General features: G+C 49.8%; 2 protein-coding genes across 2 annotated transcripts in view; both read right to left on the bottom strand.

Annotated features, from left to right (window-relative positions):
• LOC144488315 (prominin-2-like) overlaps positions 1-15,628 on the bottom strand; it is a gene marked incomplete at its 3' end in the record, with an annotated part of 30,437 nt that extends 14,809 nt beyond the window's left edge. Inside the window, exons 1-5 of the mRNA XM_078206362.1 lie at positions 15,316-15,628; positions 9,165-9,211; positions 6,349-6,551; positions 2,761-2,881; positions 687-750 (exon numbers count right to left, since the gene is read on the bottom strand). Of these exons, the coding sequence (XP_078062488.1) occupies positions 687-750; positions 2,761-2,881; positions 6,349-6,551; positions 9,165-9,211; positions 15,316-15,628 (748 nt within the window). The remainder of the gene's footprint in view (positions 1-686; positions 751-2,760; positions 2,882-6,348; positions 6,552-9,164; positions 9,212-15,315) is intronic.
• A 36,424-nt stretch (positions 15,629-52,052) lies between these two features.
• LOC144488314 (LIM domain-binding protein 1-like) lies at positions 52,053-70,772 on the bottom strand (the record flags this gene model as incomplete). The annotated part of the gene is made up of 7 exons (XM_078206361.1): positions 52,053-52,861; positions 59,415-59,584; positions 60,742-60,865; positions 63,046-63,129; positions 67,172-67,294; positions 69,323-69,495; positions 70,619-70,772. Coding segments are annotated over 7 exons (1,062 nt in total), but the record flags the coding sequence as incomplete, so codon positions are not given.
• Positions 70,773-72,089: the final 1,317 nt, after the last annotated feature.

Genomic DNA, 72,089 nt, shown 5'->3' with positions numbered 1-72,089 from the left:
GGAATAGGGATGTTTTGCTGCAATTGTACAGGGTGTTGGTGAGGCCACACCTGGAGTATTCTGTGCAGTTTTGGTCTCCTTATCTGAGGAAGGATGTCCTTGCTATAGAGGGAGCACAGCAAAGGTTTACCAGGCTGATTCCTGGGATGGCAGGTCTGTCATATGAGGAGAGACTAAGTGGGTTAGGATTATATTCACTGGAGTTTAGAAGAGTGAGAGGGGATCTCATAGAAACTTATAAATTCTAACAGGGTTAGACAGGGTAGATTCAGAAAGAATGTTCCCGATGGTGGGGGGAGTCCAGAACTAGGGGTCATAGTTTGAGGATAAGGGGTAAACCTTTTAGAACTGAGGTGAGGAGAAATTTCTTCACCCAGAGGGTGGTGAATGTGTGGAATTCACTCCCACAGAAAGTAGTTGAGGCCAAAACGTTGTGTGATTTCAAGAAGAAATTAGATATCGTTCTTGGGGCGAAAGGGATCGAGGGATATGGAGGGGGAAGGGGGGGAATCAGGATATTGAATTTGATGATCAGCCATGGTCAAAATGAATGGTGGAGCAGGCTCGAAGGGCCGAATGGCCTCCTCCTGCTTCTAGTTTTCATATTTCTATGTTTCTGTGTGCATCTTATTTGATACAGTTCACCTGTCTCACATACTGAATGGTATCGGAATTATCTCACTCACGGCCAAGTTCAGTAAGCGTCTGCTCCTTTGGCACGGAAAACTGCTTGGCGATCTTGGATATGGCCTGGAGTGAAGAAAGAGTAAAGGTCAAGGAACCGTATATGGCAAGGTCAAAGTTCGTACAGAGAATTGAGTTTGTACAACGCCTATTCGGGGCACAGCTCCGATATGTGGTGCAGTTTGCGACTCTTAGCGAACCAGGTCGTGAGAAAGCGTGAGTCCACCGGCCCGAGGGAACAACAAAGAATGCTGCTGAAAGGAAGCAAGGCTTTCGAAGCTTTTCACCCCGTACTCATCAGGCCGATTCACAAGAAGGTCAAATGTGAGGCGAGCAACAATTTGTACACTTCGTGAGAAGAGAGCGCCGACTGCTTGGCAAGGTGGACTCTGATTGGTGGAGGTGTTGCCGTGGAGAATGCACAGTTGACCGATGCTTGACAGTTAACTGCCCAGCTTTGTTTAAATTCAAAGGAACATTCGACAACATTACAAAAACTGAATGGAGACTTTTAAAAACTGGGTTGATTGGCCAGAGGTGTGGAAAATGTTGAGGAAATGTGACGCAGGGATGAGGGGTTAGCAGTGGTTGTTGGATTGGTCCTTGGAATGAGAGGGTTGTCCGATGTCGAAAGGCGAAGAACATTGAGCCTCACGCTCTGGCGTTTAGAAGAAGGAGCGGTGATCCCACCGAGACATACAGGTTTCAGCAAGGGCTGGACAGGGACAGGGTCTGCTGCTCGGGGAATGTACAACATGATAGATCTTTGGTCTCTCCAGGGACTATGGGATTTGGGGATTGGTGTGGCATGCCCGCACAGCTGTATGACTGGTTGGCAAATGGTATGTTGGCCTTCATAGCGAGAGGATTTGAGTATAGGGATAGGGATGTTTTGCTACAACTGTACAGGGCATTGGTGAGGCCACACCTGGAGTACTGTGTGCAGTTTTGGTCTCCTTATCTGAGGAAGGATGTCCTTGCTATAGAGGGAGTGCAGCGAAGGTTTACCAGGCTGATTCCTGGGATGGCAGGTCTGTCATATGAGGAGAGACTAAGTCGGTTAGGATTATATTCACTGGGGTTTACAAGAGTGAGAGGGGATCTCATAGAAACTTATAAAATTCTAACAGGGTTAGACAGGGTAGATTCAGAAAGAATGTTCCCGATGGTGGGGGGAGTCCAGAACTAGGGGACATAGTTTGTTTTTTAAAGTTTATTTATTAATGTCACAAATTGGCGTACATTAACACCGCGATGAAGTAACTGTGAAAATCCCCCAGTTGCCACACTCCTGTTCGGGTTACACTGAGGGAGAATTTAGCACCTAACCAACACGTCTTTCGGACTTTGGGAGGAAACCCGGAGCACCCGGAGGAAACCCACGCAGACACGGGGAGAACGTGCAGACTCCACACAGACAGTGACCCAAGCCGGGAATTGAACCCGGGTCCCTGGAGCGGTGAGGCAGTAGTGCTAACCCACTGGATAAGGATAAGGGGTAAACCCTTTTAGGACTGAGGTGAGGAGAAATTTCTTCACCCAGAGGGTGGTGAATGTGTGGAATTCACTCCCACAGAAAGAAGTTGAGGCCAAAATCGTTGTGTGATTTCAAGAAGGAATTAGATTTCGCTCTTGGGGCTAAAGGGATCGAGGGATATGGGGGGAAGGGGGGGATCAGGATATTGAATTTGATGATCAGCCAATGATCATAATGAATGGCGGAGCAGGCTCGAAGGGCCGAATGGCCTCCTCCTGCTTCTAGTTTCTATGTTTCTGTTTCTATGAGGTTCATAGAATCATAGAATCCCTACAGTGCAGAAGGAGGCCATTCAGCCCATCAAGTCTGCACCAACCACAATCCCACCCAGGCTCTATCCCCGCAACCCCATGCATTTACCCTACTCATCTCCTGATACGAAGGGGCAATTTAGCATGGCCAATCCACCTAACCTGCACATCTTTGGATTTGAGGATGTGAATTCTTCTAACACGGAGGTTATGGACTGAGGAATGAGATCCTTTGCATTCTAAACCGGAAACTGAGGAGGTGATTTGCGAATAATCGAAGACTCTCACCTTCACAATATTGTCCACGTACGATGTTGCGTTGACAAGCGTGTCTTTAATGGCGGCCAGACTTGGCTCCATGGCATCCGTCACTTTCTGATTGGCCGTGAAGGCGCAGGCGACACCCGCCCTAGATGTCGATTGGCAGAGAGCATCGGTGAGACGGGCACAGTGTGCCACCCTCCTGCCCGCCCTCCGTCACCCGCGCGGTGCCTGCCCCTCGCCCGCGCGCCAGGCTGCCATAACTCACCGAGCCAGGCCGCACCGGCAAAGCCAGCCATGTTCCAACCCACTGGCCCACCATCTCTCCCCCCCACCTCCCACCCTCACCCACGGGTCAACATCTTATTAATGGCGTCCGACTGTGGCTAAAATGGCCGTTTACGTTTTGCGCGCTATTGCGTTGTCAGATTGGAGATTGATCCACCTTCGATATGGGGACAGGTTGGGGAGGAGGGGGGCGTTGAGGTGGGGTTGGGGGTCTGATCTAACCGTCTGCCCCACTTTTGCAGCGAATTTCGGGGCCGGAGTGGAGGGAACTTGCAGTGTCCCCCAACATGCGTGACAGCCTTCCGTGACTGATGTGATTGGGTACATTATTGATCCCTTAATTTGTCCGCAGTAAATTCCCGTTAACATAAGATATAGGAGCAGAATTAGGCCATTCGGCCCAGCAAGTCTGCTCCACCATTCGATCGCGGCTAATACGTTTCTCAAGCCCATTCTCCCGCCTTTTCCCAGTAACCTTTGACCTCCCCCCCCCCGTTACCAATCAAGAACCTATCTACCTCGGTCTTAAACACACTCAATGACCCGGCCTCCTCTGTGGCAATGAATTCCACAGATTCACCAAACCCTCTGGCTGAAGAAATTCCTCCTCATCTCGGTTCTAAAGGGTCGTCCCTTTACTCTGAGGCTGTGCCCCTCGGATCCGAGTCTCTCCGACTCATGGAAACATCTTCCCCACGTCCACTCTATCCAGGCCTCTCAGGATTCTGTCAGTTTTGCTGTTGTCCATCTTTAGTGTTCCTCTCATGAGCTTCCCCCCGTTTATTTGTGGTGTTGATTGGTTCTGCATTTTGTTCGCTTGACAGACTTAAAAAGAGAGTATGAATGGGGACGCCTGGGACACTGGGCAGAGGTGCAGGGAGGAACTGGGAGGGTCTGTGACTTCGCTTGATAGCCTCTGGAAATCAATCTGTTTTCAGTTCCAGGCTAACATCAGACTCATTCTCCTCAAGATACAATGATTGGAATTAATGCCCATATCACCATACTTGTGCCAGTTTAGCCATCAACTGGTCTAGCCTCCTGCACACCCCTTGCCCAATTCCTTACCAGCCCAAACACTGCCAATTCACCAACCCCAGCTACCTTCCAATCTCTCCACTGAGAGAGAATCCAACCATCTCCCCTGGACATTCAATGGCATTACTTTCGCTGAATCATAGAATTCCCGCAGTGCAGAAGGAGGCCACTCGGCCCATCGAGTCTCCACCGACTCTCTGACAGACATCTTACCCAGGCCCTTTCCCTCATGTATTTACCCCTAACCTAAACATCTTTGGACACTAAGGGGCAATTTAGCATGGCCAATCCGCCTAACCCGCACATCTTTATACACTAAGGGGCAATTTAGCATGGCCAATCCGCCTAACCTGCACATCTTTGGACACTAAGGGACAATTTAGCATGGCCAATCCACCTAACCCGCACATCTTTATACACTAAGGGGCAATTTAGCATGGCCAATCCACCTAACCTGCACATCTTTGGACACTAAGGGGCAATTTAGCATGGCCAATCCGCCTAACCCGCACATCTTTATACACTAAGGGGCAATTTAGCATGGCCAATCCGCCTAACCTGCACATCTTTGGACACTAAGGGACAATTTAGCATGGCCAATCCACCTAACCCGCACATCTTTGGACACTAAGGGGCAATTTAGCATGGCCAATCCACCTAACCTGCACATCTTTGGACACTAAGGGGCAATTTAGCATGGCCAATCCACCTAACCTGCACATCTTTGGACACTGAGGGACAATTTAGCATGGCTAATCCAACTAACCTGCACATCTTTGGACACTCAGAGACAATTTAGCATGGCCAATCCACCTAACCTGCACATCTTTGGACACTAAGGGACAATTTAGCATGGCCAATCCATCTAACCTGCACATCTTTGGATACTAAGGGGCAATTTAGCACGGCCAATCCACCTAACCTGCACATCTTTGGACACTAAGGGACAATTTAGCATGGCCAATCCATCGAACCCGCACATCTTTGGAGTGTGGGAGGAAACCGGAGCACCCGGAGGAAACCCACGCTGACACGGGGAAACTCCACACAGTCAGTCACCCAAGGTTGAAATCGAACCTAGGTCCCTGGCGCTGTGAGGCGGCAGTGTGAACTGTTGTGCCACTGTACCACCCACTGTCAACATCCTGGGGGTTTCCATTGACCAGAAACTGAGCTGGACCCAGCCATATAAATACTGTGACTACCAGAGCAGGTCAGAGGCTGGGAATCCTGCGGAGAGTAACTCACCTCCTGACTCCCCCAAAGCCTGTCCACCATCTACAAGGCACAAGTCAGGAGTGTGATGGAATACTCCCCACTTGCCTGGATGGGTGCGGCTCCAACAACACTCAAGAAGCTCGACATCATCCAGGACAAAGCAGCCCCGCTTGATTGGCACCCCATCCACAAACACTCACTCCCTCCACCACCGACGCTCAGTAGCAGCAGTGTGTACCATCTACAAGATGCACTGCAGCAACTCATCCTTAGACAGCACCTTCCAAACCCACAACCTCTCCCATCTAGGAGGACAAGGGCAGCAGATACATGGGGAACACCACCACCTGCAAGTTCCCCTCCGAGCCACTCACCATCCTGACTTGGAAATATATCGGCCGTTCCTTCACTGTCGCTGGGTCAAAATCCTGGAACTCCCTCCCTAACAGCACTGTGGGTGTACCTACACCTCATGGACTGCAGCGGGTTCAAGATGGTGGCTGACCCACCACCTTCTCAAGGGGCAATTAGGGATGGGCAATAAATGCTGGGCCCGGCCAGCGACACCCACATTCCAGAAAAAAACTAATGAAAAAAAAATAGTCTCTTGGCAGCATGGAATTTGAGTATTGCTGAAAAAGACACATCCAGTTGAAGCTTTCCACCCTGCACTCATCAGAGCAAATTTGCAAGAATACCAAACCTCAAAAGGAATGTATGCTGTATGATAAGGGGATGCTGATTGGTTGATTGTGACGACTAATCAGCATTCCCTCCTCATGTTTTAAAAATTGTCCCCTTTCAGATTTTGGAGAACCTGCTCTGATGAGTGGAAGGTGAAAAACGTTGACAGGACGTGACTTTTTGCAGCGGTTCTTGAGTTTTTAAGAAAATCAATGCCAGTTCACCCATGGACTTGCCGATATTCTCACCAACCGGGCAGCAACTATCGTCCAAACTGAAGCACCCTCCTCCAGGGCATTCATTAACCCTACGTCTACCAATCTGATCAGTGAATGCCGGCATATTCCCCCCCCCCCCCCTTCCCCCGCCTGGTCCGGGCACACTCACAGTATAATGATGGTCGTCATCAGCAGAAACAAGGCGAGGGTGTTCCGCCGACAGTCCGTCGAGTCTGTGCGCTCCTTCACCTGCCCCCCGCACTTGTTGCAGCACCGACAGCAGCAGAAGAAAAGCCCCACCAGGGGCATGAAGATAAAGAACAGTGCCCCAATGATGAGGGAGACGAGGTAACCCGCCTCATACTTCACCACCTGGAGCCGGGGGGGGGGGGGAGAAAGAGAGAGAGGGAGAGAGAAGAGTGAGGGTACAGAGCCAACACAATGCCAACATTGCCCGTTCTCTATCGACTGACATTTACCCCTCGCTAATTCACGAGTGGGATCTTACTGTGCGCCCATTGGCTTTGAGTCCATGCACAACAGGATGTGGACGAACCTATATCATGGGACATGGGCGTCGCTGGCTGGGCCAGCATTTATTGCCCATCCCTAGTTGCCCGAGGGCAGTTGAGAGTCAACCACATTGCTGTGGCTTTGGAGTCACATGTAGGCCAGACCGGGTAAGGACGGCAGATTTCCTTCCCTAAAGGGAACCGGATGGGTTTTTCCGACAATCGACAATGGTTTCATCCTTAGACAGCACCTTCCAAACCCACAACCTCTACCATCTAGAAGGACAAGGGCAGCAGACACATGGGCAACACCACCACCTGCAAGTTCCCCTCCGAGCCACTCACCATCCCGACTTGAAAATATATCGGCTGTTCCTTCACTGTCGCTGGGTCAAAATCCTGGAATTCCCTCCCTAACGGCATTGTGGGTCAACCCACAGCACGTGGACTGCAGCGATTCAAGATGGCGGCTCACCACCACCTTCTCAAGGGGCAACTAGGGATGGGCAATAAATGCTGGGCCCAGCCAGCGACGCCCATGTCCCACGAATGAATAAAAAAAATCTGGAGTCGCACGTAGGCCAGACCAGGGTAAGGACGGCAGATTTCCTTCCCGAAAAGACATTAGTGGCCCAGGTGGGTTTTTCCGACAATCGACATATTCTTAATTCCAAATATTTTTTATTGAATTCAAATTCCACATTGGCCGTGGCGGGATTTGAACCCGGGTCCCCAGAACATTAGCTGAGTTTCTAGATTAACAGGTCTGGGGCTAATACCACTGAGCCATCACCTCTCCCCTTCCTGCTACTGAAGTGGATCACCTCACATTTATCCACATTTTACAGCTCCTGCGCCTATTTTCCAGGTTTCTTTGTTCCTGTTCTTCCTCCATGTCTCAGAAGGAGAACGGGCCTTCCCCACGGACTCATCTTCTTACCCACAATGCACCCACAGGAAGTGGGGAGCAATGGCTGTTGTTATGTGGAAATATCTATTGGAGGAAGTCGGTAATTAAAAGATGACGTGGTTAAAGCTTTGGAAATGTTCAGCTGATTTGAGAGAGGGAGGCTGAGTCATGCCGGAGGAACCTGAGGAATGTTTTTGGGGAAGTTTCAAACTCAGTGAGGGAGGGAATGTCTGATAATGGTACTTGTATGGACTTCCAGAAGACACTTCATAAAGTGCCACACGAGAGACTTTTAACAAGGGGAGATGGTGGCGTTGTGGTATTGTCACTGGACTGGTGACACAGAGGCCCAGGTCAATGCCGCGGGGGGGGGGAGGGGGGGAGAGACACGGGTTAAAATCCCAGAGGTTCAGGTTAATGTGGGGCAGGGGGAGAGACACGGGTTCAAATCCCATCACAGCAGATGGTGGAATTTGAACTCAATTAAATTCAACTTCCTCTGTTCAAACACCTCAAAGGTACATCAGTGTCTTGGGCGGAGGCCTAAATCAGGGCTCCTAAGATGTGGCGCCCACAACTGCTACCAGTTGGGCCTAAACCAGGGCTTGAGTTGAGCCTAAACCAGGGCTTTGAGTAGCTGAAGCATACCTTCAATCAGGGGAAGCAATGGCCTGGTGGTATTATCGCCAGGCTATTAATCAGTTAATGTTCTTTGTTTGTTTGAGTTAAGAATCTATTGATGACCATGAAACCATTGTGGATTGTCGGAAATACCCAACTGGTTCATTAATGCCCTTTAGGGAAGGAAATCTGCCGTCCTTACCCGGTCTGGCCTACAGGTGACTCCAGAGCCACAGCAATGTGGTTGACTCTCAACTGCCCTCTGAACAAGGGCAAGTAGGGATGGGCAATAAATGCTGGCCCAGCCAGTGACACCCGTGTCTCACAAATGAATTAGAAAGATTAAAAAATATCTCCCCATACCCAAAAATTTAAAATCTAGATTTTAAGTTTATTTATTAGTATGACAAGTCGGCTTACATTAACACCGCAATGAAGTTACTGTGAAAATCCCCCAGTCGCCACACTCCGAGTACACTGAGGGAGAATTTAGCACCTAATCGGCACGTCTTCCGGACTTTGGGAGGAAACCGGAGCACCCGGAGGAAACCCACGCAGACACGGGGAGACAGACAGTGACCCAAGCCGGGAATCGAACCTGGGTCCCTGCCGCCATGAGGCAGCAGTGCGAAACACTTGTGCCGCCTTGCCCTCCGATTTCAATGGGAGTGCACTGAAATGGTGCCCCCACCCGCCCCCATTCTAGATTTCCCCGCACGATGTGGGAGGTTGTCGGAGTATTTGATTGTGCGCAATAAACTAACCCTTCGAGTTCACCGGGTCCGCCCAGGGGTCGTTCATAGGGAATTCGATGAGACACAAACCGAGGGGTTGGGAAATTACTGCCACTCATTAAGAAGGAAATAATCAACAATGCCATTCTGTTAATGGACAGATAGCAAGAGGGAAACGTTGTGCTGTGTGAATGGACTCGACACTGACCTTAAGTGGCTCAACCGATCGTTCCTTCAACAGTTGCTCAACAATATCTGGGAAAAAGGAATGAGAAAAGTAAAAATAATTCACTCCAACCACAGGTTGATCAACCGTAACAACAGTTAGAACATAATTTGTGTCAAAGATAAAAGATGCAGAGATTCATTCACAAGCAAAATGTAAATCCAAAGATCTCTGTCCTGGGACTGTTTGATGGGGGAACAGTGTAGAGGGAGCTTTACTCTGTATCTAACCCCGTGCTGTACCTGTCCTGGGAGTGTTTGATGGGGACAGTGTAGAGGGAGCTTTACTCTGTATCTAACACCGTGCTGTACCTGTCCTGGGAGTGTTTGATGGGGACAGTGTAGAGGGAGCTTTACTCTGTATCTAACCCCGTGCTGTACCTGTCCTGGGAGTGTTTGGGGACAGTGTAGAGAGAGCTTTACTCTATATCTATCCCTGTGCTATCCCTGACCTGGGAGTGTTTGATGGGGGACAGTGTAGAGGGAGCTTTACTCTGTATCTAACCCCGTGCTGTATCTATCCTGGGAGTGTTTGATGGGGACAGTGTAGAGGGAGCTTTACTCTGTATCTAACCCTGTGCTGTAGCTGTCCTGGGAGTGTTTGATGGGGGACAGTGTAGAGGGAGCTTTACTCTGCTTCTAACCCTGTGCTGTACCTATCCTGGGAGTGTTTGATGGGGACAGTGTAGAGGGAGCTTTACTCTGTATCTAACGCCGTGCTGTACCTGGCCTGGGAGTGTTTGATGGGGACAGTGTAGAGGGAGCTTTACTCTGTATCTAACCCCGTGCTGTACCTGTCCTGGGAGTGTTTGATGGGGGACAGTGTAGAGGGAGCTTTACTCTGTGTCGAACCCCGTGCTGTAACCGTCCTGGGAGTGTTTGATAGGGACAGTGTAGAGGGAGCTTTACTCTGTATCTAACGCCGTGCTGTACCTGTCCTGGGAGTGTTTGATGGGGGACAGTGTAGAGGGAGCTTTACTCTGTGTCGAACCCCGTGCTGTACCTGTCCTGGGAGTGTTTGATGGGGGACAGTGTAGACGGAGCTTTACTCTGTGTTGAACCCCGTGCTGTACCTGTCCTGGGTGTGTTTGATGGGGAAAGTGTAGAGGGAGCTTTACTCTGTATCTAACCCCGTGCTGTACCTGTCCTGGGAGTGTTTGATGGGGACAGTGTAGAGGGAGCTTTACTCTGTATCTAACCCCGTGCTGTACCTGTCCTGGGAGTGTTTGATGGGGGGACAGTGTAGAGGGAGCTTTACTCTGTATCTACCCCGTGCTGTACATGTCCTGGGAGTGTTTGATGGGGGACAGTGTAGAGGGAGCTTTACTCTGTATCTAACCCCGTGCTGTACCTGTCCTGGGAGTGTTTGATGGGGGACAGTGTAGAGGGAGCTTTACTCTGTATCTAACCCCGTGCTGTACCTGTCCCGGGAGTGTTTGATGGGGAACTGTGTAGAGAGAGCTTTACTCTGTATCTAACCCCGTGCTGTATCTGTCCTGGGAGTGTTTGATGGAGGACAGTGTAGAGGGAGCTTTACTCTGTATCTAACACTGTGCTGCACCTGCCCTGGGAGTGTTTGATGGGGGTCAGTCTCAAGGGAGCTTTACTCTGTATCTACCCCGTGCTGTACTTGTCCTGGGAGTGTTTGATGGGGGACAGTGTAGAGGGAGCTTTACTCTGTATCTAACCCCGTGCTGTACCTGTCCTGGGAGTGTTTGATGGGGAACAGTGTAGAGAGAGCTTTACTCTGTATCTAACCCCATGCTGTACCTGTTCTGGGAGTGTTTCACGGGGACAGTGTAGAGGGAGCTTTACTCAGTATCTAACCCCGTGCTGTACCTGTCCTGGGAGTGTTTGATGGAGGACAGTGCAGAGGGAGCTTTACTCTGTATCTAACCCTGTGCTGCACCTGTCCTGGGAGTGTTTGATGGGGGTCAGTGTCAAGGGAGATTTACTCTGTATCTAACCCTGTGCTGTACCTGTCCTGGGAGTGTTTGATGGGGACAGTGTAGAGGGAGCTTTACTCTGTATCTAACCCTGTGCTGTACCTGTCCTGGGACTGTTTGATGGGGACAGTGTAGAGGGAGCTTACTCTGTATCTAACCCTGTGCTGTACCTGTCCTGGGAGTGTTTGATGGGGACAGTGTAGAGGGAGCTTTACTCTGTATCTAACCCCGTGCTGTACCTGTCCTGGGAGTGTTTGATGGGGGACAGTGTAGAGGGAGCTTTACTCTGTGTCGAACCCCGTGCTGTAACCGTCCTGGGAGTGTTTGATAGGGACAGTGTAGAGGGAGCTTTACTCTGTATCTAACGCCGTGCTGTACCTGTCCTGGGAGTGTTTGATGGGGGACAGTGTAGAGGGAGCTTTACTCTGTGTCGAACCCCGTGCTGTACCTGTCCTGGGAGTGTTTGATGGGGGACAGTGTAGACGGAGCTTTACTCTGTGTTGAACCCCGTGCTGTACCTGTCCTGGGTGTGTTTGATGGGGAAAGTGTAGAGGGAGCTTTACTCTGTATCTAACCCCGTGCTGTACCTGTCCTGGGAGTGTTTGATGGGGACAGTGTAGAGGGAGCTTTACTCTGTATCTAACCCCGTGCTGTACCTGTCCTGGGAGTGTTTGATGGGGGGACAGTGTAGAGGGAGCTTTACTCTGTATCTACCCCGTGCTGTACATGTCCTGGGAGTGTTTGATGGGGGACAGTGTAGAGGGAGCTTTACTCTGTATCTAACCCCGTGCTGTACCTGTCCTGGGAGTGTTTGATGGGGGACAGTGTAGAGGGAGCTTTACTCTGTATCTAACCCCGTGCTGTACCTGTCCCGGGAGTGTTTGATGGGGAACTGTGTAGAGAGAGCTTTACTCTGTATCTAACCCCGTGCTGTATCTGTCCTGGGAGTGTTTGATGGAGGACAGTGTAGAGGGAGCTTTACTCTGTATCTAACACTGTGCTGCACCTGCCCTGGGAGTGTTTGATGGGGGTCAGTCTCAAGGGAGCTTTACTCTGTATCTACCCCGTGCTGTACTTGTCCTGGGAGTGTTTGATGGGGGACAGTGTAGAGGGAGCTTTACTCTGTATCTAACCCCGTGCTGTACCTGTCCTGGGAGTGTTTGATGGGGAACAGTGTAGAGAGAGCTTTACTCTGTATCTAACCCCATGCTGTACCTGTTCTGGGAGTGTTTCACGGGGACAGTGTAGAGGGAGCTTTACTCAGTATCTAACCCCGTGCTGTACCTGTCCTGGGAGTGTTTGATGGAGGACAGTGCAGAGGGAGCTTTACTCTGTATCTAACCCTGTGCTGCACCTGTCCTGGGAGTGTTTGATGGGGGTCAGTGTCAAGGGAGATTTACTCTGTATCTAACCCTGTGCTGTACCTGTCCTGGGAGTGTTTGATGGGGACAGTGTAGAGGGAGCTTTACTCTGTATCTAACCCTGTGCTGTACCTGTCCTGGGACTGTTTGATGGGGACAGTGTAGAGGGAGCTTACTCTGTATCTAACCCTGTGCTGTACCTGTCCTGGGAGTGTTTGATGGGGACAGTGTAGAGGGAGCTTTACTCTGTATCTAACCCCGTGCTGCACCTGTCCTGGGAGTGTTTGATGGGGCAGTGTAGAGGGAGATTTACTCTGTATCTAACCCCGTGCTGTACCTGTCCTGGGAGTGTTTGATGAGGGACAGTGTAGAGGGAACTTTACTCTGTATCTAACCCCGTGCTGTACCTGTCCTGGGAGTGTTTGATGGGGACAGTGTAGAGGGAGCTTTACTCTGTATCGAACCCCGTGCTGTACCTGTCCTGGGAGTGTTTGATGGGGGACAGTGTAGAGGGAGCTTTACTCTGTATCTAACCCCGTGCTGTACCTGTCCTGGGAGTGTTTGATGGGGAACTGTGTAGAGAGAGCTTTACTCTGTATCTAACCCTGTGCTGTACCTGTCCTGGGAGTGTTTGATGGAGGACAGTGTAGAGGGAGCTTTACTCTGTATCTAACCCTGTGCTGTACCTGTCCTGGGAGTGTTTGATGGGGACAGTGCAGAGGGAGCTTTACTCTGTATCTAACCCCGTGCTGCACCTGTCCTGGGAGTGTTTGATGGGGCAGTGTAGAGGGAGATTTACTCTGTATCTAACCCCGTGCTGTACCTGTCCTGGGAGTGTTTGATGAGGGACAGTGTAGAGGGAACTTTACTCTGTATCTAACCCCGTGCTGTACCTGTCCTGGGAGTGTTTGATGGGGACAGTGCAGAGGGAGCTTTACTCTGTATCTAACGCCGTGCTGTACCTGTCCTGGGACTGTTTGATGGGGGGACAGTGTAGAGGGAGTTTTACTCTGTATCTAACCCCGTGCTGTACCTGTCTTGGGAGTGTTTCACGGGGACAGTGTAGAGGGAGCTTTACTCTGTATCTGATCCCGTGCTGTACCTGTCCTGGGAGTGTTTGATGGGGGACAGTGTAGAGGAAGCTTTACTCTGTATCTAACCCCGTGCTGTACCTGTCCTGGGAGTGTTTGATACTGTTAATAAAATCCATGAAACGCCTCACTGATGCCTGAAACAATGTGCATATAATAGTAGTTATTATGAAGTGCTTCGAAAGCTCAGTCATGGCGCGAATTAATTCGCCTACCGCCGCAACAGGTCCACAGCAGACGCCATCTCCCTGGCCCTGCACTCAACCCTGGAACACCTAGATAACAAGGACACCTATGTCAGACTCCTGCTCAGCCTTCAACACCATTATCCCTCCAAAACCCATCTCCAAACTCCATGGTCCAGGGCTCGGTTCCTCCCTCTGCGACTGGATCCTGAACTTCCTAACCCATAGACCCGGCAGCAGTGGGTTAGCACTGCTGTCTCACAGCGCCAGGGACCCGGGTTCGATTCCCGCCTTGGGTCACTGTCTGTGTGGAGTCTGCGCGTTCTCACCATGTCTGTGTGGGTTTCCTCCGGGTGCTCCGGTTTCCTCCCACAGTCTGAAGATGTGCGGGTTAGATGCATTGACCGTGTTAAATTGACCCTAGTGTCAGTGGACTAGCAAGGGTAAATTCATGGGGTTACGGGTGGGATTGTGGTCAGTGTAGACTCGATGGGCCAAATGGCCTCCTTCTGCACTGTAGGATTCTATGACCGCAATCAGTAAGGATAGGTAATGACACCTCCTCCACGATCATCCTCAACACCGGTGCCCCACAAGGCTGTGTTCTCAGCCCCCTACTATACTCCTTATACACCTATGACTGTGCGGCCAAATTCCCCTCCAACTCGATTTTCAAGTTTGCTGACGACACCACCGTAGTGGGTCGGATCTCAAACAATGACGAGACAGAGTACAGGAATGAGATAGAGAATCTGGTGAACTGGTGCGGCAACAATAATCTCTCCCTCAATGTCAACAAAACAAAGGAGATAGTCATTGACTTCAGGAAGTGTCAAGGAGAACATGCCCCTGTCTACATCAATGGGGATGAAGTGGAAAGGGTCGAGAGCTTCAGGTTTTTAGGTGTCCAGATCACCAACAACCTGTCCTGGTCCCTCCCATGCCGACACTATAGTTAAGAAAGCCCTCCCTACTTTCTCAGAAGACTAAGGAATTTGGCATGTCAGCTACGACTCTCACCAACTTTTACAGATGCACCATAGAAAGCATTCTTTCTGGTTGTATCACAGCTTGGTATGGGCTCCTGCTCTGCCCAAGGCCACAAGAAACTATAAGAGGGCGTGAATGTAGCCCAGTCCATCACGCAAACCAGCCTCCCATCCACTGACTCCGTCTACACTTCCTGCTGCCTCGGGAAAAGCAGCCAGCATAATCAAGGACCCCACACACCCCGGACATTCTCTCTTCCACCTTCTTCCGTCGGGAAAAAGATATAAAAGTCTGAGGTCACGTACCGACCGACTCAAGAGCAGCTTCTTCCCTGCTGCTGTCAGACATTTGAATGGACCTACCTCGCACTAAGTTGATCTTTCTCTGCACCCTAGCTATGACTGTAACACTACATTCTGCACTCTCTCCTTTCCTTCTCTATGAATGGTATGCTTTCTCTGTATAGTGTGCAAGAAACAATAGTTTTCACTGTGTCCCAGTACATGTGACAATAATAAATCAAATCAAATGAAGACAGAGGAGTTGTGAAGATTTGAAAACCTGTTGGAAAGGGGTTGGGCTGGACGGCATCCAGGTACCGGTTCACCATATCGTACAAGGGCTCCAGCGATCCAGCATCCCCGCTCAGTTGGCTGAAGCCGCTTTCAAACACAGATTGGAATTCCAGATGATCGGCTGTACAATTCGGAGAGGCGGCGTGTCCGGGGAGGAGGGAGGTCAGGACGAGAGCGAGGCACAGAGGCAACACTTCCCGTTGCATCTTCCAGGAGTTCCGTCTCAGCTTTCCGGAGCTGCTGGATCCTGCGAACGGAACCAAATCCAAATTCATCCACCGTTTCACCCAACGACACATCCCCGCAAAAGCCAAACATCACCCCTTTTCCGAGCACGGTGGCACAGTGGGTTAGCACTGCTGCCTCACAGCGCCAGGGACCCGGGTTCGATTCCCGGCTCGGGTCACTGTCTGTGTGGAGTCTGCGCATTCTCCCCGTGTCTGCGTGGGTTTCCTCCGGGTGCCCCGGTTTCTTCCCACAGTCCAAAGATGTGTGGGTTAGGTGGATTGGCCATGCTAAATTGTCCCTTAGTGTCCAAAGATGTGCAGGTTAGGTGGATTGGCCATGCTAAATTGACCCTTAGTGTCCAAAGATGTGCGGGTTAGGTGGATTGGCCATGCTAAATTGCCCCTTAGTGTTCAAAGATGTGCAGGTTAGGTGGATTGGCCATGCTAAATTGCCTCTTAGTGTCCAAAGATGTGCGGGTTAGGTGGATTGGCCATGCTAAATTGCCCCTTAGTGTTCAAAGATGTGCAGGTTAGGTGGATTGGCCATGCTAAATTGCCTCTTAGTGTCCAAAGATGTGCGGGTTAGGTGGATTGGCCATGCTAAATTGCCCCTTAGTGTTCAAAGATGTGCGGGTTAGGTGGATTGGCCATGCTAAATTGCCCCTTAGTGTCCCAAAGATGTGCAGGTTAGGTGGATTGGCCATGCTAAATTGCCCCTTAGTGTCCAAAGATGTGTAGGTTAGGTGGATTGGCCATGCTAAATTGCCCCTTAGTGTCCAAAGATGTGCAGGTTAGGGGGATTGTCCATGCTAAATTGCTCCTTAGTGTCCAAAGATGTGCAGGTTAGGGGGATTGGCCATGCTAAATTGTCCCTTAGTGTCCAAAGATGTGTAGGTTAGGGGGATTGGCCATGCTAAATTGCCCCTTAGTGTCCAAAGATGTGCAGGTTAGGGGGATTGGCCATGCTAAATTGTCCCTTAGTGTCCAAAGATGTGCAGGTTAGGGGGATTGGCCATGCTAAATTGCCCCTTAGTGTCCAAAGATGTGCAGGTTAGGGGGATTGGCCATGCTAAATTGCCCCTTAGTGTCAGGCTGATTAGAGGCTTAAATATGAGGAGTTACGGGGATAGAGCCTGGGTGGGATTGTGGTTGGTGCAGACTTGATGGGCCGAATGGCCTCCTTCTGCACTGTCGGCTTTCTATGATTCTATGATTCATTTTTTAAATTAATTCCTGGGACACGGGCGTCGCTGGCTGGGCCAGCATTTATTGCCCATCCCTAGTTGCTCGAGGGCAGTTGAGAGTCAACCATATTGCTGTGGCTCTGGAGTCACATGTCGGCCAGACCGGGTAAGGATGGCAGATTTCCTTCCCGAAAGGGAACCAGATGGGTTTTTCCGACAATGGTTTCATGGTCATCAGTAGATTCTTAATTCCAGATATTTTTTATTGAATTCAAATTCCACCATCTGCCGTGGCGCGATTCGAACCCGGGTCCCCAGAACATTAGCTGAGTTTCTGGATTAAAAGTCGAGTGATAATACCACTCGGCCATCGCCTCCCCGCTCATTCCCCGTTTCACCCAACTCCAGGTCCCTGAGGAAGTGAACCATCTTCCCGTTGCCAAGTGCTTTGTTCGAATCATTCCCAGGACATGGGCCTCGCTGGCTGGGCCCAGCATTTATTGCCCATCTCTAATTGCCCCTTGAGAAGGTAGTGGGTGAGTTGCTATCTTGAACCCGCTGCAGTCCCTGTGGTGTAGGTACACCCACAGTGCTGTTAGGGAGGAAGTTCCAGGATTGTTATTGGACATCAGTCAGTCCGTGTGGTGTAGGTACATCCACAGTGCTGTTAGGGAGGGAGTTCCAGGATTGTTATTGGACATCAGTCAGTCCGTGTGGTGTAGGTACACCCACAGTGCTGTTAGGGAGGGAGTTCCAGGATTGTTATTGGACATCAGTCAGTCCGTGTGGTGTAGGTACACCCACAGTGCTGTTAGGGAGGGAGTTCCAGGATTGTTATTGGACATCAGTCAGTCCGTGTGGTGTAGGTACACCCACAGTGCTGTTAGGGAGGGTGTTCCAGGATTGTTATTGGACATCAGTCAGTCCGTGTGGTGTAGGTACACCCACAGTGCTGTTAGGGAGGGAGTTCCAGGATTGTTATTGGACATCAGTCAGTCCGTGTGGTGTAGGTACACCCACAGTGCTGTTCGGGAGGGAGTTCCAGGATTGTTATTGGACATCAGTCAGTCCGTGTGGTGTAGGTGCACCCACAGTGCTGTTCGGGAGGGAGTTCCAGGATTTTGACCCAGCGACACTGAAGGAACAGCCGATATATTTCCAAGTCAGGATGGTGAGTGGCTCGGAGGGGAACTTGCAGGTGGTGGTGTTCCCCATGTGTCTGCTGCCCTTGTCCTTCTAGATGGTAGAGGTCGTGGATTTGGAAGGTGCTGTCTAAGGAACCTTCTGTTTCCCCAAAGTCTGTCCACCATCTACAAGGCACAAGGCAGGAGTGTGATGGAATACTCCCCACTTGCCTGGATGGGTGCGGCTCCAACAACACTCAAGAAGCTCGACACCATCCAGGACAAAGCAGCCCCGCTTGATTGGCACCCCATCCACAAACACCCACTCCCTCCACCACCGACGCTCAGTAGCAGCAGTGTGGACCATCTACAAGATGCACTGCAGCAACTCATCCTTAGACAGCACCTTCCAAACCCCTGACCTCTACCATCTAGAAGGACAAGGGCAGCAGACACATGGGGAACATCACCACCTGCAAGTTCCCCTCCCAATCCTGACTTGTGCCTTGTAGACGGGCGGCACGGTAGCACAGTGGTTAGCACTGTTGCTTCACAGCTCCAGGGTCCCGGGTTTGATTCCCGGCTCGGGTCACTGTCTATGTGGAGTTTGCACATTCTCCTCGTGTCTGCGTGGGTTTCCTCCGGGTGCTCCGGTTTCCTCCCACAGTCCAAAGATGTGCGGGTTAGGTTGATTGGCCAGGTTAAAAATTGCCCCTTAGAGTCCTGGGATGTGTGGATTAGCGGGTAAATATGTGGGGGTAGGGCCTGCGTGGGATTGTGGTCGGTGCAGACTCGATGGGCCGAATGGCCTCCTTCTGCACTGTAGGGTTTCTATGATTTCTATGATTTCTATGACAGGCTTTGGGGGGAGTCAGGAGGTGAGTTACTCTCCGCAGGATTCCCAGCCTCTGACCTGCTCTGGTAGCCACACTATTTATACGGCTGGGTCCAGCTCAGTTTCTGGTCAATGGGAACCCCCAGGATGTTGACAGTGGGGGGGATTCAGCGATGGGAATGCCATTGAACGTCAAGGGGTGATGGTTAAGTCCCTTGTTGGAGATGGTCAGTGCCTGGCAATATATGGTGGGAATGTCCCTTCGAGTTGTAGAGTATTACAGCACAGAAAGAGGCCCTTTGGCCCATCGAGCCTGTGCTGGGCACCTATCCATTTTCCAACATTTGATCCGTAGCCTTGTACGTTTTAGTATCTCAAGTGCTCACCTAACTGCTTCCCAAATGTCAGGAGGAGGGAACCCAGGATTTGAGGCGGGAGTTCGAAGGAATGGGAATCAGTGGAAAGCAGGGGCGGAATTTTCCCACGGGAATCGTAGCGGGCAGGACACACGAAGGTCCGTTGACCTCGGACGGGATTCTCCGGTCCTGGGGAGAGCACGGTCGAAAAATCCCCCCCACCCCCCGCCCCCACCTTCCTGGGATTTCTCACCTTCACTCCGGGACATGCAAAGAGTGGCGTCGCAATCTCCTGAGCTTCCCAGTTGCGGGAATAACGTCAGCCTGGGAAGGTGTTAAATCCGGAGCGGGTTGGGGTACATGTCCTGGCCCCCCCATGCCGACACTATAGTTAAGAAAGCCCACCAATGCCTCAACTTTCTCAGGAAACTAAGGAAATTTGGCATGTCAGCTACGACTCTCACCAACTTTTACAGATGCACCACAGAGAGCATTCTTTCTGGTTGTATCACAGCTTGGTCTGGCTCCTGCTCTGCCCAAGACCGCAAGGAACTACAAAAGGTCATAAATGTAGCCCAGTCCATCACGCAAACCAGCCTCCCATCCATTGACTCTGTCTACACTTCCCGCTGCCTCGGGAAAAGCAGCCAGCATAATCAAGGACCCCACGCACCCCGGACATTCTCTTTTCCACCTTCTTCCATCGGGAAAAAAATACAAAAGTCTGAGGACACGTACCAACCGACTCAAGAACAGCTTCTTCCCTGCTGCTGTCAGACTTTTGAATGGACCTTCCTTGCATTAAGTTGATCTTTCTCTGCACCCTAGCTATGATTGTAACACTACATTCTGCACTCTCTCCTTTCCTTCTCTATGAACGGTATGCTTTGTCTGTATAGCGCGCAAGAAACAATACTTTTCACTGTATCCCAATACATGTGACAATAATAAATCAAACAATACTTTTCACTGTATCCCAGTACATGTGACAATAATAAATCAAACAATACTTTTCACTGTATCCCAATATGTGACAATAATAAATCAAATCAAATCAAATTAAAACATCAGTTATTGGCAATCAGATCTAAGCAGGAGAGTTGGAGAAATATCTACGGCCTCACAGGAACCCCCCCAGAGCTAACTTTGCAAATACTCCATCAACTGCTCAGCAGAGAACCGCAGAATTCTTGGGTTACTAGAACTGGGGACACAGCTTCGAAATAATCCCCACGTGGAGATGGGGAGGAATTTTCTTCCTTCAGACAGTGGTTAGTCTGTGGCATTCTCTCTCCCCCAGGGGTCAGTGGGGGGAGGTGAGTTGTCGGACACATCCTAGGCCGGGTTAGACAGATTCCCGATCGATGAGGGAGTGGAGGAGGGGTAACAGGAGAGCGGCGAGTCGAGGACAGGCACAGTGGCGCAGTGGTTACAGCGCCTCACAGCGCCAGGGACCCGAGTTTGATTCCCGGCTGTGTGGAGTCTGCACCTTCTCCCCGTGTCTGCGTGGGTTTCCTCTGGGTGCTCCGGTTTCCTCCCACAGTCCGAAAAATGTATTGGTTCGGTGCTAAATTCTCCCTCAGTGTAACCCAATCAAGAGTGTGACGACTAGGGGATTTTCACAATAACTTCATTGCGGCGTTAAGGTGAGCCTACTTGCAACGCTATTCAATAAACTTTTGAAATAAACCTCGAGGGTGAGGATGGTGTAAGGGGGCAGAATGGCCTCCCTAGCTCCTGGATCTCACGTTCCTCCGACAGATGGGATCATTAGGGGGCGGCACGGTAAGACAGTGGGTTAGCACTGCTGCCTCACAGCGCCAGGGACCCGGGTTCGATTCCCGGCTCGGGTCACTGTCTGTGTGGAGTTTGCACATTCTCCCCGTGTCTGCGTGGGTTTCCTCCGGGTGCTCCGATTCCCTTCCACAGCCCAAAGATGTGCGGGTTAGGCGGATTGGCCATGCTAAAATTGACCCTAGTGTCATGGGGACTAGCTAGGGTAAATGCATGGGGATAGGGCCTGGGTGGGATTGTGGTCGGTACAGACTCGATGGGCCGAATGCCCTCCTTCTGCACTGTAGGGATTCTATGATCATCCCAGCCTCAGAGGCTAACTTTTTACTTTGACAGACACACCCCCCCCCCCAAACCCTTGTTGACCTGTGGCTGCCACAGGCTAAAGGGGGAGCAAAGAGATTCTTACCTGCCGTGGGCCGTTTCAGGATTGCGCCCCGTCTGAAGTGAGAGAACTATTTCTTTTTTGCTGGAATCACAAAGAAAAAGACACCAGCTTCCTGCTGGGGACGGAGGTGGTAGAGGGAGGGGGAGATCGGAGTTTGAGACGAAACCTGTCAGACAGGTTCGAACTCAGTTTCAGGGCGGAACAGTCTCCGATGGAAAAAAAGAGACACAAAGCGAGAGAGGAAGATCCGACAATCAAACAGATCCTTAAGCATTGCTCACTCGAGGGTGTGGTGACATCTCCAGTTGGTGCAGCCTGAACTCCTTAATTACACCTTCCCTGGATGGCATTCAACCTGTACAGGCAAGAACATCGCATAACTCTCACACACACAGAGCCCCGAAATCAGTTACGTTGCATCCCAGCTGGGTTTTGACAAATCCGACCCCACTCCAAGAGGTAACCGGATTCAGCCAGCGGTTAGCACCGCCGACTCACGGCGCCAAGGACCCAGCTTTCATCCCCGGCCTAGGGTCGCTGCCTGTGTGGAGTTTGCATGTTCTCCCCCGTGTCTGCGTGGGTTTCCTCCGGGTGCTCCAGTTTTATCCCACGTTCCAAAGATGTGCAGGTTAGGTGGATTGGCCATGCTAAATTGGCCCTTAGTGTCCAAAGATGTGCAGGTTAGGTGGATTGGCCATGCTAAATTGCCCCTTAGTGTCCAAAGATGTGCACATTGGGTGGATTGGCCATGTAAATTGCCCCTTAGTGTCCAAAGATGTGTGGGTTGGGTGGATTGGCCATGCTAAATTGCCCCTCGGTGTCCAAAGATGTGCAGGTTGAGTGAATTGGCCATGCTAAATTGCCCCTTAGTGTCCAAAGATGTGCACATTGGGTGGATTGGCCATGTTAAATTGCCCCTTAGTGTCCAAAGATGTGTGGGTTGGGTGGATTGGCCATGCTAAATTGCCCCTCGGTGTCCAAAGATGTGCAGGTTAGGTGGATTGGCCATGCAAAATTGCCCCTTAGAGTCCAAAGATGTGCAGGTTGGGTGGATTGTCCATGCTAAATTGCCCCTCGGTGTCCAAAGATGTGTAGGTTAGGTGGATTGGCCATGCTAAATTGCCCCTCGGTGTCCAAAGATGTGTAGGTTAGGTGGATTGGCCATGCTAAATTGCCCCATAGTGTCCAAAGATGTGCAGGTGAGGTGGATTGGCCATGCTAAATTGCCCCTTAGTGTCCAAAGATGTGCAGGTTGGGTGGATTGGCCACGGTAAATTGCCCCTTAGTGTCCAAAGATGTGCAGGTTAGGTGGATTGGCCATGCTAAATTGCCCCTTAGTGTCCAAAGATGTGCAGGTTAGGTGGATTGGCCATGCTAAATTGCCCCTTAATGTCCAAAGATGTGCAGGTTAGGTGGATTGGCCATGCTAAATTGCCCCTTAGTGTCCAAAGATGTGCAGGTTGGGTGGATTGGCCACGCTAAATTGCCCCTTAGAGTCCAAAGATGTGCAGGTTAGGTGGATTGGCCGTGCTAAATTGCCCCTTAGAGTCCAAAGATGTGCAGGTTAGGTGGATTGGCCACGCTAAATTGCCCCTTAGTGTCCAAAGATGTGCAGGTTAGGTGGATTGGCCACGCTAAATTGCCCCTTAGTGTCCAAAAGACTTGCGGGTTAGGTGGATTAACCATGCTAAATTGCTCCTTGGTGTCAGGGGGATTGGCAGGGTAAATACATGGGGGTTACGGGGATAGGGCCTGGATGATGTTGTTGTCGGATGGGTCGAATGGCCTCCTTCTGCACTGTCGGGATTCTGTTCCTCCAATGACCCACGAGCCTGAGGAGCAGAATCGTGCCCTGAGGATGTGGGTTCAAACCCCACCACGGCAATCAGAGGAATTTAAATTGAATTAATTAATCGAGTGTGGAATTCGGAAGCTAATCTCAGATGTGGTGACCATGGCGACTATCGTTCTTTGTGCAGAAAACACATCTTATTCACAAACACAAGACTCCCCGACTGGCTCCTACAGAACCCCGGGGTTCCCTCGGATCCGTCCAGGGTTGACATGGTGGACCAGGCTGGTGTCTGGAACGTGTGACACTAATAAAAAATAAACCTTCTCCGACACATTTACAACTTTTCTTAAACAAGGAGACCAATACTAAGTTTCAAGTTTATTTATTAGTGCCACAAGTCGGCTTACATTAACACCGCAATGAAGTTAATGTGAAAATCCCCCAGTCGCCACACTCCGGCACCTGTTCGGTTTCACTGAGGGAGAATTTAGCGTCTAACCAGCACGTCTTTCGGACTGCGGGAGGAAACTGCAGCATAGAAACATAGAAGATAGGAGCAGGAGGAGGCCATTCGGCCCTTCGAGCCTGCTCCGCCATTCATCACCATCATGGCTGATCATCCAACTCAATAGCCTAATCCTGCTTTCTCCCCATAACCTTTGATCCCATTCGCCCCAAGTGCTATATCCAGCCGCCTCTTGAATACATTCAATGTTTTGGCATCAACTACTTCCTGTGGTAATGAATTCCACAGGCTCACCACTCTTTGGGTGAAGAAATGTCTCCTCATCTCCGTCCTAAATGGACACTAAGTCACAATTTACCATGGCCAATCCACCTAACCCACACATCGTGGGACACGAAGGGACAATTTAGCATGGCCAATCCTTCTAACTCACACATCTTTGGACACTAAGGGGAAATTTAGCATGGCCAATCCACCTAACCTGCACACCTTTGGACACTAAGGGACAATTTTGCATGGCCAATCCATCTAACCCGCACATCTTTGGACATTAAGGGGCAATTTAGCATGGCCAATCCACCTAACTAGCACATCTTTGGACCTTAAGTGGCAATTTACCATGGCATGGAGGAGAATGTGCAAACTCCGCACAGACCGTGACCCAAGCCGGGAATCGAACCCGCGTCCCTGGTGCTGTGAGGCAGCAGTGCTAACCGCTGTGCCACCGTGCCGCCCTTTTCACACTTTCCCACCTAGTGCTTGATTTGCCAGGACCTTGCACGCTCACGTAACCTACTCCATCTTTTAGTGGTCTCCATGATGTCCTCCTTACATCCAGATACCACACATGAAGGATGGGAAAGCTTTGGAGGGCAGGTTCATGAGGATGTTACCAGGGTTGAGGGTCTTCAGCTTTGTGGATGATTGGAGAATCTGGGACCGTTCTCCTCGGAGAAGAGGAGGTGGAGAGGAGATTCAATCAAGGTGCTCAAAATCATGAGGGATTCTGGGACAGAGTCGATAGGGAGAGACTGTTCCCATTGGTGGAAGGATCGCGAATGGAATGCGCTGCCTGAGAGTGTAGTGGAGGCAGATTCAACCGAGGCTTTCACAATGGGAATTGGAGAGTCATTTGAAGAGAAAAGAATTGTGGGGCTACGGGAGGAAAAGGTGGGGGAGCGGGACTAGCCCTTACAGAGAACTAGACAAATGGCCGCCTTCTGCGGAGTACCCAACCCATGATTCCATTCACATATGAAGCAACAACCTGTTCTGATCCCCCTCCACGCCGACACTATAGTTAAGAAAGCCCACCAATGCCTCTACTTTCTCAGGAGGCTAAGGAAATTTGCCATGTCCGCTACGACTCTCACCAACTTTTACAGATGCACCATAGAAAGCATTCTTTCTGGTTGTATCACAGTTTGGTCTGGCTCCTGTTCTGCCCAAGACCGCAAGGAACTACAAAGGGTCGTGAATGTAGCCCAGTCCATCACGCAAATCAGCCTCCCATCCATTGACTCTGTCTCCACTTCCCGCTGCCTCGGGAAAAGCAGCCAGCATAATCAAAGACCCCCACGCACCCTGAACATTCTCTCTTCCACCTTCTTCCGTCTGGAAAAAGATACAAAAGTCTGAGGTCACGTACCAACCGACCCAAGAACAGCTTCTTCCCTGCTGCTGTCAGACTTTTGAATGGACCTACCTTATATTAAGTTGATCTTTCTCTACACCCTAGCTATGACTGTAACACTACACTCTGCACCCTCTCCTTTCCTTCTCCCCTATGTATTTTGTGAATAGTATGCTTTGTCTGTATAGCGCACTAGAAACAATACTTTTCACTGTATCCCGGTACATGTGACAATAATAAATCAAACAATACTTTTCACTGTATCCCAATACATGTGACAATAATAAATCAAACAATACTTTTCACTGTATCCCAGTACATGTGACAATAATAAATCAAACAATACTTTTCACTGTATCCCAGTACATGTGACAATAATAAATCAAACAATACTTTTCACTGTATCCCAGTACATAGAAATCATAGAAACCCTAGAAATCCTACAGTGCAGAAGGAGGCCATTCGGCCCATCGAGTCTGCACCGACCACAATCCCACCCAGGCCCTACCCCACATATTTTACCTGCTAATCCCTCTAACCTACGCATTTCAGGACTGTAAGGGACAATTTTTTTTTTTAACCTGGCCAATCAACCTAACCCGCACATCTTTGGACTGTGGGAGGAAACCGGAGCACCCGGAGGAAACCCACGCAGACACGAGGAGAATGTGCAAACTCCACACAGACAGTGACCCGAGCCGGGACTCGAACCCGGAACCCTGGAGCTGTGAAGCAGCAGTGCTAACCACTGTGCTACCGTGCCGCCCCGGTGTGACAATAATAAATCAAACAATACTTTTCACTGTATCCCAGTACATGTGACAATAATAAATCAAACAATACTTTTCACTGTATCCCAGTACATGTGACAATAATAAATCAAACAATACTTTTCACTGTATCCCAGTACATGTGACAATAATAAATCAAACAATACTTTTCACTGTATCCCAGTACATGTGACAATAATAAATCAAACAATACTTTTCACTGTATCCCAATACATGTGACAATAATAAATCAAACAATACTTTTCACTGTATCCCAATACATGTGACAATAATAAATCAAACAATACTTTTCACTGTATCCCAGTACATGTGACAATAATAAATCAAACAATACTTTTCACTGTATCCCAGTACATGTGACAATAATAAATCAAACAATACTTTTCACTGTATCCCAGTACATGTGACAATAATAAATCAAACAATACTTTTCACTGTATCCCAATACATGTGACAATAATAAATCAAACAATACTTTTCACTGTGTCCCAGTACATGTGACAATAATAAATCAAACAATACTTTTCACTGTGTCCCAATACATGTGACAATAATAAATCAAACAATACTTTTCACTGTATCCCAGTACATGTGACAATAATAAATCAAACAATACTTTTCACTGTGTCCCAATACATGTGACAATAATAAATCAAACAATACTTTTCACTGTATCCCAGTACATGTGACAATAATAAATCAAACAATACTTTTCACTGTATCCCAGTACATGTGACAATAATAAATCAAACAATACTTTTCACTGTATCCCAGTACATGTGACAATAATAAATCAAACAATACTTTTCACTGTATCCCAGTACATGTGACAATAATAAATCAAACAATACTTTTCACTGTATCCCAGTACATGTGACAATAATAAATCAAACAATACTTTTCACTGTATCCCAGTACATGTGACAATAATAAATCAAACAATACTTTTCACTGTATCCCAGTACATGTGACAATAATAAATCAAACAATACTTTTCACTGTATCCCAGTACATGTGACAATAATAAATCAAACAATACTTTTCACTGTATCCCAGTACATGTGACAATAATAAATCAAACAATACTTTTCACTGTATCCCAGTACATGTGACAATAATAAATCAAACAATACTTTTCACTGTATCCCAGTACATGTGACAATAATAAATCAAACAATACTTTTCACTGTATCCCAGTACATGTGACAATAATAAATCAAACAATACTTTTCACTGTATCCCAGTACATGTGACAATAATAAATCAAACAATACTTTTCACTGTGTCCCAATACATGTGACAATAATAAATCAAACAATACTTTTCACTGTATCCCAGTACATGTGACAATAATAAATCAAACAATACTTTTCACTGTATCCCAGTACATGTGACAATAATAAATCAAACAATACTTTTCACTGTATCCCAGTACATGTGACAATAATAAATCAAACAATACTTTTCACTGTATCCCAGTACATGTGACAATAATAAATCAAACAATACTTTTCACTGTATCCCAGTACATAGACTCCTAGAATCCCTACAGTGCAGAAAGAGGCCACTTGGCCCATTGAGTCTGCACCAACAACAATCCCACCCAGGTCTTGTCCTATCCTCTTAACCCCACATATTTACCCTCATAATCCCACTGGCATTAAGGGGCAATTTATCAAGTCCAATCCACCTAACCAGCACCCCTTTCAGACTGTGGGAGGAAACCGGAGCACCCGGAGGAAACCCACGCAGACACGGGGGAGAATATGCAGACTCCACACAGACAGTGACCCGAGCCGGGAATTGAACCCGGGTCCCTGGCGCTGTGAGGCAGCAGTGCTAACCACTGTGCTGCCTCATGTGGCAACAATAAAGCAAGTCAAATCAACGCACATAATCTTTAACCACTTGACATGGTGACACAGTGAAACTCTTCCGTTTAACACATATCACCGTCGGATTTATTTCTTTGGCCTGTGCAATAAACTCCCAGATTTCCATATTGACACAGATGGATCCTGATTTGGTTAACAAATCCATCGCTGCTCGCTATTGGGCACCCATTCAATTTTGTCATCATTTGGAAGCTTTGAGTTTCTTTTAGTTGCTTTGACCCAGGTCTATGACCCAATAACTCAACGTGGGAAAAAAATGAGGTGTTCACTTTGGAAGAGAAAACGAGAAGAGTGGATTTTTATTTAAATCGGCAGCTCCAATGCACAACGCTTCATACGGTGGCACAGTGGTCAGCACTGCTGCCTCACAGCGCCAGGGACCCGGTTCGATTCCCAACTCCGGTCACTGTCTGTGTGGAGTCTGCACGTTCTCCCCGGGTTTCCTCCGAGTGCTCCAGTTTCCTCCCACACTCCAAAGATGTGCGGGTTAGGTGGATTGGCCATGCTAAATTGCCCCTTAGTGTCCAAAGATGTGCAGGTTAGGTGGATTGGCCATGCTAAATTGCCCCTTAGTGTCCAAAGATGTGCAGGTTAGGTGGATTGGGCATGCTAAATTGCCCCTTAGTGTCCAAAGATGTGCAGTTTAGGTGGATTGGCCATGCTAAATTGCCCCTTAGTGTCCAAAGATGTGCAGGTTAGGGGGATTCATAGAAATCATAGAAACCCTACAGTGCAGAAGGAGGCCATTCGGCCCATCGAGCTGCACCGACCACAATCTCACCCAGGCCCTACCCCCACATATTTACCCGCTAATCCCTCTAACCTGCGCTCTAAGGGGCAATTTTTAACCAGGCCAATCAACCTAACCCGCACATCTTTGGACTGTGGGAGGAAACCGGAGCACCCGGAGGAAACCCACGCAGACACGAGGAGAATGTGCAAACTCCACACAGACAGTGACCCGAGCCGGGAATCGAACCTGGGACCCTGGAGCTGTGAAGCAGCAGTGCTAACCACTGTGCTACCGTGCCGCCCTGCTAAATTGCCCCTTAGTCTCCAAAGATGTGCTGGTTGTGTGGATTGGCCATGCTAAATTGCCCCTCAGTGTAACCTGAACAGGTGCCGGAGTGTGGCGACTGGGGGATTTTCACAGTAACTTCATTGCAGTGTTAATGTAAGCCTACTTGTGACAAATAAATAAACTTGAACTGGAGAGAGGACACAGATAGTTGGTGTGCAAAGAGGGGGTGTCCTTGTTCATGAACTCCAGAAAGCTAGCCTACAGTTTATTAACGTTTATTTTATTTGTGTCGCTATAATTACACCTAACCAACACGTCTTTGGACTGTGGGAGCAAACCGGAGCACCCGGAGGAAACCCACGCCGACATGGGAAGAATGTGCAGACTCTGCACAGACAGTGACCCAAGCCGGGAATCGAACCCGGGTCCCTGGCGCTGTGAGGCAGCAGTGACTCCAGAGCCACAGCAATGTGGTTGACTCCAAACTGCCCTCGGGCAACTAGGGATGGGCAATAAATGCTGGCCCAGCCAGCGAAGCCCTTTTTCCACAAAGGAATAAATAAAATCCCCTTGTATCCGAATCCACTAGGTCCAAGAATTGGGATCAGCATTTAATTTCAGATTTTATGAATTAAATTTAGATTCCACCAGCTGCTGTGGTGGGATTCAAACCGGGATCCTACCCCCTGCATTGACCTGGGCCTCTGTGTCACCAGTCCAGTGACAATACCACGACGCCACCCTTGTTAAAAGTCTCTCGTGTGGCACTTTATGAAGTGTCTTCTGGAAGTCCACACAAGTACCATTATCAGACATTCCCCCCCTCACTGAGTTATTACTTCCCCAAAAAACATTCCTCAGGTTCCTCCGGCATGACTCAGCCTCCCTCTCTTAAATCAGCTGAACATTTCTCAGGCTTTAATCACTTCATCTTTTAATTACCGACTTCCTCCAGTAGATATTTCCACATAGCAACAGCCATTGCTCCCCACTTCCTGTGGGTGCATTGTGGGTAAGATGATAGGTACATTCTCCTTCTGAGACATGGAGGAAGAACAGGAACAAAGAAACATGGAAAATAGGTGCAGGAGCTGTGAAATGTGGATAAATGTGAGGCGATCCACTTTGGTAGCAGGAATAGGGAGGCAGGTTATCTGAATGGCTATAGATTGAGAGAGAGGGGAGTGTGCAGCGGGACCTGGGTGTCCTCGTACACCAGCCGCTGAAGATAAGTGTGCAGATGCAGCAGGCGGCAAATGGCATGTTTAGCAAGAGGGTCAGCACGGTGGTCAGCACTGCTGCCTCACAGTGCCAGGGACCCGAGTTCGATTCCCGGCTCGGGTCACTGTCTGTTTGGAGTTTGCACATTCTCCCTGTGTCTGCGTGGGTTTCCTCCGGGTGCTCCGGTTTCCTCCCACAGTCTAAAAGACGTGCTGGTTAGGGTGCTAAATTCTCCCTCGGTGTAACCCGAACAGGAGTGTGGCGACTGGGGGGATTTTCACAGTAACTTCATTGCAGTGTTAATGTAAGCCGACACTCATAAGATAAACTTCAAACTAAAAAAATATTTTTGCGTATAGGGATGTTTTGCTGCAATTGTTTAGGGTGTTGGTGAGGCCACACCTGGAGTATTGTGCGCAGTTTTGGTCTCCTTATCTGAGGAAGGATGTCCTTGCTTTAGAGGGAGCGCAGCGAAGGTTTACCAGGCTCATTCCAGAGATGGCAACACTGACGTGAGGAGAGATTAAATCGGTTAGGATTGTATTCCCTGGAATAGAAGAATGAGGGGGGGAATCTCATCGAAACTTATAAAATTCTATCAGCATTCGAACCCGGGTCCCCAGAATATTAGTCTCTGGATTGATAGTCGAGCGATAATTCCACAAGATCATCGCGTTGTTGGTTTTGTTTACCTTTTGGGGCTGTGAAGGGCAGGAATCCAATTGGTCTATTGAATCAACCAATCAAAAAAGAAAGAATGCAGAAATGAAAGGAAAATAGAAAGCAACCAAGAGAAACAAGCAGCGATTGTGATAAAAGAGTGTTGAAAGATGTCGAGATTGCATTGAGATTCATTGACCGGAGGCTGGCCAAGGACAGAGAGTTCAGAGTGGGAGCAGGGTGGAGAATCAAAATGGCCGCCGGGGCCACAGGGGAGGTCGCTCGCTGGAATTCGGTCGATCCACTGTAGGGCAGACCCCACTCTGAGCGGCAAATGTGCTCCGTTGAACTAAATCGTCCTTTCCCCTCAGAAACATGAGGGGGCGATTCTCCCAAAAGTGCTGAATTGGTGGGATAACTGGTATGGGTCACGAGTGTTTTCCCAGTTCAGTTCAGACCACCACCCCCCCCCCCCCCCCGCCCCCAGCCCGCCCCAATCGCTGCCCTCCCTCCATCCCAGACCAATCCCCATGCAGGGTGGCAGCGGGACCCCTCACACCCACCAACTGCCTCTAGGCCGCGCCCGCAGTAGGCCCCGCCCCCTTGGCACTGCCCGGTGCCCCGGTGACAGTGCCAAGGTGCCCCCTGGGCATGGGCATTTTGCCCCCTTGGGCAGTGCCAGGGGGCACAGGCTGGCACTGCCAGGGTGCCCATACCCCCCGGCGGCCCAACCCGCTGGGGGGCCCCGATTGCCCTTCATTCCAGCAAGGTCTCCCGCTAGTTTCCCAAATGTAGGGAGCTACTCTAAACCCCGCTGGAATGAAGTACTCCTGGCAAGGTGGGAGATGCTATCGGGTCCGGCAAGTTCCATGCTGGACCCGATAACCCTATGTAAAATAGATTTAAAATACATCAAAAACAGATGAAAATCACTTACCTCTCTTCCCGCTGGTTTCCAGCGCAGCCCCAACTGCGACTGTTCCCTGGCTCTGGGAGACGTGCATGCGTCGGAAATGCATGCGCAAAGGCCAACATACCATTTGCCTTCTTTACTGCCTGCTGTACCTGCGCGCTTACTTTCAGCGACTGATGCACGAGAACTCCAAGGTCTCGCTGAGTATCCGCCTCTCTCAATTTACACCCATTCAAATAATAATCTGTCTTCCTATTATTGCTACCAAAGTGGATAACCTCACATTTATCCACATTATACTGCATCTGCCATGCAGATACCCACACACTCAGCCTGTCCGAATCACACTGAAGCATCTCTGCATCCTCCTCACAGCTCACCCTCCCACCCAACTTTGTATCATCTGCAAATTTGGAGATAATACATTCAGTTCCCACTTTTTCTTGCGCACTATACAGACAAAGCATACCGGCTCTGGAGGAATGGAGAGGGTGCAGAATGTAGTGTTACAGTCATTTGATTTGATTTTGATTTGGGTTGATTTATTATTATCACATGTACTGGGACACAGTGAAAAGTATTGTTTGATTTATTATTGTCACATGTATTGGGATACAGTGAAAAGTATTGTTTGATTTATTATTGTCACATGTACTGGGACACAGTGAAAAGTATTGTTTGATTTATTATTGTCACATGTACTGGGATACAGTGAAAAGTATTGTTTGATTTATTATTGTCACATGTATTGGGATACAGTGAAAAGTATTGTTTCTTGCGCGCTATACAGACAATGCATTCTGTTCATAGAGAAGGAAAGGAGAGGGTGCAGAATGTAGTGTTACAGTCATAGCTAGGGTGTAGAGAAAGATCAGCTTAATATAAGTGATGCGCGATAAATCACACAGGAGGCAGGATGTACCCGGGAAATAAAGGCTTTTATTGCCAACACTAACGGAGCTACTATATACAATCCCAGACTAAGGGGTCACCAGGCAGAGCAGTGACCTTTATACCTCTCCCAGGAGGCGGAGCCAACTGGGGTGTACCATAGGACTATATTAACAGGTAGAACAGCCCAACCCTAACCCCAACAGTAACATATCTACAGACTCATAGTACTGGCCAGACCACGGCTCAGCCCTCCTGGTGGTAACCAACAATGGTTCACCACAATAAGGTAGGTCCATTCAAAAGTCTGATGGCAGCAGGGAAGAAGCTGTTCTTGAGTCGGTTGGTACGTGACCTTAGAATTTTGGACCTTTTCCTGATGGAAGAAGGTGGAAGAGAGAATGTCCGGGGTGCGTGGGGTCCTTGATTATGCTGGCTGCTTTGCCGAGGCAGCGGGAAGTGTAGACAGAGTCAATGGATGGGAGGCTGGTTTGCGTGATGGACTGGGCTACATTCACGACCTTTTGTCGTTTATTGTGGTCTTGGGCAGAGCAGGAGCCAGACCAAGCTGTGATACAACCAGAAAGAATGCTTTCTATGGTGCATCTGTAAACGTTGATGAGATTCGTAGCTGACATGCCAAATTTCCTTAGTCTTCTGAGAAAGTAGAGGCGTTGGTGGGCTTTCTTCACTATAGTGTCGGCATGGGGGGACCAGGACAGGTAGTTGGTGATCTGGACACCTAAAAACTTGAAGCTCTCGATCCTTTCTACTTTGTCCCCGTGTGGAGAAAGGTCAACTTAGTGCGAGGTCGGTCCATTCAAACGTCTGACAGCAGCAGGGAAGAAGCTGTTCTTGAGTCGGTCGGTGCGTGACCTCAGACTGTTGTATCTTTTCCTCCTCCAGTTACGGGAATGGGAGTCAGAGGATTGTGCAAGGAGGAAGAGATTGGGGAAAAATACTTTGCCCTCACTCTCAACAAGCCTCTCGAGTGTCATCACCCCTGGAGCCCCGACGATGTGTCAATTAACCTCAAATTAGACTCCTCCAAATTGAGGTTAATACTTCACCTGCCCGAGAATCCAATGCCTGCAGCTCCTTTCACGACAGCTCGGGGTGTTTACTGAGAGCATTCACTCTCCGTTTGCCAGCGTGAGACCAAGATGAGCAAAGATAAGGACATTTATTTTCCCCACCCTTCTACACCTGTCTTCAGCTCCTGTGGGAATTGGCACGTTATAGGGTTGGAACATACAGGTGTAAAGATACTGGTTTCGCACAGGGGCTAAACAGCAGATGAGAATCATAGAATCCCTACACTGTGGAAGGTGGCCATTCGGCCCATTGATTCTGCACCGACCACAATCCCACCCAGGCCCTATCCCCATTACCCCACATATTTACCCTGCTAATCCCCCTGACACTAAGGGGCAATTTAACATGGCCAATCCACCGAACCTGCACATCTTTGGACCCTAAGGGGCAATTTAGCATGGCCAATCTACCTAACCTGCACATCTTTGGACACTAAGGGGCAATTTAGCATGGCCAATCTACCTAACCTGCACATCTTTGGACACCAAAGAACAATTTAACATGGTCAATCCACTTAATCCGCACATCTTTGGACACTAAGGGGCAATTTAGCATGACCAATCCAACTAACCTACACATCTTTGGACACTAAGGGGCAATTTAACATGGTCAATCCACCTAACCCGCACATCTTTGGACACTAAGGGGCAATTTAGCATGGCCAATCGACCTATCCTACACATCTTTGGACACTAAGGGGCAATTTAGCATGGTCAATCCACCCAACCTACACATCTTTGGACATTAAGGGGCAATTTAGCATGGCCAATCCACCTAATCCGCACATCTTTGGACATTAAGGGGCAATTTAGCATGGCCAATCCCCCTAACCTGCACATCTTTGGACACTAAGGGACAATTTAGCATGGCCAATCCCCCTAACCTGCACATCTTTGGACACTAAGGGACAATTTAGCATGGCCAATCCACCTAACCTACACATCTTTGGACACTAAGGGGCAATTTAGCATGGCCAATCCCCCGAACCTGCACATCTTTGGAGTGTGGGAGGAAACCGGAGCACGCGGAGGAAACCCACGCAGACACGGGGAGAACGTGCAAACTCCAACACAGACAGCGACCCGAGGCCGGAATTGAATCCGGGTCCCTGGCGCTGTGAGGCAGCAGTGCTAACCACCTGCCCTCATGCTGAAACTTTCTCCCAATGTTTAACAGAGAGCGAAAGGGCTAAAACCTTCAAGAATTAGTTTCGCCTCGATAAAGATCCTTTATCTTTCAGTGAATTATTTGTTCTACGCACGGTGCCTGTGAGGCGTTAACTCAAAGCCACGTCATTTAGGTGGCGAATTCACCTGCTGAGCTGCACAACTGCAAGGGGGGAGATTGATTCAGGATAAACAATGAGTTCCTCATTCTCACACACACACGTACACACATTATTATACCATAACACAAGAGTGTGGGTGGAAGATTATATTGTTGTCACCACAAACATCCTGGTGTCAACTCAAAACAGCTGTCAAAGCTTCCGCGAACCCCAGGCTTCACTTCTTGTCAACACTTCCCCTCGACTCTCAAGGAGGGCAAGCGATTATTTTAGATTTATTTTTCGTTTAGACAGAATACACTGACAGAACTAACAATTGGTCGAAGAATGATGATTTGGGAGGCACCACAGTGGTTAGCACTGCCACCTCACAGTGCCAGGGACCCGGGTTCGATTCCCGGCTTGGGTCACTGTCTGTGCGGAGTCTGCACGTTCTCCCCGTGTCGGCGTGGGTTTCCTCCGGGTGCTCCCATTTGCTCCCACAGTCCGAAAGACGTGTTAGGGGGATTGGACATTGACCCTTAGTGTCAGAGGGATTAGCAGGGTAAAAGTACGGGATTATGGGAATAAGGTGGGATTGTGGTCGGGATGGACACAATGGGCCGAATGGCCTCCTTCTGTACTGTAGGGATTCTATGATTAGAGCCATAGAGGGGCGGCACGGTGGCACAGTGGTTAGCACTGCTGCTTCACAGCTCCAGGGTCCCGTGTTCGATTCCCGGCTCGGGTCACTGTCTGTGCGGAGTCTGCACATTCTCCTCGTGTCTGCGTGGGTTTCCTCCGGGTGCTCCGGTTTCCTCACACAGTCCAAAGATGTGCGGGTTAGGTTGATTGGCCAGGTTAAAAATTGCCCCTTAGAGTCCTAAGATGCACGGGTTAGAGGGATTAGTGGGTAAATATGTGGGGGTAGGGCCTGGGTGGGATTGTGGTCGGTGCAGACTCGATGGGCCGAATGGCCTCCTTCTGCACTGTAGGGTTTCTATGATTCTAGAGGTTTACAGCTTGGAAACAGGCCTTTCGACCCAGCTTGTCCATGCCGCCCAGTTTTTGCCACTAAGCTAGTCCCAATTGCCTGTGTTTGGCCCATATTCCTCGATACCCATCTTACCCATGTAACTGTCTAAACGCTTTTTAAAAGACAAAATTGTACCCGCCTCTACTACTGCCTCTGGCAGCTTGTTCCAGATACTCACCACCCTCTGTGTGAAAAAATTGCTCCTCTGGACACTTTTGTATCTCTCCCCTCTCACTTTAAACCTATGCCCTCTAGTTTTAGACTCCCCTATCTTTGGGAAAAGATGTTGACTATCTAGCTGATCTGTGCCCCTCATTATTTTATAGACCTCTATAAGATCACCCCTCAGCCTCCTACGCTCCAGAGAGAAAAGTCCCAGTCTATCCAGCCTCTCCTTATAACTCAAACCATCAACTCCCGGTAGCATCCGAGTAAATCGTTCCTGCACTCTTTCTGGTTTAATAATAACCTTTCTGTGACTTGCCCACATGTTAATACAATAAGGTAATATTGGAAGAAGTAACTACGATTTTAAGATATATAAGTTGATATTTTAAATGCATTTCAGAGTATTTTACTGTGATTAAACTTCCTGCCAGTGCAAGGTAGCAACAGGCATGAGGGGAAAGTTGAATAGTTTGAGAGCCAAAGGCCTGGGACCCTTAGCTAGTATACTTATATCTGGCAGATCATTATCATAGAATCATAGAATCCCTACAGTGCAGAAGGAGACCATTCGGCCCATCGAGTCTGCACCGACCACAATCCCACCCAGGCCCTATCCCCATAACCCAAAATATCCACTAACCACACTAATCGTTCTAGTTTAATCTCAATTAACCTAGTTTATGGGCAGCACAGTGGTTAGCGCTGCTGCCTCACAGCTCCGACCCGGGTTTGATTCTCGGCTTGGGTCACTGTCTGTGTAGAGTTTGCACATTCTCCCCGTGTCTGCGTGGGTTTCCTTTGGGTGCGCCGGTTTCCTCCCACAGTCCAAAGATGTGCAGGTTAGGTGGATTGGCCGTGCTAAATTGCCCCTTAGTGTCAGGGGGACTAACTAGGGTAAATGCATGGAGTTACGGGGATAGGGCCTTGGTGGGATTGTGGTCAGTGCAGACTTGATGGGCCAAATGGCCTCCTTTGACACAGTAAGGATTCTATGATAATCCCCCTAACCTGCACATCTTTGGACACTAAGGGGCAATTTCGCATGGCCAATCCCCCTAACCTGCACATCTTTGAACACTAAGGGACAATTTAGCATGGCCAATCCACCTAACCTGCACAACTTTGGACACGAAGGGGCAATTTAGCATGGCCAATCCCCCTAACCTGCACATCTTTGGACGCTAAGAGGAAACTGGAACACCCGGAGGAAACCCATGCAGACACGGGGAGAACGTGCAAACTCCAAACAGACAGTCACCCGAATCGGGAATCGAACCCGGGTCCCTGGAGCTGTGAGGCAGCAGTGATAACCACTGTGCCACCGTGCCGCCCCCATAAGGGTACGTATTTTGGAACTTTATGAATAGTTGGTTCACAGGCCAGACACAGATTAGGCGTAACCCTGGATGCGGGGACAGATATCTAGTCAAACTTGGCGGTGAGCCGGTGGGAACTTTCACGTTGGCCATTATAGTCATGGCTGCCGTATCCAAGCAACAGGGAAGTAGTCAGAGCCAGAGTGGGAATAACGTCCAGTTTGATTTGATTTATTATTGTCACATGTATTGGGATACAGTGTTTCTTGTGAGCTATACAGATAAAACATAGAGAAGGAAAGGAGAGAGTACAGAATGTAGTGTTACAGTCATAGCTAGGGTGTAGAGAAAGATCAACTTAATGCGAGGTAGGTCCATTCAAAAGTCTGACAGCAGCAGGGAAGAAGCTGTTCTTGAGTCGGTTGGTACGTGATTTCAGACTTTTGTATCTTTTTCCCGATGGAAGAAGGTGGAAGAGGGAATGTCCGGGGTGCGTGGGGTCCCTAATTATGCTGGCTGCTTTTCCCGAGGCAGCAGGAAGTGTAGACAGAGTCAATGGATGGGAGGCTGGTTTGCGTGATGGATTGGGCTACATTCACAACCCTTTGTAGTTTCTTGTGGTCTTGGGCAGAGCAGGAGCCACGCCAAGCTGTGATACAACCAGAAAGAATGGTGCATCTGTAAAAGTTGATAAGAGTCGCAGCGAACATGCTAAATTTCCTTAGTCTTCTGAGAAAGTAGAGGCGTTGGTGGGGCTTTTTTAACTACAGCGTTGGCATTGGGGGTTGGTAATGGGTTAGTAATGGACAAATGAGAAACCATTATGCTTGAAAGTACTAGATGGTTGGCTGAGGTATCTGGCAAAGATTTGTATTGGTGTACGGACATTAAAGGCCGAAGGGCCTGTTCTGCGCTGTAATGTTCTATGTTCTATGTTCTATGTTCTAATGTAAGGCGGAGAATTAGGTTAAGAAAATGTATAACTGTCTTGTTTTTTACTGATCACATGAGAACTTATTCAATTGGTCTGGGTATTTTGCATCAATATAATATCTCTGGTTTTTAACACAGTTTTATCTTTATATTGTGACATTGGATTCCTGAATCTAATTGACACCTCGTCGGAAAACCCCGTTAACAGGCAAACAAACATTCACTGCGGTCTAACAGGCAGGGCTTATCATGATAGGGCCAGGGTTAGTGCCAAGGCTAGAAGTACAGTTAGGGTTAGGACTCGACCATGGCAGCACAGTGGGGTAGAAGGTATTCTGATACCTAATCAAAGGAAGAGTGATCATGAGGGCTGATGACAAGTTTAGAAAAATTTAGTTAGTAAAATAAAGGCGGCTCAATGGTCAGCACTGCTGCCTCACAACACCAGGGACCCGGGTTCAATTCCGGCCTTGGGTGACTGTGTGGGGTTTGCACATTCTCCCCATGTCTGCGTGGGTTTCCTCCGAATGCTCCGGTTTCTTCCCACACTCCAAAGATGTGCAGGTGAGGTGGATTGGCCATGCTAAATTGCCCCTTAGTGTCCAAAGATGTGCAGGTTAGGGGGATTGGCCATGCTATATTGCCCCCTAGTGTTCAAAAGATGTATGGGTTCGATGGATTTCATGATGTGGAGATGCCGGCGTTGGACTGGGGTAAACACAGTAAGAAGTCTCACAACACCAGGTTAAAGTCCAACAGGTTTATTTAATCTGGTGTTGTTAGGCTTCTTACTTCGATGGATTTGCCTTGGTAAATTACCCCTTGGTGCCCAAAAAGTGTGCAGGTGGATTGGCCATGCTAAATTGCCCCTTAGTGTCCAAAGATGTGTGGGTTAGGTGGATTGGCCATGCTAAATTGCCCCTTAGTGTCCAAAGATATGCAGGTTAGGTGGATTGGCCATGCTAAATTGCCCCTTAGTGTCCAAAGATGTGCAGGTTAGGTGGATTGGCCATGCTAAATTGCCCCTTAGTGTCCAAAGATGTGCAGGTTAGGTGGATTGGCCATGTTAAATGTGTGAGGTTACAGGGATAAGCCGGCGGACAGGGCCTGTGTGGGACATTCTGTCAGAGAGTCGGTGCAGACTCGATGGGCCGAATGGCCTCCTTCTGCACCGTGGGAATTCTATGAGATGAAAAGTGGGTTCGACGGAAGACAGGAAAGAGAATCGGAGAGATGGAGCTTGCCGGGAAGGGAATTTCTCACCCTGCAACCTCCAATGGCCGGAGCTGTTTGTAGCTGCTCCCTGCAGGAGATCCGCTCTGAGGGGATGTCACCCTCGCCTGTCTCACATCCTCCTTACACATCCCGCAGCCACTCTGACACCCAACGTCCAACTGTACCAACCTCTCTTTCAGCCTCCCTCCAGTTCACCATCCGGGAAAGATCTCAGCTCCAATCAAAGGGCCTCCTTGGTTAAAAAACATTCTCCTCACAGGGATGTGCAGAGGAAGCAGTTGAGGCCAAAACATTGGCATGTTTTCAAGAAAGAGTTAGGCACAGTTCCTGGGGATCAAAGGTGGGAAGGCGGGATTAGGCCACTGAGGTTGGACGATCAGCCATGATCATAAGGAATGGCGGAGCAGACTCGATGGGCCAAATGGCCTCCTCCTGCTCCTGTTTTCTACATCGCTGGCAGGGCCAGCATTTATTACCCATCCCTAATTGCCCCTTGAGAAGGCGGTGGGTGAGCCGCCATCTTGAACCCGCTGCAGTCCCGGTGGTGTAGGTACACCCACAGTGCTGTTAGGGAGGGAGTTCCAGGATTGTTATTGGACATCAGTCAGTCCGTGTGGTGTAGGTACACCCACATTGCTGTTAGGGAGAGTGTTCCTGGATTGTTATTGGACATCAGTCAGGCCATGTGGTGTAGGTACACCCACAGTGCTGTTAGGGTGGGAGTTCCAGGATTGTTATTGGACACCAGTCAGTCCGTGTGGTGTAGGTACACCCACAGTGCTGTTAGGGTGGGAGTTCCAGGATTGTTATTGGACACCAGTCAGTCCGTGTGGTGTAGGTACACCCACATTGCTGTTAGGGAGGGAGTTCCAGGATTGTTATTGGACATCAGTCAGTCCATGTGGTGTAGGTACACCCACAGTGCTGTTAGGGAGGGAGTTCCAGGATTGTTATTGGACATCAGTCAGTCCATGTGGTGTAGGTACGCCCACAGTGCTGTTAGGGAGGGAATTCCAGGATTTTGACCCAGCGACAGCGAAGGAACGGCCGATATATTTCCAAGTCAGGATGGTGAGTGGCTCGGAGGGGAACTTGCAGGTGGTGGTGTTCCCCATGTGTCTGCTGCCCTTGTCCTTCTAGATGGTAGAGGTGGTGGGTTTGGAAGGTGCTGTCTAAGGATGAGTTGCTGCAGTGCATCTTGTAGATGGTCCACACTGCTGCTACTGAGCGTCGGTGGTGGAGGGAGTGAGTGTTTGTGGATGTTTTGATTTGATTTATTATTGTCACATGTACTGGGATACAGTGAAAAGTATTGTTTGATTTATTATTGTCACATGTATTGGGATACAGTGAAAAGTATTGTTTGATTTATTATTGTCACATGTACTGGGATACAGAGAAAAGTATTGTTTGATTTATTATTGTCACATGTATTGGGATACAATGAAAAGTATTGTTTGTTGCGTGCTATACAGACAAAGCATACAGTTCATAAAGAAGGAAAGGAGAGGGTGCAGAATGTAGTGTTACAGTCATAGCTAGGGTGTAGAGAAAGATCAACTTAATGCGAGGTAGGTCCATTCAAAAGTCTGACAGCAGCAGGGAAGAAGCTGTTCTTGTGTCGGTTGGTACGTGACCTCAGACATTTGTATCTTTTTCCCGACGGAAGAAGGTGGAAGAATGTCCGTGGTGCGTGGGGTTCTTGATTATGTTGGCTGCTTTTCCAAGACAGCGGCAAGTGTAGACAGAGTCAATGGATGGGAGACTGGTTTGCATGATGGACTGGGCTACATTCACTACCCTTCGTAGTTTCTTGAGGTCTTGGGCAGAGCAGGAGCCAGACCAAGCTGTGATACATCCAGGAAGAATGCTTTCTGTGGTGCATCTGTAAAAGTTGGTGAGAGTCATAGTGGGCATGTCGAATTTCCTTTGTCTTCTGAGAAAGAAGGTTGGTGGACTGTCTTGACTATAGCGTCGGTGTGGGGGTTAGTAATGGGTTAGTAATGGACAAATGAGAAACCATTATGCTGGAAAGTACTAGATGGTTGGCTGAAGCAGCTGGCAAAGATTTGTATTGGTGTGCGGACATTAAATGAAATTACTTTCAAATGAATGTAAGGTGGAGAATTACATTAAGAAAATGTATAACTTTCTTGCTTTTTACTGGTAACATGAGAACTTATTGGGATGGTCTGGGTATTCTGTATCTGAGACCATCGATATAATATCTCCCATTGGTCTTTTTAAAATTTAGTTAGTAGTCGCAAGTAAGGTTTACATTATCACTGCAATGAAGTTACTTTGAAAGGAGACGGTACAGAATGTATGGTTACACTTATAGCTAGGGTGGAGAGAAAGGGCAACTTAATACACGGTAGGTCCATTCAGAAGGTTGACGGCAGCAGGGGAGAAACTCTTCTTGAATCGGTTGGTACCTGACCTCAGATCTTTGTATCTTTTTCCCGACGGAAGAAGGTGGAAGAGAGAATGTCCGGGGTGTGTGGGGTCATTGATTATGCTGGCTGCTTTTCCCGAGGCAGTGGGAAGTGTAGACAGAGTCAATGGGTGAATGTTTGTGGATGGGGTGCCAATCAAGCGGGGCTGCTTTGTCCTGGATGGTGTCGAGCTTCTTGAGTGTTGTTGGAGCCGCACCCATCCAGGCAAGTGGAGAGTATTCCATCACACTCCTGACTCGTGCCTTGTGGAATTAGTTTCAGTAAAGTGGTTTGCCAGTGCTTTTGGTAGTCTGGCTCTCCAGGAGTGGCACGGTGGCACAGTGGTTAGCTGCCTCGCAGCGACAGGCAGCCAGGTTCGATTCCCAGCTCAGGTTACTGTCTGTGTGGAGTCTGCACATTCTCCCCGTGTCTGCGTGGGTTCCCTCCGGGTGCTTCCCACTGTCCGAAAGAGGTACAGGTGAAGTGCATTGGCCATGCTAAATTGCCTCTCAGTGTCCCAATATTTGCAGGTAAGGTGGATTGGCCATGGTAAATTGGCCCTTAGTGTCGGGGATTAGCCGGGTAAATATATTGGGTTATGGGGATAGGGGCTTGGGTGGGATTGTGGTCGGTGCAGATTCAATGGGCCGATTGGCCTCTTTTTGCACTGTAGGGATTCTATGAAACTCTCCCAGTCTTACCTCCTGCCCCGGGGAAGCATTTACAGGCTGATCATTGAACTGTTTAACCAAGTTGCGAACATGGCTACCGAGTGGGATTTGAACCCAGAATTTCCGGCCTAGAGGTGGGGACACTGTCACTGCGCCACGAGACCGAGATGCAGGATTAAAGCAGATAAATTCATCCAAGTCATTTTTTTGGATTCTCTCCCAACTCCTCAATTGAACATCAGAAGTAAACAGTCTGACTTTCCATTTGTCAAACACAACTTGTTTTTAATACTTTAGAGAAAGGGTATGCAGTGAACTTAACCCCCGTGGACCAATTCTCAGCCATCCCCCAGCGACCTTGTCGGAACGCATCAGATTTGAAGGAGACAGTTGAATCCAAAGGTTGGCGATTAAACAGAAACAAAACAGCTTTTCAATCCAGCGCAACGGAGGTAACCTGTTTCGGTTGGAGACATGCAGAGACAATACAGTTTTAAAGTTTATTTATTCGTGTCACAAGCAGGCTTACATTAACACTGCAATGAGGTTACTGCGAAAATCCCCCAGTCGCCACATTCCGGTGCCTGTTCGGGTACACTGAGGGAGAATCTAGCATGGCCAATGCACCTAACCTGCACATCTTTGGACACTAAGGAGAAATTCAGCATGGCCAATCCACCCAACCTGCACATCTTTGGACACTAAGGGGCAATTTAGCATGGCCAATCCACCCAACCTGCACATCTTTGGACACTAAGGGGCAATTTAGCATGGCCAATCCACCCAACCTGCACATCTTTGGACACTAAGGGGCAATTTAGCATGGCCAATCCACCCAACCTGCACATCTTTGGACACTAAGGGACAACTTAGAATGACCAGTCAACCTAACCTACACATCTTTGGACTGTGGGTGGAAGCTCTAATAAATAAACTTTGAACTTTCCATGTCAGCCATTAAGCACCTATCTATGCGTGGTTAGCACTGCTGCCTCACAACGCCAGGGTCCCGGGTTCAATTCCCGGCTTGGGTCACTGTCTGTGTGGAGTCTGCATGTTCTCCCCGTGTCTGCGTGGGTTTCCTCGGGGTGCTCTAGTTTCCTCCGGGTGCTCCGGTTTCCTCCAAAGATGTGCAGGTTAGGTGGATTGGCAATGCTAAATTGCCCCTTAATGTCCAAAGATGTGCAGGTTAGGTTGATTGACTATGCTAAATTGCCTCTTAGTATCGGGGGACGAGCAGGGTGCGTGGGGTTATGGGGATAGTGCCTGGGTGGGATTGTTGTCGGTGCAGACTCAATGGGCCAAAGGGCCTTCTTCTGCACTGTAGTCATTCTATGATTCTTGCTCTTAATTCTTACAATCTTATTCCATCTTTTCAAGACTCCAGTGAGTCTTCAAAGATGGAAGAAGCACTGCATCTCGTTGGGGCAGTAAGAGTTTTAACAACACCAGGTTAAAGTCCAACAGGTTTATTTGGTAGCAAATGCCATTAGCTTTCGGAGCGCTGCTCCTTCGTCAGATGGAGTGGTCTGACGAAGGAGCAGCGCTCCGAAAGCTAATGGCATTTGCTACCAAATAAACCTGTTGGACTTTAACCTGGTGTTGTTAAAACTCTTACTGTGTTTACCCCAGTCCAACGCCGGCATCTCCACATCATGACTGCCGTCTAGTTGGGACAACCAGTGAAGCAGGGTTGTGAGGAAGGATGGAAGAGTGAAAGGTTCGACGGGGAGGGAGAGAGAGGAGGCAAGACAAGGTTATCTGAGTACAGTACGGCACAGCACAAAGACGGGGCAGAGGGCATTAGGAAAGAGCTGCGGGCAAACGGTTGTGAAGACTACTTGGGCAGCTAGTGGAGAGTCAGGAACTGGGCAAAGGAAAGCAGCAATAGAAGAGGGCTGGGCAGCGAGGAGTGGCCGGGGGGAGGGGTATCATCTGTCAGAGACACCAGACGTAGAACACAAGGCAGATGTATAGCAGCAGCCTGGCATTGCTCCAGCAAATTCTGGTGGCCACACTACCAGAAGGATGTGAAGGCTTTGGAGGGAGAACAGAAAAGGTTTACCAGGTTGTTGCCTGGTATGGAGGGTATTAGCTATGAGGATTGAATAAACTGGGATTGTTCTCCCTGGAAAGACGGAGGCTGAGGGAGCGACCTGATAGAAGTTTATAAAATTATGAGGGGTATGGATAGGGTGAACAGTTGGAAGCTTTTTGCCAGGGCAGAGATGACAATTACAAGGGGGCACAAGTTCAGGATAAGGGGGGAAGGGTTCAGTGGAGATGTGCGGGGGAAGTTTTTTTACACAGAGGGTGGTGGGGGCCTGGAATGCACTGCCAAGTGAGGTGGTTGAGGCAGATGCGTTAGTGACATTTGAGCTTTGACAAAGGGTCGTCCGGACTCGAAACGTCAGCTCTTTTCTCTCCTTACAGATGCTGCCAGACCCGCTGAGATTTTCCAGCGTTTTTTCTTTATGGTTTCAGATTCTGCAGTAATTTGCTTTTATCCGGCAACTTTTAAGACTTGTCTGGATAGACACATGGGCGGCACGGTAGCACAGTGGGTTAGCACTGCTGCTTCACAGCTCCAGGGACCAGGGTTCGATTCCCGGCTCGGGTCACTGTCTGTGCGGAGTTTGCACATTCTCCTCGTGTCTGCGCGGGTTTCCTCCGGGTTCTCCGGTTTCCTCCCACATTCCAAAGATGTGCGGGTTAGGTTGATTGGCCGTGATTAAATTGCCCCTTAGTGTCCTGAGATGCGTAGGTTAGAGGGATTAGTGGGTAAAATATGTAGGGATTTGTACCAGCTGGACTTGCGGATAGCAAAGAGCATTGTCGGGCAATACAGCAGGATATAGATAGGCTGGAAAATTGGGCGGAGAGGTGGCAGATGGAGTTTAATCCGGATAAATGCGAAGTGATGCATTTTGGAAGAAATAATGTAGGGAGGAGTTATACAATAAATGGCAGAGTCATCAGGAGTATAGAAACACAGAGGGACCTAGGTGTGCAAGTCCACAAATCCTTGAAGGTGGCAACACAGGTGGAGAAGGTGGTGAAGAAGGCATATAGGACGCTTGCCTTTATAGGACGGGGTATAGAGTATAAAAGCTGGAGTCTGATGATGCAGCTGTATAGAATGCTGGTTAGGCCACATTTGGAGTACTGCGTCCAGTTCTGGTCGCCGCACTACCAGGACGTGGAGGCGTTAGAGAGAGTGCAGAGAAGGTTTACCAGGATGTTGCCTGGTATGGAGGGTCATAGCTATGAGGAGAGATTGGGTAAACTGGGGTTGTTCTCCCTGGAAAGACGGAGAATGAGGGGAGATCTAACAGAGGTGTACAAGATTATGAAGGGGATAGATAGGGTGAACGGTGGGGAGCTTTTTCCCAGATCAGAAGTGACGTTCACGAGGGGTCACGGGCTCAAGGTGAGAGGGGCGAAGTATAACTCAGATATTAGAGGGATGTTTTTTGCACAGAGGGTGGTGGGGGCCTGGAATGCGCTGCCAAGTAGGGTGGCGGAGGCAGGCACGCTGACATCTTTTAAGACTTACCTGGATAGTCACATGAGCAGCCTGGGAATGGAGGGATACAAATGATTGGTCTAGTTGGACCAAGGAGCGGCACAGGCTTGGAGGGCCGAAGGGCCTGTTTCCTGTGCTGTACTGTTCTTTGTTCTTTGATATGGAGGTAGGGCCTGGGTGGGATTGTGGTCGGTGCTGACTCGATGGGCCGAATGGCCTCTTTCTGTACTGTAGAGTTTCTATGATTTCTATGAACAGGCGGGGAATAGAGGGACACAGGGGGTTGGTCTGGATAGGACAACGTGATCGACGCAGGCTTGGAGGGCCAAAGGGCCCGTTCCTGTGCTGTACTGCTCTTTTGCTCTAAACCGCCACTGCATCACCGATGTTCCTTTTAAAAAAGAGCGTTGTGCCACAAGAGGATGCGTAAATGAGTTGCAAACCAGTAGGGAGCCCAATCGAGCGGCAGAAGCAAAGATCCGATGGTGCTAAGCGGGGAGACGCAAAGGATGGTCCGACACGCAGAGCTGAGAAAAAAGTATTTTATTCAAATGGTTTAACAATTGGAAATACGGGTTAAAGCAAACAAGTTGCTGTCTGCGGTGATCTGGTACAAAAAGATGGAACATTGTTCTTTTTTGTTTACACACACGTTACATCTTCAGAAAAGTATTCCTGCTACATACGCCTTTTCGTGCTTACACGTCACCCAGGGTTTTCACAGCTTAGAACAAATCAGGTGAAGAACGTACAACTCACGGGTGGGATTCAAAACGGACAAGGAAGTGAGCTGGGAGCAAAGGGTCACCTTTAATCCAGGGCTTAGTTTCAGCGACGCCCGTTATTATCCCGTCACTCACTGAACCCTGACCCAGGGTGACGATCGTGGGCAGCCCTGGGTCGGTGGTACACAAGCCTCTGCTTTCGGAAGGCGGCTTCACAAAAGGAGGACTGCGCCCACCGCTCATAACCTAAGCCTGCACGCCCGCTGCCCACAGCGAGGTCCCGGATAAAGGCGGCTTGCAACCGGAACCGCCGGCCACCCCGACGAGACACGCGGGCCACTGACTGACTGACGCCAAGGGCCCACGGCTTAAATCAGCCTCGGGCTGATCTGTCGAGAACGCCTGCACCGTCCGCAGCGCGGACACGTGAGCAGGGTCGCCAGGGAGCACTCGGTTTTTGGGTGAGAGCGCGGTCGGGGGGGGGGGGGGGGGGGAGGGGAGGGTTGAGTGTTGGTCGGCAGTCAAACAAAAGCAGCGATGCCGCGGGGCAAGCAGGCACATGCCTGTGGCTGAAGCCGGGGAACTGATGTGGAAGCCCTTGGGCATGACACGTGCGCGCACACACATGGCATGCGTACACACGTATGTTAAACCCGATCAGCTGGTGTCCGTGAACCCCCTCCCACACAAGTCAGGAAGCATGGGCGGGACTTGGGAGGGGTAAAATCAAAAGGTAGCTTTGGCAGTTTGAGTGATTCCCACAAGGGATATGGGCCAAAGGCAGGCAATTGGGACTAGCTTAGTGGTTAAACACTGGGCGGCACGGATACGTTAGGCCGAAGGGCCTGTTTCTATGAACCTCTGTGACTCTAACCCCTCACATCACCTCGTCCATTCTCCAGACAGAAATGTGGGTGCTAGCGCACTCCCTGACTCTGTCACCAGTGCAACAAGGGATAAATTTCCGACGGTAAGACACTAAAAGCAGACACCAACTACACACACAGCAATGTGCTAATGGGTACCTTCCAACACTTAAAAGCTGAACATCTCAACTGCCTTCGAGGGGGGAGAAACTCGGGACAGTAATTCCTCAGACTCAACATGACGCTAAGATGCCTTTCCCGGGGCAGGGAGCCTGACCAGACACATCAGGACCAACAGACGGTGGGATAAAAGTTACTAACTTGATGGAGGGAGTTGGTCTGAGCAGGCAGAGGGTGCCACTGCCCACCGTGGTCCCTAGGGATGCCAGGATCCATCCGCCCGCTGCAGAGCACTGGGCAGATCTGGGCAAACGTCCAAGCGGTACAGTGGCACGAGGGCTCGCACAATCATAACGAGGTGACAGGCAAGGGTGTAACCCCTCCCCACCCCGAGACACCGCACCAGGGACAGGAGCGCACATCAAGACATTCGCCATTCAACCAGACACAAGGGACTGGGCGGCAATTTCATTGCTGCTGCCTCTACACATCACAGACTTCCTCCCGTCTCCTGGGCAGATAGAAGCTCTGGTGGCGACACAACTCAGGGGCGGGGCGGGTAGAGGGTGGCATGTGCAGGAGGTTTGCAAGTGGCACTGGCCCACACCTCGGCGCTGTCACTCTTCGAGTGTCCCGGTGGCAGGAGCCTTCTGCACAGCCCCACAGACACGACGAGCGGACAGTCAGCAGGGTGGGCCAAACCCAACGCGGTCTCCATCCCTTCAGGTACATGCTTCAGTTAAGTTGACACATTCGCAGCGACCGGCCAGACACTCCCTCCCGTGGTTCACCCACCGAGTTCAAGGGCACCACCTCGCTTTCTCTCTCCGGGCCAGTCCCGGCACCAACCGCGCTTGGAAACGGTCTAAATAAAAACGTGTTAAATCTTTTGTCCGCGCGCGCCGGCCTGTGCGTGCGTCTCCCGTTGCGTGACGGGAGACAGGGCGGCGATCGTTGAGGCTGTGGAGTGGGCTGGCTCCCTCCCAGACAGCCGGGTTTTGGGGGGGGGCGCCGCCACGGGGGGGAGGAGGGACACAGTTCAGCGTCCGCAAACCTCCAGGGCGCGTGCCAGTCTCCGGATTTCAAAGCCTTGCCGGGGGGAGAGGGGGGGAGCAGGGGAGAGGGAAGGGGATGTCAGGGAGGGTGAGGGAGGGGTTGGGCGGTGGTGGGAATGGGGGGGGGGGGGAGGGGAAACCGAGCGGCAGATTAAACCCTGGACCGTCCTGCGGGGCGCACACCTCTGAGCTGCTGGTCACAACCGCATCATTGACGGAGGCCATGGGGGGTGTCGGGGGTTCTGTTCTTTCGGCTTAAGAATGGTACATGGTGTGCAGGATCTAAACAGAATGGGAAAAGAAATAAAATAAAAATTATCAAATAAAAAGGAGAAAGGAAAAATAAAAGTACTTTCCGATGCATATCTCTCTCTCAGCCTTTCTGGAGTGTCTGAAATATCCCATTGAGACGTCCCACAGTTACCCAGGTGGTGGACCAAAGAGGCACAGGTCCCACTGGAAGGCCGGGTGGGGAGAGTGAGAGTTCTGCTGTGGCAAATTTATAGCCTGGGTTTTTTTCTGGAAATGTCTGCTCCACACGTCCCCCACCCTCTCCAGCCGGTGGAAGAACCTAGCAGGCGAAATAAAAACCCAATTCTGCGTCACTGGTTCTGACAGCGGGGTGGCGGGGGAAATGAGATAACTTGACTCCGGAGAACTGCACAACCCGCAGACGCCAACCCGTGCCCAGGCCATCAAGGCCAACGCGTCGTCAACTCCACGTCCATGGTGTCGCATGAGGCACGCCGCGCACAGCGGCCCGCACAAAACAGAAAGATCGGTTGATGGCAGGGCAAAAAAGGTAAGTGCATTAATTCAGGGCTGAAGCTGAGCCCCACTCGCTCCAATCGTGAGAAAACAGGAGGCTTGGCTCGGGCCTGCCTGGAAGCTCCAGCGCACACAACACATACGGGGAGCTTTCCCCAATCTCAGAACTATGTGACGGGGCTCAAATGGGATTGGGGTGGCAAGTGTATTGAGATGGGTAGAAAACTGGTTGGCAGAGAGGAAACGAAGAGTAGGAATTAATGGGTGCTTTTCAAGTTGGCAGGCAGTAACTAGTGGGGTGTCACAGGGATCGGTGCTGGGATCCCCCAGCTATTCACAATATATATTAATGATTTGGATGAGGGAACGAAATGTAACATCTCAAAAGTTTGCAGATGATACCAGGTTGGGTGGGAGGGTGAACTGTGACGAGGATGCAGAGATCCTTCAGCACGATCTGGACAGGTTGGGTGAGTGGACAAATCAATGGCAGATGCAGTATAATTTGGATAAATGTGAGGTTATTCACTTTGGAAGCAAAAACAAGAAGGCAGATTATTACCTGAATGGCTGTAAAGTGGGAGAGGGGAGTGTGCAGTGGGACCTGGGTGTCCTTGTGCACCAGTCGCTGAAGGTAAGCATGCAGGTGCAGCAGGCGGTAAAGAAGGCAAATGGTATGTTGGCCTTCATTGCGAGAGGTTTCGAGTACAGGAGCAGGGATGTGTTGTAATTATACAGGACCTTGGTGAGGCCACACCTCGAGTATTGTGTGCAGTTTTGGTCTCCTTTTTTGAGGAAGGATGTTCTTGCTCTCGAGGGAGTGCAGCGAAGGTTTACCAGGCTGATTCCGGGGATGGCGGGACTGATGTGTGAGGAGAGATTGACTAGGCTAGGATTGTTTTGACTGGAGTTCAGACGAATGAGGAAGGATCTTATAGAGACTTATAAAATTCTAACAGGACTAGACAGGGTAGATGCAGGGAGGATGTTCCCGATGGTGGGGGGAGTCCAGAACCAGGGGTCACAGTCTGAGGATTCGGGGTAGACCATTTAGGACGGAGATGAGGAGACATTTCTTCACCCAGAGAGTGGTGAGTCTGTGGAATTCATTACCACAGGAAGTAGTTGATGCCAAAACATTGAATGTATTCAAGAGGCGGCTGGATATAGCACTTGGGGCGAACGGGATCAAAGGTTATGGGGAGAAAGCAGGATTAGGCTATTGAGTTGGACGATCAGCCATGATGGTGATGAATGGTAGAGCAGGCTCGAAGGGCCGAATGGCCTCCTCCTGCTCCTATCTTCTATGTAAAGCAGGAAGCAAATCGCAGGCAGCTCCTGTTAAACACTGGGTTCCCTGGGAGGGAAAGGTGTTGGCCATGAGGGAAAGATAAGACTGTCAGAGTCGTATTGGCTAGTCCTGGTGATGACGCTTTTAGAAAATAGAAGCAGCAGTAGGCCATTCGGCCCTTCGAGCCGGTGCTATGCACAAAGCGCATTGTCAGCTCGTCCAACGCGGTAGGGGGCGGGGGCATGTAAGCTTGGCACGGGAGACATTTTCATTCCATATTTAAGATCGCCTGTTTCAATTATCATCCATTGAAGCCGGCAAGTTTTACACGCACACAACTATTAACTCGGGCAGGTTTTGGGGTTGTTATTTGGCGGGGGGGGGGGGGGGGGAGAGGGTGTGGCGAATGTACATTCAGTGCCCTGTCTGAAGGAAGGATTGATCAATCTATTCAGTCTCCACTTGCCACCGTGCTAGCCCCTTTACGACAGAGAGAGCTCAGGGTGAAGCTGTCAGAGAAAGGGCTACAATCTGAAGGCTACTTGACCTGGTCAACGTCAGAGCGAAGGGGTTGCCCATTTTCCCCTTCCAACCTTTCCCCCGCCTTTTGCCCACTCTGGCAGAGAAGGTCAGGTGCCGTGGGACCACGGCAAAGGATTAGAGAGATGGGCCAAGCTGGAATCCTTCACAGGAATCTTGGTTTACAAGACTGTGTGAGGGGCATGGACAGAGTGGATAGTCAGATGCTCTTTCCTAGGGTAGAAAAGTCAAGTACTCGGGGGACATACGTTTAAGGGGCACGGGGAAAAGTTTAGAGGAGATGTGTGAGGTAAGTTTTTTCACACAGAGAGTGGTGAATGTCTGGAGGGGGTGGGAGTGGGTACGATAGCGGCATTTAAGGGGCAACTAGACGAATACATGAATAGGATGGGTGCAGTAAGACGTCTCACAATACCAGGTTAAAGTCCATCTGGAGTCACGAGCTTTCGGAGCGCTGCTCCTTCATCAGGTGAGTGAAGGAGCAGCACTCCGAAAGCTCGTGACTCCCAATAAACCGATTGGACTTTGACCCGGTGTTGTGACACCTCTTACTGTGCCCACCCTAGTACAACGCCAACATCGTGAATAGGATGGGATTGGAAGGATACGGAATCCGTGAGTGCGTCCGGTTTTAGTTTAGGCGGGCATGATGATCGGTGCAGGCTTGGAGGGCCTGTTCCTGTGCTGGACAGTAAACTTTCACAGGCTAAGCACATGGGAGCTCAGTCTGATCAAGCAGTGTGCACTCCCCCACACACACACACACGCCCAGAGATAGCCATCTGGAACAGGAATCTGACCGACGCTGTTAGTCTACAGAATGTCCCATCACGGTGCTGGGGCCAGTACGCCAACCTCCAAATCGGCGTCCTCAGATGTTTAATGCACTTACATCATTTTTTTGCCCTGGGATCACTGCTCATGTGTGCCCACGGCGGAATACCTGTTTGTGCCACGCCCTGCCTCAACCCCCCCACCCCCCCCCGCCCCCCATGAGTCCCTGCCAATTCTGAAATGGGTTAGAAATAGCAAAAACAGGCTGCCCACACAGCGCCGTCACTGGGAGGTGGGGTTATCAGACTTGCTGTCCTGGCTCGATGGTGGTTTACTGCTCCAAGGGCTGCCAGTCCCCAAGGCGGGCAGGTTACGGTAGTCGTCGTCATCCTCCTCCTCCTCCTCCAGGCCATTGGTGGCATCGTACTGGCCGTTCTCTAACCGTGTGATTAATCGTTCATCCTGGTCACCGAGCTCCCCACCCATTAGTGCTGGCTCACCCACAACCATAACGTCCTACAATAGGTAGGCAGGTCGCAACGATTAAACCACAGCATAGACAAGCAGAACATACCTTCCCCCACCCCCTGCCCCATCCGCCACCTCGCCACACACACACACCTCCAACTCCACACCCACCTCCACACCCCTTCACGCGTTTCCCCCTCAAACGCAAGCCCAGTGATACGGCACAGCCCCCCGCTAGAATGGGACAGCTCAAGCGTTTGGGAGCACCACTCACCTCATTGTGCTTACAGGGGCTAGCGGAGGCCTGTCTGACTTGGTGGCACAGTGGGTTAGCACTGCTGCCTCACAGCGCCAGGGGACCCGGGTTCGATTCCCGGCTCGGGTCACTGTCTGTGTGGATTCTGCACATTCTCCCCCGTGTCTGCGTGGGTTTCCTCCGGGTGCTCCGGTTTCACCCCACAGTCCGAAAGACGTGCTGGTTAGGTGCTAAATTCTCCCTCAGTGTAACCCGAACAGGTGTGTGGCGGCTAGGGTATTTTCACAGTAACTTCATTGCAGTGTTAATGTAAGCCTACTTCAGAGAATCCCTACACTGCAGAAGGAGGCCATTCGGCCCAGCGAGTCTGCACCGACCACAATCCCACCCAGGTCTATCCCCATAACCCACATTTTGACAAATACATGAATAGGATGGGAATAGAGGGATACGGTCCCCGGAAGGGTAGGGGTTTTAGTTCAGTCAGGGCAGCATGGTCGGTGCAGGCTTGGAGGGTCGAAGGGCCTGTTCTTGTGCTGTAATTTTCTTTGTTCTTTATATTTACCCTGCTAATCCTCTGACACTAAGGGGCAATTTAGCATGGCCAATCCACTTAACCTGCACAAAATTGGACTGTGGGAGGAAACCGGAGCACCTGGAGGAAACCCATGCAGACACGGGGAGAATGTGCAAACTCCACACAGTGACCCAAACCGGGAATCGAACCCAGATCCCTGACGCTGTGAGGCAGCAGTGCTAACCACTGTGCCACCGTGCCATGCTTGTGATACTAATAAATAAAATTTAAACTTTAAGGGTAGATGCAGGGAGGATGTTCCCGATGGTGGGGGGAGTCCAGAACCAGGGGTCACAGTCTGAGGATTCAGGGTAGACCATTTAGGACGGAGATGAGGAGACATTTCTTCACCCAAAGAGTGGTGAGCCTGTGGAATTCATTACCACAGGAAGTAGTTGATGTCAAAACATTGAATGTATTCAAGAGGCGGCTGGATATAGCACTTGGGGCGAATGGGATCAAAGGTTATGGGGAGAAAGCAGGATTAGGCTATTGAGTTGGACGATCAGCCATGATGGTGATGAATGGCGGAGCAGACTCGAAGGGCCGAATGGCCTCCTCCTGCTCCTATCTTCTATGTTTCTATGTCTTTCAGACTGTGGGAGGAAACCGGAGCACCCGGAGGAAACCCACGCAGACACAGGGAGAATGTGCAGACTCCACACAGACAGTGACCCGAGCCGGGAATCGAACCCGGGACCCTGGAGCCGTGAGGCAGCAGTGCTAAGCACCATGCCGCCCATACTCAATTTTCACGCCATTTGAAAAAGGAGCTATTTTATAATAAGATGGGGCAGATTAGTGTTAAACATCTGACCCTCCGGGTGCAGTGAAACAAGGCCACACGTGACAATCTTTCTTCCTCTCCACTGCTCAGCCAAGCAGGGCTCGAATCAAAGGCTGGCTTAATTCAAGGGAAAGCGCTCATCAAAGATTAGATCTGGGGAAATCCAACCGCGTTAAGGCATTTGCTTCTTGTACACACAACTGAAGCACCACAACGGCTGATAGGCAGAGGGTTAGATGCTGAGGCCCACGTCTTGGCGACCATTGTCCCACCCGGGCCAACAGAAGGGGTGTTTGTGTGTGCGTTTGAGGGGAGGGTGGTGATGAGCGGTTACAATCCCAAACCCGTTTATTTTTCAGCTCAGCAAGTTACTCTTTATGGCCGGCACAGTGGGTTAGCACTGCTGCCTCATAGCGCCAGGGACCTGGGTTCGATTCCCGGCTCGGGTCACTGTCTGTGCGGAGTCTGCACATTCTCCCCGTGTCTGCGTGGGTTTCCTCCGGGTGCTCCGGTTTCCTCCCACAGTCCAAAGATGTGCAGGTTAGGTGGATTGGCCATGCTAAATTGCCCCTTAGTGTCCAAAGATGTGTGGGTTAGGGGGATTGGCCATTCAAAATTGCCCCTTAGTGTCCAAAGATGTGCAGGTTAGGGGGATTGGCCATTCAAAATTGCCCCTTAGTGTCCAAAGATGTGCAGGTTAGGGGGATTGGCCATTCAAAATTGCCCCTTAGTGTCCAAAGATGGGCAGGTTAGGTGGATTGGTGTCAGGGGGACTAGCTAGGGTAAACACATGGGGTTATGGGGATAAGGCCTGGGTGGGACTGTGATTGGTGCAGACTCGATGGGCCGAATGGCCTCCTCCTGCCCTGTAGGATTCTATGATTCTCTTAGGCTGAACCTGCAAGAGAAGAGGTCACTCGAATCAAAAGGTTTGTCTTGCCAAACCCATTACCTAATCGTGGCACGCAAGAATCGTCTTTTAACTGGGATTATTTTTTCAAATAAAGGATGAGTTCTAATTGAATTTGAGGGAAAACAAGAAGTCAGAATTGTTTTAATTTTGGAAAGGAAAAGGAAAAGGTGTAGAAACCTGCTGTGTTCTCGGGGAGATCCTTGGGCTTATAAACCACTCTGTCACATGCTGCAGTGAAGGCCACTAGCCACTAGCAATCTGCAGCCATTACATTCTTGATCAATTGGGCCAGTGGGCTGACGAATGGCAGATGGAGTTTAATTTAGATAAATGCGAGGTGATGCATTTTGGTAGATTGAACCAGGGCAGGACTTACTCAGTTAATGGTAGGGCGTTGGGGAGAGTTACAGAACAAAGAGATCTAGGGGTACATGTTCATAGCTCCTTGAAAGTGGAGTCACAGGTGGACAGAGTGGTGAAGAAGGCATTCGGCATGCTTGGTTTCATCGGTCGGAGCATTGAATACAGGAGTTGGGACGTCTTGTTGAAGTTGTACAAGACATTGGTAAGGTCACACTTGGAATACTGCGTGCAGTTCTGGACACCCTATTATAGAAAATATATTATTAAACTAGAAAGAGTGCAGAAGAGATTTACTAGGATGCGACTGGGACTTGATGGTTTGAGTTATAAGGAGAGGCTGGATAGACTGGGACTTTTCTCTCTGGAGCGTAGGGGGTTTAGGGAGTGATCTTATAGAGGTCTATAAAATAATGAGGGGCACAGATCAGCTCGATAGTCAATATCTTTTCCCAAAGGTAGGGGAGTCTAAAACTAGAGGGTGTAGGTTTAAGGTGAGAGGGGAGCGATACAAAAGTGTCCAGAGGGGCAATTTTTCCACACAGAGGGTGGTGGGTGTCTGGAACGAGCTGCCAGAGGTAGTAGTAGAGGCGGGTACAATTTTGTCTTTCAAAAAGCATTGAGACAGTTACATGGGTAAGATGGGTATAGAGGGATATGGGCCAAATGTGGGCAATTGGGACTAACTTAGGGGTTAAAAGAAAAGTGCGGCATGGACAAGTTGGGCCGAGGGGCCTGTTTCCATGCTGTAAACCTCTATGACTCTATTAACCTCACTCCAAGACATGTACCCGGGGACGCAACAGATTTCCCTTCACCAGTCAGGCTGCACTCGAGTGAGTGCTCAGCTCATCTACCCACCCCTCCCCCAATCCCACTGGATAACACCCCCCCCCCGCCCCCGCAAAATCAACCCACAGAAAGAATGCAACCGTTTCCCAGCTTTGGTTTAAGGAGGTCACTTCTGGGACAGAAAGGAATCCCTCCCTGCGAGACAGAGCTTTCCGAGGCAGGAAGACATCACTGGGATGGGGATTCGCTCTAGTGAGCGGTCCAACATCGCTCCGAGGGGAATCCCAGCACACGCTTTGAGATTTTTCAGTTAGGGGAGAATGTCAAGGTGTGAAGAAAAAGGGCGGCATGGTGGCACAGTGGTTAGCACTGCTGCCTCACAGCTCCAAGGACCTGGGTTCGATTCCCAGCTTGGGTCACTGTCTATGTGGAGTTTGTACATTCTCCCCGTGTCTGCGTGGGTTTCCTCCGGGTGCTCCGGTTTCCTCCCACGGTCCAAAGATGTGTAGGTTAGGTGGATTGGCCATGCTAAACTGCCCCTTAGTGTCCAAAGATGTGCAGGTTAGGTGGATTGGCCATGCTAAATTTCCCGTTAGTGTCCAAAGATGTGTAGGTTCGATGGATTGGCCATGCTAAACTGCCCCTTAGTGTCCAAAGATGTGCAGGTTAGGTGGATTGGCCATGCTAAATTTCCCGTTAGTGTCCAAAGATGTGCGGGTTAGGTGGATTGGCCATGCTAAATTGCCCCTTAGTGTCCAAAGATGTGTAGGTTAGGTGGATTGGCCATGCTAAATTGCCCCTTAGTGTCCAAAGGTGTGTAGGTTAGGTGGATTGGCCGTGCTAAATTGCCCCTTAGTGTCCAAAGATGTGCGGGTTAGGTGGATTGGCCATGCTAAATTGCCCCTTAGTGTCAGGGGGACTAGCTCAGGTAAATGCATGAGGTTATGGGGATTGGGCCTGGCTCAGATTGTGGTCGGTGCAGACTCGATGGGCCGAATGGCCTCCTTCTGCACTGTAGGGATTCTATGATACATGTGACTCCAGAGCCACAGCAATGTGGTTGACTCTCAACTGCCCTCGGGCAAATAGGGAAGGGCAATACGACGCCCCTGTCCTATGAATGAATTTTAAGAATGCCCTCTCGCTGTGCTTGTGTCTCGGACAATTCTTCAGCTGCCTTTGCGAGACTCTGTCCTCAACTGGCTGATGTTAAATGTGGGTGTGTGCCTCCTCTCTCCTGAGCTCCACGTGCCCAGGGAATTACCACAGGGCCTCGTGTTAGAATTCACAGCCCAGCAACCCCCCCCCCGCAACTCCATCGCCGTCTCAAAGGGCTCCCTGACCTACATTGCTCACTCCTGTCCTAATGGCAGTGAGACCTGGGCAACAGCTGGCATTACAAGCCAATCCTTTCAGCGTTTCCCAGGTCTGGCTAACACACGGGCAACTGAGGTCCGCAAACGTCGCCCGTCTATCAGGACCCTCTCCCAACTGGCCGCTTTCCTTCTCCCTCTGGCATGGGGCGACCGTCCTCCGGAGGCTATTCAACGGCGCCAGGCTAACCGGGGGGATAGAGCATGCCCAAGCCACAAATGCTCCCCACCCCTCCCCTCCCCTCACCTCCACTTCCATTTCCGACAGAAAGTCCGAGAGGAAATAAAAACTCCCTCGATCTGAGGTTAAGACATGAGGCAAGCTATCCTTACAATCAAAGTGGATATGGTACAGCCCCAACACTGGGGGGACGGGGAAATGGGTGAGGGGTACATTACTCAGACACTGGGCCAATAGTGGGGGGAATGGGGAAATGGGGGGGGGGGTACATTACTCCAATACTGGCCCAATAGTGGGGGAAAATGGAAAAATCGGGGATACGTTACTCACACGCTGGCCCAATAGTAGGGGAGATGGGGAGTTACATTACTCATGCACTGGCCCAATAGTGGGTAAGGGGGAAATGGGTGATGATTGGGACTGCAGGCTCTCCCCAGCGTCTGTGAGAAGGGGGAAGTGGGGGAAATGGGGGAAGACACTGGCCCAGTAGTGCGGGGGGAGGGGCAAATGGGCGATAGTGCTGACTCCAGGCTGTCTGTGTGAAGCGGGGAGATGGTTGAAGATGCCGACTCCAGGCTCTGTGTGAAGGGGGAAAGGGGGGAGATGGTTGAAGATGCCGACTCCAGGCTCTGTGTGTGAAGGGGGAAAGGGGGGAGATGGTTGAAGATGCCGACTCCAGGCTCTGTGTGTGAAGGGGGAAAGGGGGCAGATGGTTGAAGATGCCGACTCCAGGCTCTGTGTGTGAAGGGGGAAAGGGGGGAGATGGTTGAAGATGTTGACTCCAGGCTGTCTGTGTGAAGCGGGGAGATGGTTGAAGATGTTGACTCCAGGCTGTGTGTGAAGGGGGAAAGGGGGGAGATGGTTGAAGATGCCGACTCCAGGCTGTGTGTGAAGGGGGAAAGGGGGGAGATGGTTGAAGATGCCGACTCCAGGCTGTGTGTGAAGGGGGAAAGGGGGGAGGTGGTTGAAGATACTGACTCCAGGCTGTGTGTGAAGGGGGGAGATGGTTGAAGATACTGACTCCAGGCTGTGTGTGAAGGGGGAAAGGGGGGAGATGGTTGAAGATACTGACTCCAGGCTGTGTGTGAAGGGGGAAAGGGGGGAGATGGTTGAAGATACTGACTCCAGGCTGTGTGTGAAGGGGGGAGATGGTTGAAGATGCCGACTCCAGGCTGTGTGTGAAGGGGGAAAGGGGGGAGATGGTTGAAGATACTGACTCCAGGCTGTGTGTGAAGGGGGGAGATGGTTGAAGATACTGACTCCAGGCTGTGTGTGAAGGGGCCAGCTGCTCTGGCAGTGTCAGTGGCGGCTCAGAGACGGGCAGTTTGGTGGACAGGAAGAGGGAAGGCTGCTGACAGGTACCTGAGTGGACAGGTTGAAGCTGGCGGCAGCCGCTGCTGTGCTGTTCTTCTTCTTGCTGCTCCCGCCCCCACCGCCGCCGCTGCTGTTGCTGCCGGGTCCCGCCGCGGACGTGGCTCCGCCGGACTGCTTCCTCTTCCGCCGCTTGGCCGTGGGGGGCCTCACTGGCTCGGCTGTGGGGGAGAGGGGAGGAAAGACAAGGCAGAAAGATAGTGACGATGAGTAAGAGAGGATTCCAACCCCAGCAGGAGGCAGCGTGTTTGAAGCAGGGAGGCACTCCGTCCAGACACACACTGCCCTGTGTGAGAATTGTAGAATCCCGACAGTGCAGAAAGAGGCCATTCGGCCCATCGAGTCTGCACCGGCCACAATCCCACCCAGCCCCTATTCCCGTAACCCCATGCATTTACCTGCTAATCCCCCTGACACTAAGGGGCAATTTAGCAGGGCCAATCCCCCTAACCTGCACATCTTTGGACACTGAGGGGCAATTTAGCATGGCCAATCCACCTAACCTGCACATCTTTGGACACTAAGGGGCAATTTAGCATGGCCAATCCACCTAACCCACACATCTTTGGACACTAAGGGACTATTTAGCATGGCCAATCGACCTAACCTACACATCCTTGGACACCAAAGGGCAATTTAGCATGGCCAATCTACCTAACCTGCACATCCTTGGACACTAAGGGGCAATTTACCATGGCTAATCCACATAATCTGCATATCTTTCGGACTGTGGGAGGAAACCGGAGCACCCGGAGGAAACCCACACAGACACGGGGAGAATGTGCAGACCCCACACAGACAGTGACCCAAGCAGGGAATCGAACCCCAGGTCCCTGGTGCTGTGAGGCAGCAGTGCTAACCCACTGTGCCACCCTTGGGAAGAGACAGACTCTGCCCTCACCCCCCCCCCCCCACCCAACGCAACAGGAGAACGGCTACTTTTCACCACCATCAATAGTTAGGAAAAACGACCCATATAACCTCCTCCTCCTTTAGAAAAGGAGCAGCGCTCCGAAAGCTAATGGCATTTGCTACCAAATAAACCTGTTGGACTTTAACCTGGTGTTGTTAAAACTCTTACTGTGTTTACCCCAGTCCAACGCCGGCATCTCCACATCATTGTCACCTGTGGGACAGGGTCTGCTTTTTTAGGCCTGGGCTGACTAGAATTTCAGCTGTAACATAGGCTGAAAGTAGTCTCTCTCTCTCGCCCTCCCTCCCCCCCCCCCCCCCCCCCCCCCCCCGCCCCAGCAAACATTCCTTTCCGCGGGTCTCCCCGCCTGTTACTCTGTAGCTCCCTCCACCCTCAGCCTCTTACCAGGGGGAGCGACCATCCGCTGCCACTTCTGGAACAGGCAGGTCTTCAGGCAGTCTCGGGGGCTTAGGTTGTAGGTCTTGTGCCTGGACATCAGCTCCTGCATCGGCTCCAAGATGACACAGAGCTAGTTTGAGGAAAGGGGGGAGGAAGGAGAGGAGGAGGAGGAGAACCACAGGGGGACAAAAGAAAGACCAGTCATTCCGCGGATCAGGTTTGAACACTTCGCCCGTCCGATCGTCGAAATGAGTCATCGCGGAGGGAAATACTTTTCAATTCCCCCGGCAGTACGGAAGGCGAACATCGCGGAGAAGTCCGACGCATCGCTAAAATTTTCGCCCCGCACTCACAACGCCTCGGCCAGAGACCACCTACCGACCAATCAGCACCCTTTTCTCCTGGAGTGCAAGCCGTGGCGATCCTTTGAAATTTGGCATTCTTGCATTTGTCCTGATGAGTGAGAGAGGTGAAAAGCTTGGACAACTTGGGACCATACTTCCCGCATAACACATCTGGAAAGATTATTGTACTTCATCTGAGCAACCCCAAGGTTTGAAAGAGCACGTATGCACGACACTCTATACCATACTCATCTTCTTGTCTGAAGCCCCGGAAGTAGCCCCCTTTATATATTTTTTAAATTCATCCATGGGACATGGGCGTCGCTGGCTGGGCCAGCATTTATTGCCCATCCCTAGTTGCCCTTGGAGGGCAGTTGAGCATCAACCACGTTGCTGTGGCTCTGGAGTCACATGTAGGCCAGACCGGGTAAGGACGGCAGATTTCCTTCCCTAAAGGACATTAGTGAACCAGATGGGTTTCTCCGACAATCGATGTTCATTTCACGCTCAGAGACCAATATTCAATGACTGAAATTGCAAAGGTAATTCTAAACCTGCAACCACTACCCTGTAGATGGACAAGGGCAGCAGATACATGGGGGAACACCACCACCTACAATGGTTTCATGGTCATCAGTAGATTTTAATTCCAGGTTTTTTTTTTATCGGATTCAAATTCCACCACCTGCCGTGGCGGGGATTCGAACCCGGGTCCCCCAGAACATTAGCTGAATTTCTGGATTAATAGTCTAGCGATAATACCACTCGGCCATCGCGTTGCGTAAGGGCGGCATGATGGCACAGTGGGTTAGCACTGCTGCCTCACAGCGTCAGGGATCCGGGTTCGATTCCCGGCTTGGGTCACTGTCTGTGTGGAGTTTGCACATTCTCCCCGTGTCTGCGTGGGTTTCCCCCCACAGTCCAAAGATGTGCAGGTTAGGTGGATTGGCCATGCTAAATTGCCCCTTAGTGTCCAAAGATGTGCAGGTTAGGTGCATTGGCCATGGTAAATTGCCCCTTAGTGTCCAAAGATGTGCAGGTTAGGTGCATTGGCCATGGTAAATTGCCCCTTAGTGTCCAAAGATGTGCAGGTTAGGTGCATTGGCCATGGTAAATTGCCCCTTAGTGTCCAAAGATGTGCAGGTTAGGTGCATTGGCCAAGCTAAATTGCCTCCAAGTGTCAGGGCGACTCTCAGGGTAAATACATGGAGTTACAGGGAAAGGGCCTGGGTGGGATTGTTGTCGGTGCAGGCTCGATGGGCCAAACGGCCTTCTTCTGTGCTGTAGGGATTCTATAATCCCCTTAAATGGGGGAAAATGTTTTCCTTCTCAGCTGTGCTGCAGCCCTGTAAAGCAGCCCCTCAAGCAATTCGCTCCCTCAATGGTTCTAGCTGGACAATGACCAGAGGGGTTCCATTGCAAGGGGAAGCTCCATCGAGCAATGGGAGCTTCGAACCGCGACGGGCAGAAAATAAAACAAAAGATACGGTGTGATCAAACTAACGATTTTCTAGATTGAAAAGGAGTACCCTTTGCTTGGAAGCTTAAAGGATAGTCACAAACTTCACCAGTCAATGCTCTGGTCTTGAACTTCCCTGCATCCTAAAATCAAACACCAGACAGTCAACTGAACCATACGCTGCTTATCAACTGCCAACCCGGAACTAGCCAACTAACTACCGCACCGCAATGACTTCAAACCAGTGCTGTGGACCACTTTGAAGCCCCACAGTTAGAAGGGTAAAGATTCCTTCACTGCTGTCCCAACAAACCCTGACGAGTTCGGCTACAGAGGAGGGAACCTCCTTCTTAATTAACATTCATCACCTGATCTTAAAACATCACCAATTTGGTGCCAGGAACGCGACACATTCTTATAGAGAGAGAGAGAGAGACAGAGAGGGAGAGCAGAGCTGTGCACCAAAGTGCCTTTAACTTCATTTTACTACTCAGATTTCATACTTACTCTGAGGTAGTTAAGGGTGAAGTTTGTGAGGCCGGAGCGGGTGATGCTGTTGGATAACTGCTCCAACACCGGGGAATCCTGGGCCTGTCAGACAAAAGGAAAACTATCATGATTAAGGCAGTAAAACCAACGCAGGAAGTGGGTCTTTCATCCGGACAAAGAATCATTAACTGTGCAACACCGCTCTGCCCAAGGCCGCAAGGAACTACAGAAGGTCGTGAACATAGCCCGGTCCATCACGCAAACCAGCCTCCCATCCATTGACTCCGTCTACACTTCCCGCTGCCTCGGGGAAAAGCAGCCAGCATAATCAAGGACCCCCACACACCCCGGACATTCTCTCTTCCACCTTCTTCCGTCGGGAAAAAGATACAAAAGTCTGAGGTCACGTACCAACCGACTCAAGAACAGCTTCTTCCCCGCTGCCATCAGACTTTTGAATGGTCCTACCTTGCATTAAGTTGATCTTTCTCTGCACCCTAGCTATGACTGTAACGCTACATTCTGCACTCTCTCCTTTCCTTCTCTATGAACGGTATGCTTTGTCTGGATAGCGCGCAAGAAACAATACTTTTCACTGTATCCCAATACATGTGACAATAATAAATCAAATCCTTCTCCCCTATGTACTCTATGAACGGTATGCTTTGTCTGTATAGCACGCACGAAACAATACTTTTCACTGTATCCCAGTACATGTGACAATAATAAATCAAACAATACTTTTCACTGTGTCCCAGTACATGTGACAATAATAAATCAAACAATACTTTTCACTGTATCCCAGTACATGTGACAATAATAAATCAAACAATACTTTTCACTGTATCCCAATACATGTGACAATAATAAATCGAATCAAATAGAGCAGATAATACTCGTGACATAGAAAAATACATTCGACTCTCATTTTCCAGCAAGCAGCTGAACACTGGCAGCAGTCACAGCAAATCCTTCAGCAGACAGACCACTTTTCATCGTTACAACAACCCGCTCTCAACTTATCTTGTCAAGTCAACTGGCTCAAGTAGACAGGTACGAATCGAGTCACCTTCTGCAGTGGATAGAACATAGAAAAGCTACAGCACAAACAGGCCCTTCGGCCCACAAGTTGCGCCGAACAATTTCCTTACCTTCTAGGCTCATCTATAACCCTCTATCTTACTAACCTCCATGAGCCTACCCAAAAGTCTCTTAAAAGACTCAATCGAATCCGCTTCCACCACCACTAAGGCAGCCGATTCCACGCACCCACCACCCTCTGAGTGAAAAACTTACCCCTGTCATCTCCTCTGTACCTACACCCCAGCACCCTAAACCTGTGTCCTCTCGTGACAACCATTTCAGCCCTGGGTAAAAGCCTCTGAGAATCCACTCTATCAATACCTCTCAACATCTTATACACCTCTATCAGGTCACCTCTCATCCTTCGCCTCTCCAAGGAGAATAGACCTAGCTCTCTCAACCTATCCTCATAAGGCATGCCACTTAATCCCGGCAACATCCTCGTAAATCTCCTCTGCACCCGTTCTATGGCTTCCACATCCTTTCTGTAATGAGGTGACCAGAACTGGGCACAGTACTCCAGGTGGGGTCTGACCAGGGTCCTATACAGCTGCAGCATTATCTCCCGATTTCTAAACTCAATTCCTCTATTGATGAAGGCCAGTATTCCATACGGCTGCTTAACCACAGCCTCTACCTGCGATGCCGCTTTGAGCGTCCTATGAACCCGGACCCCAAGATCCCTCTGTTCTTCCACACTGCCAAGCGTCTTACCCTTAATATTATATTCTTCCATCCTATTCGACCTGCCAAAATGAACCACCACACACTTATCTGGGTTGAAGTCCATCTGCCACTTCTCCGCCCAGTCTTGCATCTTATCTATGTCTCGTTGCAACTGCTGACATCCCTCTACACTATCCACAACACCATCAACCTTTGTGTCATCAGCAAACTTGCCAACCCATCCTTCCACTTCCTCATCCAGGTCATTTATAAAAATCACAAAGAGCAAGGATCCCAGAACAGATCCCTGGGGCACCCCACCGGTGACCGATCTCCACTCTGAAAAAGACCCATCTACAACCACTCTTTGCCTTCTGTGGGCAAGCCAGTTCTGAATCCACAAAGCAACGTCCCCTTGTATCCCATGCCCCTTCACTTTCTCCATAAGCCTTGCATGGGGCACCTTATCAAACGCCTTACTGAAATCCACATCAACCACATCTACCGTTCTTCCCCGTCTAAGTGTCTAATCACATCTTCAAAAAACTCAATCAGACTCGTAAGGCATGATCTGCCTTCGACAAAGCCGTGCTGGCTACTTCTGATCATACTATTCCTTTCCAAATGTTCATAAATCCTGCCTCTTTGGATCTTCTCCATCAACTTACCTACCACTGAGCTTAGACTCACCGGTCTATAATTTCCTGGGCTATCTCTTCTCCCTTTCTTGAATAACGGAACCACATCCGCCATCCTCCAATCCTCCGGAACCTCTCCCGTCTCCATTGACGACGCAAAGATCATTGTCAGAGGATCAGCAATCTCTTCCCTCGCCTCCCACAGTAACCTGGGGTACATCCCATCCGGTCCCGGCAATTTATCTAACTTGATGCTTTTCAACAGCTCCAACACATTCTCTTTCCTAATGTCCACATGCTCAATCTTCTCAGTCCACTGCAAGTCTGCACTGCAACTACCAAGATCCTTTTCCACTGTGAATACTGAAGCAAAGTATTCATTGAGTACCTCTGCTATTTCTACCGGTTCTATAAAGACTTTCCCACTGTCACATTTGATAGGTCCTACTCCTTCACATCGTATCCTCTTGCTCTTCACATACTTGTAGAATGCCTTGGGGTTTTCCTTTATCCTGTCTGCCAAGGCCTTCTCATGTCCCCTCCTGGCTCTTCTAATTTCCCTCTTTAGTTCCTTCCTCCTAGTCGTTACTCTTCTAGATTTCTAACATTATAAATCAAATTGGCCTTTATAAATTAAAGTAAATCAAAGTATTGAGTATAAGAGTTGGAATGTTATGGTGAGGTTGAATAAGACATTGGTGAGGTCGAATTTAGAGTATTGTGAGCAGTTTTGGTCACCTAATTACAGGAAGGATGTAAATAAGGTTGAAAGAGTGCAGAGAAGGTTCACAAGGATGTTGCCAGGACTTGAGAAGCTGAGTTACAGAGAAAGGTTGAATAGGTTCATCCCTGGAGCGTAGAAGAATGAGGGGAGATTTGATAGAGGTGTATAAAATTATGATGGGTATAGATTGAGTGAATGCAAGCAGGCTTTTTCCACTGAGGCTAGGGGAGAAAAAAAACCAGAGGGCATGGGTTAAGGGTGAAAAGTTTAAAGGGAATATTAGGGGGGGCTTCTTCACACAGAGAGTGGTGGGAGTGTGGGATGAGCTGCCAGATGAAGTGGTGAATGCGGGCTCACTTTTAACATTTAAGAAAAGCTTGGACAGGTACATGGATGAGAGGGGTGTGGAGGGATATGGTCCAGATGCAGGTCAGTGAGACTAGGTAGAAAAATGGTTCGGCACAGACAAGAAGGGCCAAAAGGCCTGTTTCTGTGCTGTAATGTTCTATGTGCCTGGGGACACTTTTCTTCCCAGAGAAAAAAAGTCCAAATTTTAGTTTCATTTTCTCAGTTGCTGTTAGAGGCTGATGGGAGAAGGCAGTGTCTCTCTCTCTCTCTCTCCAGAGGCAGAAAATTCCAGCAAGCCTCGGAGAATTGATCCAACATTCAAAGGGCCAATTCACAGCAGGTATTAAAAAGCTGCAAAATCCAGCATCACGCGGGCATACTCACTTTCTGTGCTAAGTCTAGAAGAAGGGTGTGTGTCTGTGGGATGGTGTTTTGACTTGGAACAACAGAGATAGCTAGCTGTTAAGGACTATATTGTATCATGCTCGATTCACGTAATTGGTAACAGTTATTCTAATTTTTCTCGTTATATTTTAACTGTGTCCTTCAATAAACTCTTTGATAAAAGCTCCCTGGTGGGTCACTTGAATCATACCGAGAATGAAATACTTTATGCTCACCAATGCCAAGTTTGAATGCAAAACTTAAGGAGAGTTAGTCAGCCAAAGAGAACTCAGGTACTCACGTGCGTTGCAAGGATACTGCGCGAGAGAAGCTCACGGTTTTGCCTGATGTTAAAATGCCAATTTTTGATGCGCATCAAATCATCGAAGGTGAACTCCAGGTAGAGGCGACCTTCTGTGCAGACCTGAGACAAGAAACAAGCCGAGAGTAACCTCTCTCTCTTTAACTCCGCCCCCAGGTACGGCTTTAACTAAAGCTACCGCTCCTCCAGCCAGTTCATACTCTGCCTGTCCACAGGCCGAATTCCCACCCGGCCAGGTTGGGATGAGAAGCCCTGACACAAAAACGGAACACTGGCCAGACGCGCACACCGGAACGAAGGAGCAACACAGGCCGAGTACCTTTACAGGGTAGGGAAATCTTGACATCTCAATGTTTAGAGAGACTCGGGTGAGGTGCACAGTACGCCAGTACAGCAGGGAATTAGCAAGACAAATGGCACGTAGGTCCTTATCGGAGGGGGAGCTGGAGTACAAGAATAAGGCAGTCTCGTTACAACCGCTACAGGGCTTTTGGCGAAACCACGCTTGGAGTACTGTGTGCAGTAAGGAAGGGTAAACTTGCATTGAGGGCGGACACAGCAGAAGCTCACTCGGTTAATCTCTATGAGATGAGAAGGTAGCCCAATGAAGAAACCAGGAGAAAAGTGGGCCGATTCCCTCTGGAAGTTAGAAGAACGAGAGACGATCTCATTGAGACATGCCAAATTTGGAAGGGGCTTGGCAGGGAAGACGCTGAGAGGGGTTCCCCCAGCGTGGTCAGGGGGGAGGGGAGGAGCAGTCTCAGGATAAGAGGCTGTCATTTCATAGAATCCTTACAGTGCAGGAGGAGGCCATTTGGCCCATCGAGTCTACACCAACAATAATCCCACCCAGACCCGATTCCCATTACTCAACAAATTTACTCTGCTAACCCCCCCCCAAATCTACACATCTTTAGACACTAAGGAGCAATTTAGCACGGTCAATCCACCTAACCCACACATCTTTGGACACTAAGGGGAATTTAGCATGGCCAATCCACCTAACCTGCACATCTTTGGACACTAAGGGCAATTTAACATGGCCAATCCACCTAACCCGCACATCTTTGGACACTAAGGGGAATTTAGCATGGCCAATCCACCTAACCTACACATCTTTGGACACTAAGGAACAATTTAGCACAGCCAATCCACCTAACCTACACATCTTTGGACACTAAGGGACAATTTAGCATGGCCAATCCACCTAAACTGCACATCTTTGGTCACTAAGGGGCAATTTAGCATGGCCAATCCACCTAACCTACACATCTTTGGACACTAAGGGGCAATTTAGTATGGCCAATCCACCTAACCTGCACATCTTTGGACTGTGGGAGGAAACCGGAGCACCCGGAGGAAACCCACGCAGACACGGGGAGAACGTGCAGACTCCACACAGACAGCGAGTGTCTCAAGGGCAAAAGTGAACCCGGGTCCCTGGCGCTGCCAGGCTGCGGTGCTGACCACTGTGCCACCCACGGATTGAGATAAGGAGAAATAACTTCGGAGGGTGGTGAATCTTTGGAATTCGCTACTGGATAGGAATGGGAATGTTCCATTGCTGAATACATTAAGATATATTAAGATTACAACATACCGGGGCGGCACGGTGGCACAGCGGTTAGCACTGCTGCCTCACAGCGCCAGGGACCCGGGTTCGATTCCCGGCTTGGGTGACTTGTCTGTGTGGAGTTTGCACGTTCTCCCCGTGTCTGTGTGGGTTTCCTCTGGTTTCCTCCCACATTCCAAAAAAAATATGTAGGTTAGGGGGATTGGCCATGATAAATCACTCCTTAGTGTCCAAAGATGTGTCGGTTAGGTTGATTGGCCATGCTAAACTGCCCCGTAGTGTCAGGGGGATGAGCAGGGTAAGTATGTGGGATAACAGGGATAGGACCTGGGTGGGTTTGTGGTCAGTGCAGACTCGATGGCCTCCTTCTGCACTGTCGGGATTCTATGATTTATGGGATATAAATGTTTTTGGCCTCTCAGGGAATATCAGTCATGACCAGACTGAATGGGGGAGAAGACCCCGTATTTCGTATTGCTTTTTCATTCTCGCCAGTTAATACAAAGGGCCCCCCCCGCCCTCTCCATGGAGCACTGGCTGCACAGACCGGGCCCTACCTTGGTGAAGATGGGTTTGTTGTGCAGTGTGACCATGCTGCACAGGTCACAGTCCAGTATCACCAAGTTGCCGTGGAACGACTCCTTCGAGTGTTTCAGGTTAAAATAAAGATCTGTCGCTCCACCGTCAAAGATGCTTCGGAAATACCGAGGGATTAGGGTCCGTCCAATTGCTGGGTGAAGACGAGAGAGGGGGGGGGGGGAGGGGGGGGAGGGGAAATAGGGGGAAAAAAAAGAGTTTTACATTTCAAAACTCCGATTAGGGTTTTAGAATACAATTAGTAGAGAACAACTCCCCCCAAAAAATATGGGTGGCACAGTGGTTAGCACTGCTGCCTCACAGCATCAGGGACCGGAGTTCAATTCCTGGCTTGGCTCATGCAGATTCTGCATGTTCTCCCCATGTCTGCGTGGGTTTCTTCTGGATTCTCCAGTTTCACCCCACAGTCCAAAGGTGTGTCAGTTAGGTGGATTGGCCATGCTAAATCGCCCCTTAGTGTCCAAAGATGTGCGGGTTAGGTGGATTGGCCATGCTAAATTGCCCCTTAGTGTCCAAAGATATGTAGGTTAGGTGGATTGGCCATGCTAAATTGCCCCTTAGAGTCCAAAGATGTGCAGGTTAGGTGGATTGGCCATGCTAAATCGCCCCTTAGTGTCCAAAGATGTGCAGGTTAGGTGGATTGGCCATGCTAAATTGTCCCTTAGTGTCCAAAGATGTGCAGGTTAGGTGGATTGGCCATGCTAAATTGTCCCCTTAGAGTCCAAAGATGTGCAGGTTAGGTGGATTGGCCATGCTAAATCGCCCCTTAGTGTCCAAAGATGTGCAGGTTAGGTGGATTGGCCATGCTAAATCGCCCCTTAGTGTCCAAAGATGTGTAGGTTAGGTGGATTGGCCATGCTAAATTGTCCCCTTAGAATCCAAAGATGTGTAGGTTAGGTGGATTGGTGGTAAATGTGTGGGGTTACAGGGATAAGGTGGGGGAAGAGGGCATGGGTAAGTTACTGTGTCAGAGTGTTGGTGCAGACCCAATGGGCCGAATGGCCTCTTCTGCACTGCAAAGATTCTACGAATCTATGACATGCAGTCAAATTAGTACCTGCATTGTAACAACACTTCCTTAAACAGAGGATTTCTGCTTATTCTCTCAACAAAGACATGAAGCAAACCTTCTCAGTCTCGAAAACGCCACGCCACTGACAGGCGTCGTTACCCAGGTTGGTTCGAGGTGTGGCCTAGTCTGTGACAGGGTGGCGGGGAGGGGAGGGGAGAGTGATGAGGAGCGGGTACCAACTCACTGTATCTCTTTGGTCCATCTTCCAGACAGCAAGCCACGGTTAATACTGCATCATCCTCAAAAAACTCTGTTGTGAAGGCATCCCACCAAAGGTTGTCACATTCCTGCACGGAAAACAAACGGCAGCGGCAATCAGTCACGGAGGGCGCAACACCCTCTCAATACCCCCCGCCCCCCGAACAGAGGGAGCCCGTTATTAACCCAAAGCCAAGCTTCATCCGAGGGAGAGCGGGGGGGGTGGTAAAACACCGAGAGACAACCAGGGACGTGGGCGGTCAGGGTCAGAATGAACTGAGAGCAGGCATCCTAGTTACCTAGTTAGCATCCTAGTTACCTAGTTAGCATCCTAGTTACCTAGTTACAGGAAGGATGTAAATAAGGTTGAAAGAGTGCAGAGAAGGTTCACAAGGATGTTGCCGGGACTTGAGAAGCTGAGTTACAGAGAGAGATTGAATAGGTTAGGACTTTATTCCCTGGAGCGTAGAAGATTGAGGGGAGATTTGATAGAGGTGTATAAGATTTTGATGGGTATAGATAGAGTGAATGCAAGCAGGCTTTTTCCACTGAGGCGAGGGGAGAAAAAAACCAGAGGGCATGGGTTAAGGGTGAAAGGAGAAAAGTTTAAAGGGAATATTAGGGGGGGCCTCTTCACGCAGAGAGTGGTGGGAGTGTGGAATGAGCTGCCGGATAAAGTGGTAAATGCTTTTAACACTTTTAACATTTAAGAAAAACTTGGACGGGTTCATGGATGAGAGGGGTGTGGAGGGATATGGTCCAAGTGCAGGTCAGTGGGACTAGGCAAAAAATGGTTCGGCACAGACAAGAAGGGCCAAAAGGCCTGTTTCTGAGCCGTAATTTTCTATGGTTCTATTTCTATCCCACTGCGGTTTGTGCGTCTGTCCGAATTAAAGTTCTGGTCACTGCGCTTTAGGGAGAGATGTGTGAGGGGGTCCGTGAGAGGGTGCGGAGGGAGATTTACCAGAACTGTTCCTGGGATGAGGGGGCTTTAGCTACAAGGCGAGGTTGGAGAAGACCGGTTGTTTCCTTGGAGCGGCGGAGATTGAGGGGGAGATTGAGATTGTGACAGGTTTCGATAAGGTCCACAATGAAAAGCTTAGCTGATGGGACAAGGACCGAGGGAGGCGAGGAACAGATTTAAGATTTTGGAAAATATATTGGGGGGGCAGGGGGGGTTTGTGAGGAAGAATGCTTTTTACCCAGCGAGAAGTAACGAGCTGGAACTCACTGCCTTTTTAAAGTTCATTTATTATTAGTGACAAGTAGGCTTACATTAACACTGCAATGAAGTTACTGTGAAATTTCCCTAGTCGCCACACTCCTGTTCGGGTTACACTGAGGGAGAATTTAACACCTAACCAGCACGTCTTTCGGACTGTGGGAGGAAACCGGAGCACCCGGAGGAAACCCACGCAGACACAGGGAGAATGTGCAAACTCGGCACAGACAGTGAC

Source organism: Mustelus asterias, unplaced genomic scaffold (genome assembly GCF_964213995.1).
Source record: "Mustelus asterias unplaced genomic scaffold, sMusAst1.hap1.1 HAP1_SCAFFOLD_1457, whole genome shotgun sequence".
Lineage (NCBI taxonomy): Eukaryota > Metazoa > Chordata > Chondrichthyes > Carcharhiniformes > Triakidae > Mustelus > Mustelus asterias.
The sequence above is the reverse complement of the archived record's forward strand: the minus strand, read 5'-3'. Positions and strand labels throughout refer to the sequence as shown.